The sequence below is a fragment of the Papaver somniferum genome, chromosome 5, assembly GCF_003573695.1.
Source record: "Papaver somniferum cultivar HN1 chromosome 5, ASM357369v1, whole genome shotgun sequence".
Taxonomy (NCBI): Eukaryota; Viridiplantae; Streptophyta; class Magnoliopsida; order Ranunculales; family Papaveraceae; genus Papaver; species Papaver somniferum.
This window is the reverse complement of record NC_039362.1, coordinates 58,650,095-58,711,042: the sequence shown is the minus strand read 5'-3', so window position 1 is coordinate 58,711,042 and position 60,948 is coordinate 58,650,095. Positions and strand designations below refer to the sequence as shown.

At 39.4% G+C, this 60,948-nt stretch overlaps 1 protein-coding gene and 1 pseudogene across 1 annotated transcript; one reads left to right on the top strand and one right to left on the bottom strand.

Moving 5' to 3' along the window:
- The first annotated feature begins 1,799 nt into the window (after positions 1-1,799).
- On the top strand, positions 1,800-21,793 carry LOC113279093 (annotated as a pseudogene).
- A 4,395-nt stretch (positions 21,794-26,188) lies between these two features.
- On the bottom strand, positions 26,189-28,374 carry LOC113281654 (NADH-ubiquinone oxidoreductase chain 5). Its single transcript, XM_026530442.1, has 2 exons — positions 28,145-28,374; positions 26,189-27,419 (listed from the first exon to the last, which is right to left on the bottom strand). The coding sequence occupies exons 1-2, from the start codon at positions 28,372-28,374 to the stop codon at positions 26,189-26,191; spliced, it is 1,461 nt and encodes a 486-aa protein (XP_026386227.1).
- Positions 28,375-60,948: the final 32,574 nt, after the last annotated feature.

Genomic DNA, 60,948 nt, shown 5'->3' with positions numbered 1-60,948 from the left:
AAATTTTCTGGATGGGCGAGGCACATGATGGGTTTCCATCGCGTCAGAGCTATGTTGGATCAGGCACAAGTAACAAGGGTCATTCAAGCATCTGGAGATTTGTTTATTTTTCATGATGTGCGAGGCATAGTGGCTCTTCTTGCTCGCTGGTGCATTCCGACCCATACCTTCATATGTAGATGGGGATAGTTGACTATCACCTTGGAGGATGTAACTACTTTGTTGCATCTCCCAATCATAGGTAATCTTCCTGAGGGTTTTTCAACTGAAGAGACGGCAATTTCCAACATCTTGGCAGCAGAAATGGAGCGAATCAACAGGGCGTATGGAAAATATTGTTATGCTTACTGGTTAACACGTTGGTGGCCAAGAGATGAGGCTCTTGATTGTCCAGTTGACGGTAGGTTGTCCATTGCTGCTTTCTTATGCTTATGGCTGTCCAGAGATGTGTTTGAGGATATTGGAACTTTGTTGAAGCCGTTTGTGATTCCCTTTTCTATCAAGATGGCTCAAGGTGACCAACTCCCGATAGGTAGTCTATTCTTGGGTTCTTTGTACTCTAATTTAGATTCCCTGATTATAGACTCCAGTGTATCGAATGGCTTCATGAAGATCGAGTGTTATGCCAATAAAATGTTTCTCCAAGCTTTGCTGTGGGAACATTTTAAGAATTATGCTCCTATTCCATGTACTATCTTGCCAGGACCGAATGCGGATGCTCGTCATGTATTCTCTGAGAAAGATAATGCCAGGATTATGCGCTGGTCTACAAAGTAGCCTCGGTTCAAAACACGTCTCATTGACGTTTTAGACAATGAATCTGAGTTCGATTTTCGCCCATGGGTGTCAATTCCTTCTTGCATTTCCCAACCGACAACTTTTAATACTGGAGAGAGTACAGTTTTGTCATCTGGTGCAGGTATGAGTGATGGCGAGAGATCTTTCATGTTGATTTGGACTCTTGGTCACTTGATATCAGCAATATATGGAGAGCTTTCAGTGGAAGAATACAACATTGACAGGGATGCTCGACAAATGGGTATGGATCAGTGTGTTCCAACTTTTCGAAGGAAGAAACCATCAGTCGAGCAACTTAGGGCCCATTTAGACCGTACGCATGTGGGAGGAAGTAATTACTGGTTCCCTTGCTCTAAGAGAATTACATATGTAACTCCAGGTTATGTAGAATTTTGGGATCAGCAACTCGAGCGTCTACATGATTTTGTAACAACTGGTCAACCTCCAGTGAAAGATGCTCCTTCTGTCGAGATAATTTCTGCTCGACCAAGATTGAAGTATCTTTCTGGTGATAAACGAAAGATATATCCATGTTCACAAGTATGAACCCTTTTATATAATCTTCATAAAATTATGATAATTGTATTTTGATCATTGCATCAAATTTTTCCACAGGATGGTCGTAATGTAAGATCTCGAATCCGTGTAGATTTCTCAGAAACCGAAGCAGTTATTCATGGCGGAGAAGGCAGGAGTAAGAATTATAAACTGTTATCTAATACCATAAAGTCCCCATTTGCTTCTTTGGCGAGTTACCGATACCCCTTTTGTTGTGACTTCTTCTTCCGTGTAATTAGGATCGTGAAACCAATATTTGTTATTCCGTTACAGAAATTCGCTCCATCAAGTATTGACGGTCTTCGATTCTCTGCTGCTGGGCAGACGGTTTCTGACTCGAGTGTTGAAGAAGAGACCGAAGTAAGTATTCCTTCATATAACAAATTGTGATGCTTTCTAGATAAAATGCTAATTGTTGAGAATATATCCAGGAGGATGTCTCCATGGAAGTGGAGAGTGTTGGTGGTGCTCGCTCAGAGAATGGTAATAAAGGGAACTCCCAGAGCTCAAAACTGAATGAAAGTAATGGTGATGTCGATGTTGATGCTAGCAATTCTGGTTCTTTAAACGTTTCAGAGGCCACCCAAGTAAGTATTTTTCTTGCATTTTATCCGTAAAAGTATAAACTTGTTGATTTATGAATGAATGAGAATCCATATGAATGTATGAAAAGCTTTGCCGAAATATGTTACAAGAAAATTCAGAACTCGACATTTCAGCAAAAACGCCATAAAATCTTCGTCTGATGTCAGATTTTACGATCCACATACGTATCCTTATTCCAAGGAAATTTCCAAGCTTTATTAAAGAATATTTTTAAGTTTTGAGTACGTTTAGGGGTCAAAATCGACGAAACAGTAAACATCCAGGAGACTTTCAGAAAATTTTCAGCTGGCATGTAGTCCAATATTTTGGCCACAACTCTTCGCTCGTTCATCCGATTGTTATGAAATTTTGATAGGTTGTAGATAAAACCCATACGAAGAGAATGGTATATAACTTACCCCTTGATTCTTCACCAATTGCTCTCAGTTCATCGTTTTGTACAGGGAAGCGTAAAATCTTCTCAGGCGAGCTCATTGTAAAACGTGTTTTTGTGACTTTCACGTTATTTGCTGACATCTAGCATGTAGAATGATGAAATTTGATGATGTTAGACCACTTGTATGCTGTAGTTTATGATTTATTTTGGTTTCATGCTTGGATTATTCTAATCTCATGTAATCTTCGTATTAGGTGTCAAATACCGAAGTTGAGAATGAAGGAGTTAATAATGATGGCTTGAGCAACGCAGAGGTTATTGATGAAGGAAAAACCATCTCTGCACTTCAAATTCATGATAGAGTTGTTGTTGATGCTGTTGAAGAGTCCGAGACTTCAATTATTGTTGCTTCAATGGCGAAAGAAGTTGAACCACGCATAGAAGAAGCTGAAGAATCTGTTGCTATGACTGTGGAAGTTGCTCCAGTGATCGAGAATCTTATAGTGGTGCATGAATACTCAAGTGCAGGGATTGATTTTGATCCTCCATTTGATGCATCACTTCCATATCACGAACTAGTTGGTGGATTTAGTGTTCCCATTGGATATGACGGCTTGTACGAGAAAATATGGAAGAAATTTGGTCACATCATCGTTGCTAGAGACCCAAAGCGTGCTTATTATTTAATAATGCAAGTAAGTGTTATCTTGCGTGTTGTAAGTGATATATGTGCTAGGGCCAGAAATACTGTGACTCCAGATGTACTCTTTGATTGGGAGTTCAACTTGGAGAATTCTGAGAGACTTGGCTTTAACGTGAAGTGGCTTCGTAAAAAGATAAATGCTATTAAGGACTCATGTGAGAATAACATACTCTTTCCCAATGACGCTGTGATGGAGAAGGAAGACAAGATTTCCAGGCTGACTGAAGAGCTGAACATGGAGAAGGCGGCCTTACAAGTCTTGAAGGATACAAATGAGCAAAAATCTTTCTTTGCTGATTTTATTTGATTTCTTTTCATAATCTCTTGAACTTCTGAACTTCTGAGAGATGTGAGGTTTTATTTTTGGTTTTGATTGGTTTTGGATAAGTAGATAATTGAGGATTTTCTTTGGGTTTGATAGAGATTTTCTTTAAGTAAACTGAATTTTGATAAATTGTTGAATTCAAATTACTGAATGCAAGTATTGCAAACATTTTGGAGGAATTGAAATACAATGAAATAAAATTCTAAATGCCAAATACTTGGGGTGTTCTTGCCTTGAACATCCAATACCTCGAATATCCAAAACCTTAAACATCAAAGGCCTTGAGCCAATTCTCGTATATTACGGTCACAGTATCCTTGCTATCCATGTTGATTAATTTGTAGTACCCACCAGCAACAGACTTATAGATCATAAAAGGTCCTTCCCAGTTGGAGTTCTTTCCAGAATGAAAGTTATGCTTAGTTGCTTTGAGAACTAAATCTCCTTCCTGGAATTTGTTAGACTTGATCATCCGTGCTCTGAATATCTTCTGTTGGTTTGGGATTCTTCGTGCAGTGGAATTCCATGTTGTTGAAGTCTTCCCACTTTGTGGCACATGTGGACATTCGTGCAAAGAAGAATAATTGGGATATTGTTTGTCGAATTCAGCCATTATTTCAGCAATGACTGTATTAGTGAGGTGTTCAATTCGGAGAGGTTCTGCATCCAACCACTTAGTGAAATATTGTCGAGGTGAGGTCATCCATTCATAGCATTTTGCAATAGCTAAGTTGTTGGTGGAGTGAATCCCTCAGACCAAATAAACTTATTTGAAAACTGATGATATGGACACATGGGGAGTAATTGTAGGATCAGAATCTCGCAGCTATAATGCCTTAGCGAAATTATTAACAACACAACACAACCGTGTCACAGAATAACTTCAGAAACGAAATAATAAACGTTGTCAGCTAAATCGTGAGAAAAATGAGATGGTCCTGCGAAAATTAGGGAGCTTGCGAGATTAACATTTGTAAGGTTGCGAGAATGTCGCAAGCCATATCCGTAAATAAAGGACATATTAGCTGTCATCCATTATGTAATTCCCTATAAATAGCCATTCAATTGTAAGGAAAGAGGGAGAGATCTTTTTGGAGAGTGGTAGCTAATAAATAAGAGATAGAGAAATCAAGTGTAGTTGTTGCTCTTATTCCGTTTCTATTTTCTTGTAAGATTGTTCGAAATATTAATCAATAAAATTAAGATTATTAATCTAAAGTGAGTTGAATGTTAATGAAATCTTGTGAGGGGTGTAGTGTAGGATTTCTGCAACTACATAATGGCGCTAGAAACAGGGACTGAAGGTTGAAAGTTGAAGATTGTTGTTGAGATTGTTCAAATCAAGAAAGTGATTAAACAGATCAGTGAACCAGTTAAAAGAAAAATGATCAGAGTCAATGAAGATGAAAAAAGATTGGAATGTAATATGATAACAAAAACAATGGTTAATGAATTCCATGAAAACATCAAAGGAAGGATACATAAACGAGATTTTGAAGGAAGGAAAGTTATGGCGGTAGAAAAGACATCACCCTTGAAAGATTGGGAAAAGCAAAAAATCACATTCATGGCAGCAGAGATACCAAAAGAAAATTTGAGCCACACATCTCCATTGGTTATTACAGTACCTATTACACGAAAAGAGAAGGGAGCGACAACAAAATCTACGGAAGAATGGATATTGAACAGAACTTTAGTCGATACAGGAAGTTCAGTGGATATAATATTCTATCATGCGTTCAAAGGAATGGGATTCGAAGATGAAGAAATGTCTTGTTCAACATATCTTGTTCATGGCTTTGGAAAATCCACAACAAAACCTAAATGAGAAAATGTGGTGCGAATTCCACTAGGAGAGATCGAAACACAAGTGACACTATGCGTAGTGGATATGGAATCACCATATAACATGTTTTTGGGGAGGCCATAGATACACGCAATTAAAGTTATAGCATCAACGTTGCATCAATGCATCAGGTTCCCCATGCCAAATGGAGTAGGTGAGATTAGATGAGATATTGACAATGCGAAATTATGTTATCAAATTGAAGTAAAGCATTATGAAGGACGAGCAAAAAAGCGACAATTTCCCAGAAAAATAATAAAGGAGGCAAAGAAAGAAGAAGAATTTAGAGTGTACATGATAAGAGCAAAAGAAGGTAAAGGAATACCCAGCGAAATTTCGGAGGAAGGAGATGGACCTGCGAAGATGATAAAAGAGCCAACACCAATGGGAGAACCCAAGACCAGTTACACTGCGGCAGAACCAACAAAAGAAGTGAATGTTAGGACTATAGAAGAACCCCTAATATTGAGGATTGGAACCAAAATGGATGCAGAAGAAGAAGAAAGAATTGTCAATCTTTTGCGGGAATATAAAGATATTTTCGCGGGGAGCATGGATGAGATACCTGGAATAGATCCGTCAATTGCATGTCATAAGTTGGAGATTAACAAGAATGTGAGACCATTTAAACAGATAATAAGAAAAATCGCAACAACCTACCATCCTCAAATAGAAGAAGAATTACAGAAAATGCTGGAGGCGGGAATTATAAGAGAAGCTAAATACCCAGAGTGGATAGAAAACATGGTTGTTGTTCCAAAGAAAAATAAAGGGATAAGAATTTGCATAGATTTCACTGATTTAAACAAGTCTTGCCCTAAAGATAGTTTTCCATTGCCGGATATTCCTCAAATGGTTGAATCAGCAACGGGAAATGATAGAGTGTCTTCTTTAGATGGGTATAAAGGTTATAACCAAATCCCTCTCGCTGAAGAAGATCAAGAGCATACTGCTTTTTTCGCTCCAAGAGGTTTATACTGTTATACAAAAATGTCGTTTGGTTTACGAAATGCAGGAGCAACGTATCAAAGAATGGTAGAGAAGGTGTTCGCGAAATGGATACACAAAACATTAGAGGTGTACGTGGATGACATGTTAGTGAAGAGTAAAGAAGCTAAAGATCATGTACAAGATTTGAGGGAGATTTTTGAACAGATGCAGCATTATAACATTAAACTGAACCCTGAAAAATGCATTTTTGGGGTTGCATCGGGAAATTTTTTAGGATACATTGTATCAAAAGAAGGAATACAAGTTGATCCAGAAAAGGTACAAGTAGTTCGTGACATGCCAACACCAGCAACGGTAAAGGATGTACAAAAATTGAACGAACTTTTAGCTTCACTAGGAAGATTCATTTCGCGATCATCATACAAATGTAAACATTTTTTCAATATACTCAAGAAGGGTGCGAAGTTCAAATGGACTGATGAGTGTGAAAAAGCTTTTCAAGGGATCAAAGAACACCTTATGAATACATCTATTTTACAAAAGGCAGAACCAGGAGAAGAACTATTGATTTATTTTGCGACAACATCACATGCTTTAAGCGCTGTGTTATTGCGAACGGACGCAGGAGTGGAAAAGCCCATTTATTACATCAGCAAAACATTTAATGCTGCAGAGAGAAATTATTCAAAGATTGAGAAGCTAATTTTAGCATTAGTATACGCCGCATTTAAACTTCGCATATATTTTCAATCACACAAAATAAGGGTGCTAACAAAAGTACCAATTGAATCAGTAATGAAGAATTCAAAAAGATCAGGTAGGGTGGACAGATGGAATGCCCAAGTAGGACATTTCGAAATCAAGTATGAAATATTATCTTCACCAAAATCACAAGTTGTCGCAGATTTCTTAGCAGAATTTCCTTTAGAAGAAGATGAAGCAGTAGAAGAAGAACATGGAGATCCAAAAGACTTATTAACATAACCAAATAGATGGGAGATATTGGTAGATGGATCATCAAATGGGGAAGGAAATGGGGTTGGAATTGTTTTAATTTCGCCAGAAGGAGCGAAAATGGCTTTTTCATTCAGATTGGAATTCGCATCCACTAATAACGAAACAAAATATGAAGCTGTGATACATGCCTTAAAGTTCGCAATAGAAATGAAACTATAAAATGCAAGGATCACTAGTGATTCGCATCTAGTTATTCGCCAAATAAAGGGAGAGTACACTACAAATGAACCATCCTTGAAGAAATACAAGAAGCTCGTTGAAGAATTGTCAGCGAAAATCCCAAAGATAAAATGGAGGCACATTTCAAGGAAGGATAACAGACTCGCAGACGCTTTTGCTTTCATCTCAAGCATGATGACAGATCCAACTGCGAGATACATAAGAATACAGACACTTCTGTCACCATCAATCAATAAAGAAGAAGAAGAAGTGAAAGTAATGATAATAAAAGGTGGAGAAGAAGAACAAACGAACAATATCGCAGATTGGAGAACAGAACTTCATGCATATTTGGCGAAAGCAGAAACACCAAGAAACAGATTGGAAGCATACAAGTTAAAAAGCCGCGCAACAAATTATGAATTAAGAGATGGGCTGCTATACCGAAAATCCTTTAATGGACCATCACTCAGATGTTTGACACGAGAAGATGGATAAAAGGTGCTAAAAATGTTACATAGTGGGGTTGCTGGCAATCATAGCGGGTGAAGATCTTTGGCACATAGAGCAAAAATGCAAGGCTATTACTGGCCATACATGCACGAAGATGCAAAACAAATATCAAGACGTTACGAAGATTGTCAGCGGCACGGAAAGAAAATACATGCACCTGGAGCACCATTGTCATCTTCAACTAGTGTATGGCCTTTTGGAAAGTGGGGCTTAGATATATTGCCATTTTTACCAGGATCTGGACAAAGAAGATACTTAATAGTCGCAACAAATTATTTCACAAAATGGACAGAAGTAAAGGCAATACAGCATATTCGCGACAAATATATCTTTACATTCATATTCGAAAATATCATTTGCAGATTCGGAATTCCCGCGCAGTTGGTATCTGATAATAGGAAACAGTTTGAAGGACAGAACATAGAAATGTTACTTAATGCATTTAAAATAAAATGTGGAAAGTCTACTCCTTTGTATCCACAAGCTTATGGGCAGGCAGAGGCAACAAACAAAACAATTGCAGATATATTAAAGAAGAAATTAGAAGGACATCATAGAGCATGGTGCGAACAAGTACATAATGCAATATGGGCTTATAACACAACTAGGAGAGAAGCTACTGGAATGTCACCTTTTTGTTTAACATACGAAGTTGAAGCGGTGTTACCAACAGAAGTTGTTATTTCGACGACAAAAAGAGAAGCTTGGGAGAAAAATCTTAGTGCGGGTTTGATCTTAAGCAAACTTGATGAGTTAGAAGAAAAAAGAGAAAGAGCTTTACAACATATGAAGAATTATCAGCGAAGATTAGACCGAGAATATAATAAACGTGTCAAAGTACGCGAATTTCAACTAGGAGATTTAGTTCTGCGAGAGACACCAATATATCAGCGAGAAAATGGTGGAAAGTTAGCGAAAAAATGGGATGGACCTTACATCATTAAGGAGATAGTTGGGACAGGAGCTTATAAATTAATGGATCCAGAAGGTAGAGATGTTGGTCATAGACTTGACAGACCATGGAACAGATTGTACTTAAAGATATATTATCCATAAGAAGCTTTGAGAATTTATGGATTCTAAAAGAATAGTTACGAGATTATTCATATCAAAACAAGATCATGATGTGCGAAACTTTCGCAGAGATAATCATAGAACAATGACATAAAAGAAAGGGGCGAACCTTTATGGCGTACACCCTAGTTCGCGAATAAAATTTCGCAAGAGGCAAATGTAAGACCTAAAGTACGTCATATAAGGGGGTACCTGTTGCATGGCTCAGGGAAAGGTTACACCGCCCCCGGAACCTGAGTCATGGAGATTTGGGGTCAATAAAGCCCATCCGGGAGAGGCACCTTGGATTCTCAACTTAAGCATATGACTTAGGTTGGGCGACTAAGGTAATAAGGACTCTCCCAAGGAGTGCAGAATATGATCAAGGCTCCGAGGTACACGGTTGAGTCAAGAGTGCCAGGGGCGTCTGGAGCGTACCTTGCCATTCTTGACAAGTCTTGGCTTATACTTCACTCGGCCCGAAGAAAACCCCACTTAGGGTGCAGTCTCGTAACCATACGCCCTATAGGTAAAAGGGATAAGATGCTGCGAAAACAACTGGTTGTTGTTAAGACCGGATGGGAGGAGCCAACCTTGTATGGTAGAGGTACGCCTCCTTGAAGGGGCAACCAGGGGGAAGATAAGGGCGGCACCCTCCATTAGGGAGCTGATAAGTGTCTTAAGACGCAAATGTCATGAGGCTTTTTACTCGCAAGGGTATTAAGGCTTGTCATATTTGTGCGACAATCCTGAAGAGGCAATAATACAAAATAAAAAGATAAGACGAGATCAATGGGTTTTCGCATGAAAGTGCGAAGACGTCCGGCGATTTCGTCGCAAGAAGGCAATGTCATGGGGCTTTATATTCGCAAGAAAATTTAGGCCTGTCATATTTTCTCAACTATCCTGGAGAGGAAATAATACAAAGAAAAAGTTAAGGCAAGATTAATGGGTTTTTGCATGAAAATGCAAGGACGTCCTGCGATTTTGTCGCAATGACAAGAGATGGCATAATAAGACCTTTAATTAGGAAGGCAAAATAAGACCACATGACAAAACTAAATATTTATAAGTATTCATAACAGATCATTTCTCGCAAGAAAGATAATGAGAGGCAAGTATGGGAATCAGTAAACAAGAGACATTATCTTTCTCGCCAGCAAAATACTAAAAGAGAAAATTAATTCCAAAGTTGGTTGAAGAATATAATTCGCAAGAAATAATGAAGATGAAACAGTTCAAGAAGATAGAACTAGATAAGAAGCTCATGCTCCAGTATTAATTCCAGTAGAAGGAGACAATGGACGCTCTTCGCCAATGCTCTCATTATCGCCAGCCTTTTCTTCATTTCGATTCTGATCTTCACCAACAATAATTCCTTTGAGAGGACTTCTTTTTCTCCGCCATCTTGATTATCGCCAGCAATTACTTCTTTAGAAGGGATTTCTTTTTCGTTTCCATCTTGATTAACACCAGCAGTTGCTTCCTTAGAAGGGATTTCTTCTTCATCTTCCAAAAGACTATTCTCTCCACCACTTTCATAATCATAATCATTGTCAGCAGGACGAGCAATTTCATCATCATCTATTTCCAAAGGTTTGATTAATGTAGGAGGAAGAGATTTGGAAAATAAAATATCATTCACAAGAACTTCAGCCCGGAGATGAAATTGACGAAGAAGTGCTCTCTGATGATTCCTATCTTGAATATCCTTAAAGTAAGCAAGATAATCAAGTCTTCTTTCTGCTCGGTCGCGAGAACCATTAAGGACAGAGACGAGTAGTGCATTTTCTTTGCGAATTTTGGCATATTTAGCCTCCAAAACAGAAATGGAAGAATGAAGATTTTTCTCAGATTCTGCGAAAAGTAGAATACAAAATTTCAGTAAGATGAAGAACTTAAAAAGTTATGACAAAGGAAAAGGTGTTGAATCATGGTCAGACAACTGTTCAAACTTTTATGACTACCTTCCTTTTGCGAAATAAGGTGTTGAATCATGGTCAGACAACTGTTCTCCCGACGGTCCATCGCATCATCAAATTTATCTCCAACTAAACCTTTAAGTCGAAACTGAATATTTTTCTCTTTAGAAATAAGAAAGGCATTTTTCTTCGCAAGTCAAGAATAAGATTCTTCTAATTTGGAATATTGATCTTTAAGTTGGTTCTCCTTTACACTTAAAGTTATTCTACCTTGAATGAGTGTATCTCTTTCAGCGATAGATGACTATGTTACTTCTTTAAGTTCATTTCTCAAAGAGCGAAGAGATTGTTCTTGGTCATCACATACTTTCTGAAGGATACTAAGTTGTTGCGAAGATGTCGCCATCTTGTTTAAACAAGATCGCTTCTCTTGAGATAGAGTTTTATTCTCATCTGATAAAGATTCCATCCCTAGATTAGCTTTAGTTAAAGAATAAGAGAGGCGAGATATTTCATTACTTAATAAATTTTGCCTCTGAACTAATTGGGTATTTTCATTGGTGAGATCATTTATATGATCAACAGAGTATGAATAGAGGTTATCTAATTGGTTATATTGATCCGTCAAAATCTCTTTATCAACACGGGCTTCTTCAACAGCAGATTCAAATTGATATCTCTCTATTATTCTTTTCTGGTTTAAGGCTTAACATGCGAAAAAGGGATTTCAAGGATAATTAAATATGGAAAGGATAAAATCATTAGAAAGGCAAATTGAAGACACGGATAAGGAAATCATACCTCTCAGTTCATCATTCTTCTTGCGAAGATTGCCGCGATCCAGCGAAACATTCTGGAGCTTTTGATTTTCGAGACGAAGAGCATTACACTCTAAACTCATCATTTGGATATTCTTATTCAAGGTTTCAACCTATTTTTCCAAAGATGTTTGCGAAGCAGCTCTGTCAGATCCAAAATACTTACTCAGAATTTCACAAACACCAGACTTGACAGGATCAATGGGAGACTTCTTAACATCATCCAGGACCTCAGACAAAACTTTGAAAGCAATATCTATTCCTTCCACAGTTTCTTTCGAAAAAGGAAGAGGCTCAGGTAGAGAACTGGAAATGATAGAAGGTTGGGAAACATTATCAATAGGAGAAGAAGAAGTTTCATTCACAGAAGAATTAATAAGGGGGGTTTCAATCATTGAAAGGTCAGTTGAAGAGATGAAATCTGAGGCAACCTTTTCGCGAATTGGAGATAATGGTTTAACTTGCGAAGATGTCGCGTGAGATTTTGAAGGGATAAGTAAGTGAAATGGAACAGAGGTTTCAACGGTTTTAAGGTGGCGAGATTTCTTGAGAGATTTGTTGGCATCCTTATCACCCTGCGAATCACAATCCAGATAAGAAACATAGGCAACAATATTGTTATTAGAAAAGAATAATGTTTCTTACTACCTTATGATTCGCAGACTTTCTTTTGTTTACAACAATCTTATGCTGCGATTTGGGAATATTAGGGTTCTGAACCGTAAATTTGGTGTTAGAGGCGTTTTTACTGAAATAACAACAGTATGGGAATCACATAAACAACATCAAATAAGGCAGTAAGCAAGATCAATTTCAGCAAAACCCATAAGAAAGAAAAAAGAAAACTAACCTCGATGAATCCATGGAAAACACCAGCAGGAAGATTAATTCGTAAAAATTAAAAAGGAAGAAAATTACGAACAATGAAGATCTACAGAGGAGACAATATGGATATGAAGAAGACATTAAAAAGATTAAAATAAGAAGAAAGAAGAAAAAGTTGCAATGGCAGAACTTACGGAAGAACAATAGAGTTGCAGAGATGAGAGAGTAAAAAGAGAAGAGAAAGTAAAAAGAAAATGGAAAGAAGAGTAGGAAGAATATATAGAGAAGATTTTTTTTACTCAAAGAGATAAACATTATTAATGTGAAAAGACTTGAGCGGTTGAAAAGCGGCGGTTACAGAAGACATGTCAAGAAATAGATGGAAGAAAGGATACGTGTGATAAATGCAGAATATGAAGAGATGGACAGCTGCGACATTTCTCACATCGTTCTCTACTTAACAGAGAAGATATGAGAAGAGGAAAGATGTAGGATCAGAATCTCTCAACTATAATGCCTTAGCGAAATTATTAACAACACAACACAACCGTGTTACAGAATAACTTCAGAAACGAAATAATAAACGACGTCAGCTAAATCGTGAGAAAAATGTGATGGTCCTGCGAAAATTAGGGAGTTTGCGAGATTAACATTTGTAAGGTTGCGAGAATGTCACAAGCCATATCCGAAAATAAAGGACAGATTAGTTGTCATCCATTATGTAATTCCCTATAAATAGCCATTCAATTGTAAGGAAAGAGGGAGAGATACTTTTGGAGAATGGTAGCTAATAAACAGGAGAGATAGAAATCAAGTTTAGTTGTTGTTCTTATTCCCTTTCTCTTTTCTTGTAAGATTGTTCGAAAGATTAATCAATAAAATTAAGATTATTAATCTAAAATGAGTTGAATGTTAATGAAATCTTGTGAGGAGTGTAGTGTAGGATTTCCTGCAACTACAGTAATAATACTTGCCTGAGTACGAAACCTTTTGATGAAAGCATTTGCATTTTCTTCAGGCTTTTGTGTTATCCCTGTCATGGCTTTGACTTCCTCCAGATACTCGAACGGTGAAACATCTTCTTTTTCTTCTTCTGAATTAGAAGTTTCTTCAACGGAGAAGTGTGCAATCGAAGGTGTTGGTTTTAACTTTCCAGCATGAATCCACGTACGCCCTAAGATCATATCATATCCTGGATCTTCTCGGATTATGTAAAACTTTGTTTCCGTCCAGGTTGAGTTTATGTTCACCTTAAGAGTAATGTGGCCATAAGCTTCTCTGTGCATTCTTTCATGATCCATAATTGATGCTGGAGCATGAATGGCTTCCTGTCGTGTGATACCGGCGGCTCTGAGAGTTTTTAGAGGAATAACGTTGACAGCAGTGCCGACATCAATCAATGCTCGTTTGAATGTGTTTCCTTTGATATGGATTATGGTGAGAAGTCCCCAGTCATACATTTCTTTGTCTGTTGCTACTGAGGCTCATGTGGCGTCTCCTGGATCAACAAACGCTTTCCTGAAACAATGTGGTTCAATGCATCAAACATGTCTCCCCTTTGAGCTTTTGATAAATACAGCAACTCGCAAACATGCTCAATTAAGGATTGAACTGCTTCTTTGACAGGTGGTTCAGAAAGAGTGAAGGCTATGACTGGGAGAGGATCTCTGTGTACTCCTTCAGTCCCCAAGTTAAGTTCTACCGATTCAATCTTTTCCTTAAATATGTGTTTCAAAGTTTTGTAATCACTTGTGGGATGGTTGACGAACCTATGAAAGCGAAAATAACGAGGATTTTCCATGGCCTCTTCAGTTGGCTCTTTCTTGACATACGGCAGTTTTATCGCTCCGTCTTGAACCCCAGCATCTAGAAGCTCAATAAATTATTCAATGGAGCAGGGGAAATCAGGTGCCTCCGGATCATCTTCTGTGTGTTGAGCAGGAACTTGTGCATTATCCTTCCGTTGCACCTTTGAAGGAGTTGGGGAAGTATGCTTGCGCTGTGGCTCGGCTATTCGTTTTCCTCCTTCTACAACAGTGTTTGCGGAAGGTTGGAGATTGTATTGTTTGTTGATCAAAAGTTTGCTACCTCGAGTCTCCCGTGGTTCCTCAGCTTTGGTAGTTCCTCTCCAGCAAAGAAGGTGCAGTAGTTTCCGACCTCTTAGCCGCTTCATGAAGTTCGGATAAAGTCTGGAACCTGAGATTTTCTAGTAAATCCCTATAGACTGGGATCATTCCGTTGATGCGCAAGTCCACAAGTTGTTGTTCTGTGACATTTGGATCATTGCAGTCCAATGCTTGAACTCTGAACCTTTTCACATAATCGTTAGGATGTTCGTTGCTCCTTTGAAACATCCTCCCGAGATAAGAGAGGGTGATTTGCTCTGAAACGAAGAAATACTTTCTGTAGAAAGCATTAACCATTTCTCCCCAACTTTTGATACTTCCCAGTGCGATGTTGTTGTACCAGGTATATGCTCTACCTTTTAGAGACTTTGAAAATTCCTTCAGTCGAACAGTATGGTTGTGCTCGTGTTTACCTATTGCTTTCAAGAATCGAGAGACATGTTCTCGAGCGTTGCCCGTTCCATCATAAAGAGTGAATGTTGGAGAGGTGTAACCTTTAGGAAGAGGAATCCTTTGCGTAGCAGCAGGGTATGGAGGTTGGTGACGGTGGATCGAAGAGGTCTTGTCTTTTCCACAATCTTCCAAGAGGCGTTCCAGGTCTTCACGAGTGATAAAACTGGATGGTGCTTTCGCTGGTGATTTGTCTGCAGCCTTAGGGATTTCTTCATCATCTACTATAAGGATAGGAGTGACCTCGGGATCAGCGTATAAAGATGTTTCTTTAGATTTTCCTTTATCTTGAGTTTTCTCTGACATTTTGTCTGTAAGAGTTTTGAGATAATTACGTAGTTCCTTCTGAGTGGCATCCATGTCAGTCTGATTCTTGGCAAGAGGTTCTTGCACCTTCATGAGATCATCTATGGTAGGTGGATTTTTTTCTGATTTCTTCAGGAAACCGACCAAAGAGTGGATTGTTGATGGCGCCAGTGCCGTCACTTGCAGGGGTGATCACCGGAGCACTTGGAGAAGTAGTGGTGGCAAGTTGCGCTGGAGGAGTGGTACTGGCAGGTTGTGTCGGAGGAGTGGTGTTGGCAGTACCACTAGAGATTGCGATATTAGGGTCGGGTGTTGAACCCTAATTAGTGACTAACCCAGACCTAAGACCAGCCATCTGTGTGAGAATTGAGATTGCAACCGAGAGAATGATCTCCCACTGTGGTCGCCAATCTGTAGACGGGTCAAAACGAGTGCTGGTTTTTACGGAATTGAGGAAATGACCGTGCATAGGAAACTCCTTGAACCGAGAGAACTGTCAAACCTCACACAGATGCACTGCAAGAAGGGAGTGCTTTGAATTCGAGAGATCAATATGTAGTACTCCAGCCTAAACCAAGACAATGGCTGTTCTAGAGTAAATTCGGCCACAAGAGAGGATGGGTCGATCTGTAGGAGGGAAGCTGAGAAATGTGTGAGATCAATGGTGATCAAGATTGTAGATGCGTTGTGTATTCTGCGTAAGAAAGTTCTGAATGATTGAATTTGCTCAGTTGAGAGTGATTGTACAGACGATGAGTTCGTGTAGACGAAAGATTGTCTGTATGAACTTGTCGAGAAATTATTGTCCCTTTCAATCATGATTCAGAGACTTATTTATATTGGTAGAATTGTGAACACCTTGATCCCATGAAGTGTGACAGTTGCTGGAGTCAAAGAGTGGGGAAGTGGGAAATCGTGTCAAAACCAGTTGCTCATCGTGCGGAGACTTGGTTGATTTTCTACCCACTACTTTGTTAACTCCTTCAACCGATTGCACGACTTGCTCACATTCTCATCGTGTGTATGAACACACGTGTCGTAGACCGCCAGACCAAAACCCTAGTTAATATCCCCTATGTGACACGATTGATGTCTCGTGGTTTTAGTTAGTCAGTTGTTGACTTCATGGGATGATGAGTCCACGTTTTTGCTGAGTTGAACGTGATTTGCAAATGTTCTGAAACTCATGAATTGAACATGTCTGTTGAGACAGAGGTATAATTCTCGAATAAATGTTGGTAGCTAAAGTGAACAAATATTGTTCATTTGATGAGTTGTTGAATATTAATAATTGAACCAATATTCCTTGATGCCAGCAAATGTTGCTCATCTGAGAAAATATTGCTCGTTTGATGAATTAGATGAACCAATATTCTTCAGTGCGAACAAATATTGTCCATCTGAGCAAATGTTGCTCATTTGATGAATTGTTGAATATTGATAGTTGAACCAATATTCCTTAGTCTGAGCAAATATTGCTCGTCTGAGCAAATGTTGCTCATTTGATGAAGTATTGATAGCATGACCAAATAAATATTAAAATAATACTGGCGACCAAACTAAGTATAATTAATTAGAGTGCTGATCATGGGATCAACATAAAATTTAGTGTTTGAATCTGGAATTATGAACCTTGGACTCAAAACCCTAATTTTGATCAATTGCTTAATTGATGATTTATTGAAAATCATTTATGAAATGAAGGAGGGACCGGCTACATGGGATGATGAATCGACCATGTAGCGCCCAGATGCTCAAGTGAGAAAAATATCAAAGTCTCTTGAAGACCAGTTGGTGAAAGGATGATTAAATGTTGGTTTAATCATTTGTGAAAATAATGCTCGTCTGAGCCTTAGGTGATAAAACCTAATTAATTATGAAGAGATGAAGTATCGACCAAGGGGTCATGAAACCGGCCCTGGGTGGTCATGGGATTGATTGATGATCATTTTATGAAGTTCCAAGTTGTTTGGAAGAGTTTTGAACCTAATACGTGGAATTGCGCAAATTAGGTCAAATCGTGAAAATATGTGGGACCGTCTCCTTGCAAGCCAAGGATCCAACCTTGGTCGGTCAAGGTAATATGCTCATGTCATCATAGCGTTCGTGTCTCAGTCCTGAGAATTTTGATATTTTCTAATGTGCGTTTGAGCAATATTTTGAGAAAATATGAAGAAATCAGGGATTTTTGCTGAAACTGAGAAAACTTCATGAGATGAAAAAAAATAATAATAAAAATGAAGGAATCATGTAAATTACGGGACCGGCTATGGCCAAGGCATGGCCGGACGGCCAAAGAGCCCGGTCCCAAGACACTTTTTCTAATTTTATAATATTTTTCATGATTTTAGGGAAATATCATATAATCAAGGAGTTTGTTGAAACCAAGGAGTTTTCATGAGATGAGGAAAACATAAAAATAATAATAATAAAATAATGGGCATTGGGACTGTCTAAGGCATGACCGGCCGTCTAGGGCCCGATCCCACGAGTTTCCTAATTTTATATTATTTTTCATGAATTGAAAGAAATATCATGAAATTAAGGAGTTTTGTTGAAATCAAGGAGTTTCCTTGAATTGAAGGAGTTTTCATGAAATGAAGGAAACATAAAAAATAATAATCATAAAATAAGGGGCGTGTGGGACCGGCTAAGGCATGACCGGCCGGCTAGGGCCCGATCCCACGAGTTTCCCTAATTTTATATTATTTTTAATGAATTGAAAGAAATATCATGAAATTAAGGAGTTTTCATGAAACGAAGGATATTTGCTCAAATGAAGAGATTTTCATGAGATCAAGGAAAATAAAAAAAATATGATAAAATATAAAGTTGGGTGTGGGACTGACACGACCGGCCGGACGGTGGGCCCAGTCTCCCAGCTCCATGATTAATATTTTATTGTTTATTGTTTTCTTCCTATTTTGCATAGGTTCATCGTTCCTTCGTGTTTTGGAATGCTCGTTCGTGCATTCAGGTGCTCGTTAGTGCATTATTGCTGAGTACACTTGCACCATTTTGGTCGGGGCTTATTCGACAGTGCTCAGACGCCCGTGTGTTGAATACTTATTACTAACCCATGGAATTCTGCTGGGAAGAACCATGAATTGAAGTAATGAAATATTATGGAAAACATATAATATTTTCCAAGGATTCAGTTGATGAATCTTATGATTTAGGAGTAATTAATTGAGGGCTCTATACTAGTACGATCGTTTAGGAGCATTAATTATTCAGGAATTGAGTGTTATGAGCTTGTTGAAGCGTCATATTCCTTTTATATAGTCAGGGAAAACATTGTTACATCCTGAAGATGTTATTGCTCTATACTAGCAGGCAAGCTGTCTAGGAGCCGTCCAATCTTTCGACTCTATACAGAAGTAATTACTGAAATTGCCTAATCTTTCGACTCTATACATCTGATTGCTGGATCAGGAGCACATACAATTATGGGTTTACTATTTTATCCCTTGTCGAAAATCCACCATCTACACTATCTCAAGCATGTTTGTCAATGTTAGTGATCAAAACTATAAGTCTTGATTTCTAGTCTACTATAGCTAAGGTCTCGGAATATGATAGAAAGTGTAGTTGAGCTCAAGAACTCCATGAAAATCATCACACAAGACGAAGGACTACTCAAGGAACCAGTGGATCTTTATCTACTAAAAGGTATGTGGAGACTTGAACTTATCTATCACTCAAAAATCTATTTATCTCCTATATTGAGACAAAAGTTATTTTGCTATATAGACTTAGATTATACATATTTGCTATTTCGAGCCGAGTTTATCTCGCCTATCTATTTCTCGAAATATGTGTTGGTAAGCTTTCGCTTTAACCAAGTTCATCTTTACCTAGTGACGAAATTCATGACAAGTTTAAATCACTTTGAAAATTGCTTACTTTGATGAAAAATAGTTTGTGAATAACAACTACATAATATCAACGTCCTCTAAGATTGTTTCAATGATTGAATGAGAGTATAGATTATTTAACCATTGGAGGATATAAGCATTGTTGTGGAAACATATATATGTATAATTCCTTATTCCTTGAACCGAAGTTTGCGAACTTTGTTGATCAAGAGAACCGGCATGGTGGCGTGAGCCAAGTACGCGAACTGGCGGAAGTTCTCGTCCCGAGAATTTCTGCTGGAGTTTGTGAACTCCTTCTTAAGTCCGCGAACCCAGTCCGTGAAGTTGAGTAGGTTATATCTAAAAACGATGTTTGTGAACTTATTCTTATATAAACTAAGGAATGCAAATTGCAAACCGTGTCTATATAGTTCATGAACCGATTCGAGTGAATCAAATCGTTTTTGCTTCAATTGTGTCTTGTGTAGTTACATAAGATTTTCTTACAATTGAACAACTCTATAACTAGTTCATTTGAGTCACTTGAACTAGTTATAGTGAAGAAGAATATGGTTGATATGAAAGTAATCATATGGCTAACCATTTGGTTGACTATTGTTGAACCAACAAATGTACAAGTTTGGGTACGGTTACACAAGCCTAGAAACGTGCATTTCATTTGTGTATAACAAGATAGTTTTCGATCTAACCGTTGAACGATATTAGATTGAATCTAATCATGTTTTCATCTAACGGTGAATATTGAATGCTTTGTTACCAAGCTAACATTGATTGCAAACCCTGATTTGAAAGACTATATAAGGGAGAACTCTAGCAACTGGGAAACCTAATCCCCACACCTTCTGTGTGATAATAGTTGTGCTAAGCTAGAGTCGATTCTCCTTTAACCTTTGGTTTCTTCTTCTAAACCAGGTTAACGACTTAAAGACTTCGTTGGGATTGTGAAGCCAGACCGATACTACTTTCTCGTAGTTGTGTGATCTAATCTTGTTATTTCTATCGTACGAGTACAATTGTAATAATTGGCTTGAGATTGATATCTTCGATAGGCAAGATATAAAAGTAATCACAAACACTTCGTCTCATCGTTTGTGATTCCACAATATCTTTTTTCGTAGCGTCAATTAGGATTATTGTGAGGTGATTGATAATACTAGGCTATTCTTCGGGAATATAAGTCTGATTTATCAATTGGTTCCTGTTCACCTTGATTTATCCAAAGACGGAACAAAACTCGTAGGTTTATTCGTGGGATATGGATTTATCTATTACCGTAGACTTTTATATGTGATACAAATTTATTTATTAAAGTCTTCGACTTTGGGTCGTAGCAACTCTTAGTTGTGGGTGAGATCAACTAAGGGAATCAAGTACGTAGCATCCTGCTGGAATCAGAGGCGTAGGAGGATAATTGTACCTTGGATCAGTGTGAGATTGATTGGGGTTCAACTACAGTCCAGACCGAAGTTAGTTTGGAGTAGGCTAGTGTTTGTAGTGGCTTAATACAGTGTGTGTTCAATCTGTACTAGGTCCCGGAGTTTTTTTGCATTTGCGGTTTCCTCGTTAACAGAATTCTGATGTCTATGTTATTTCTTTTCCGCATTATATTTTGTTATATAATTGAAATATCACAGGTGTACGTAGCATCCTGCTGGAATCAGAGGCGTAGGAGGATAATTGTACCTTGGATCAGTATTATTTCGTATATCGATGAACAACGAATGACGTAGTTGTTGTTGGCATTGCTTTGTTTTTCTCTCCTTTCCTATTAGCAAGTTCTGATCCTTTTGTTCTCAATTTCTTCGTTCGTACCAAAACGCTTGCAGAATTAAACCCTATATTACAAGATCCTATATTAGCTATACATCCTCCTTGCATATATGCCGGAGACATCGCCAGTGCTACAGGCTTTGGACTATGTAGATCCAAAATGTTGAATGGGATTGTGGCATGTCACTCTCCTCCAATGCGGAATGATGTCGCCGAAAAGAATGAAACCTTCCTTCGCTCTGCTGCATGCGTCGGATCCCGACTCCTGAAATTCAAAGATGTAGGCACCACTACTTCGTCTCTTTGTTGGACCGCCGGGCCGAGCACAGTGTTTTCTGACCAGGAACAGGAACCTATTCGAATTTGGATCTTGACATGTCGGTGCTTTTTAACCGTAGGCATCTTGCCAGGAAGTTGGTGGGCTCATCATGAATTAGGTTGGGGTGGCTGGTGGTTTCGGGATCCCGTATAAAATGCTTCTTTTATGCCTCGGGTATTAGCCACAACTTGTATTCATTCAGTCATTCCACCACTTCTGAATTCTTGGACCTTGCTTCTGAATATTGTCACCGTTCTATCATGTGTCTTAGGAACCTCTTCAATACGGTCCGGGTTGCTAGATTCTGTTCATAGTTTTGCGACAGATGATACACGAGGACTCTTTCTCTGGCGCTTCTTCCTTCCAATGACCGGCATATCTATTATTCTTTTCTCCCGTGTGAAGCAGCAGGCATCGTTCCATAGAACCTATCAAAAAGAGATGGTTGTGGCGCGAGCACGAGGCAGTAGATAATCATCCTGAGATCTTAAGGTCTAGTGGCATCAATATGTTATCCTTCACTTTCTTGATCCATTTTCTGTTATTTGGCTCGAGACTACATGCATTCCCTATCACTGCAAGTTGGGTAAAAAATTTCAGTGAACTATTCGCGTTTACTTTGAGCGTCTTCTCTAGAGAAGCTTTGTTCTCAGATAGAGCAGATGGTCCAACTGCAGAACTTTTTCTTTTTCATTACTTCCATGGTTGTCCTTTGTGGCACGAAAACACCTGTCTTATTGAAATGGTTTGTCAGTAGAGATGTTTCCACAGGTGCCCTTTCTTTCAATGGTACTATAATTATTATTTCTATCTCTGTATTCCCTCTTTTGGCCTATCTACATTCCAGGAAATTCATACACTCCATCAACGGAGCCAAAAGTGGAGTCTTGGTCAGAGCAAGCCGTCATATTCTATTACCATACATAATTGGGAGAAGCTCATCCAAAAATAGAGCAAGAAATGCTTCATTTCCTTTCGTTCCTCCTCTTCATTTCCTTATTCTCGAATCCAAGGGTGACTTGTCATATTTAGAATCTTTCTGCGGTGTGCTCTGTTTACTATTCTTCGTACTCTCTTCTCTTTACCACACGATAGGTCAGCGAAGCATGAGCGGGCGCGGAGGATGAAGATTCATCTTTCACATGAAGGAGTGTGCATCTTTATGTTGGGTGTTCTTCTGTCTAACACAAAGAAGATACAATTCACCCAATGATTGCCTTTGGGTTCCTAACTCAATATGGGCAAGGAGCGTTGTTATTTGCGAGGTTTCTATCATTTACATGGACCCACTTTTCGTGGAATTTGTGGGAATTTGACGATCCATAAACCGTCCCTAACAAAGGATCGACTCATCTTTGAGCATGATTCATCACTTAGTGCCGCCCTGACAAGCTTTCCATAGCCTCATATGAGAATGGCAAACTGGAGCAATTTCTGCATCGGTGGATGAAAAATAGAGAACATAAGAATTTCTGGTTGACCATGTTACCATAAAAAAGATACTTGTTTTCTATCCGAGAAACGACGAGCACGACTGAAGTGGGTATACGTACAAATCTATTTACGGATCTATATGCTTCGATTGGAACAGGAAGTTCCAGAACAGGCAGCTGGTATACGACCCTAATGAAACTGCCTTTTATCTTTTGTATTCAGATAGGATTTCTGTTGGCTACGTCTGGAGGCTCACGTAGTTTGAGAATTCTCCCTAAAAAGGAGAAGTTGCATTAGAATCGAGAAAGGTTAGTTCATAATTGCGTAAAATGAGTCAATGTTACGCGACGTTCAGTTGAGAAGTGGATGATTTAGAAGGAATAAGTAAGAAATTGAGACGACTCTTTCTTGAACTATTCCATAAACAGATCTTCCCCTCTACGCCAATCACGAGTTTTTATCTATTCCTATCGTATATCGTCATCACGCCCTTAATGATAGGTTTTGAAAAAGGTTTTTCATGTCATTCCCATTTAGGTTCGATTCAGATCCCTCTGTTCTTTCCTTCTCCTACCGAAGCTTTTCCTCGAAATGAACAAAGAGGATGGTACACTGGAATTGTATTATTTAAGTCCTTATTGTTTTCCAAAAATCCTACTTCTACAATTGGTAGGTCGCCGGGTTATCCAAATAAGTCGTGTTTTCTGTGTTTTTCTTATGTTGCAACTTTTGTACCAATTCGATCGATCCGGAAAGGATCGGCTAAACATTCTATTAGGGAGCCCGGTCTTGACTCTTATGTGTGGTATTCATTCTCATTCGGCTCTTGTAATTACATCTAGCAGTGGTTGGAACAGCTCGCAAAATGCAACGACTTCACCTACTTCATTACCCCTAACCGTTTCCCGTACCTCTATTGAAACAGAATGGTTTCATGTTCCTTCATCGATTGGTTATTCCTTTCTCTTCGTCTCTCTTTTTCCCATTTTGGCCTCGATTTGTTTAAAAGATTGAAGATCCTTTATTGATATCGTCCACGGACCAACAACTGTAATCTATTCCTCCTCTATCATGTGTATGGAGCAATTTACTTAAGAAACCTAGTAATCTTCACTAGTCACTTATTTCTTATTGACCTTCCCCAAAATCCCTGTCAGGCTGAGCACCCTCGCCCGCTTCAGTCATTAAAATCTTCACAGTTAGGTCACATGATCCCAGGTTTCAGAAAGGGGTAATAGGATTTCACAGATGGTTTCCCGTTTCAATCAAGAACGTCCCGGTTTCTAACGAGAAAAATACTAATCAATCAGTCACATCAGCTAATAAAGGGGGTCAAGGTACTTTCCAGACTCTAGAATAGGTTCCCACAATTCATGCATCAGTCAAACAAACTAGCCTAGATGAGTCCTCCAGTAAGTCTCGAACCTAATGCATCGGAATAAAGTCGGCGGATGACTCTTAAGCATCAAGATTTTATTTACGCTTCTGAAGGAGGAAACCCAAGTTTATTACCCTTCGGGAGTGATTCCCTATTAGTGTCTATTTTATGTGTAGAGAGAGGGGATGAGTACATAGTTTCTTAATAATGCAAGGGCTAGAGGTCAGATGAAGAGTAATCTTTGGATTCTTTGGTCTTATGATTATGCTAGACTTGCGGTGATAAGTAAAAGTAAGCAAGCAATTTCTATGGTCCAATAAAACGGATGCGCGTGCTAACGCGCAACGACTTTATATGTAGGAGTCGTTGCTTGTTGGGATAGTCGTCTTCTCCAGTAATGTATGCAATGAAGGAATTAAAAAAGCGGTCAGGCATGCTGCTTCTGCAGCAGCTGCGGAAGACAAAGCAAATACCACTGCTCTTGGCCCTAGCTCTTGAAAGACAACATATCCAAGCTTTACTTCGTGCAAAATGACATCCTTTCGAAATCTTCTTTTTGTGCAATTGAATGTGTCTCAGATCTCGCCTTGAAGGAGAATTTCCTTCTATCTTGTTCCAAATAACATTTCTGCAGATGACCGACACTTTGAAATCATATGTTTCCATCTTGATATAGAATCGCGCCTTATATGAACATCTTTTGATCATTAAAATTGGGCTTATTTAAATGGTTAACCGGAGTTACTACAAGAGCGAGACTTTAGTTTATATTCCACTTCGTTAGTAGATCACTTGAGACTTATAGCCGAGCTAAGGTCCACCGTAGGGTGTGGATCCATTTAGTATAGAGGATACTTTCTTTCCTAGGGCGTACATGGGACGATATATTATCCCATTCTTTTTTTATACTCCACTTTTCATGAACGAAGCATTTGAGCCAACTCTACACATGCTAAATTACTATTGCTTTGTCTTTAGTTACGATCAGATGGGAGTTCCCGGGAGGTCCTATTCCACTAGTTAATATATAGCGCGGTGAAACTTACGGATAGTTGCTCGGTATTTCCAAATCGTAGGACACCGTATGAATTCTGTTTGTTCCACATAAGGCATCTCGTCCATGAGCAACTAGTTAGACTCATGAGGCTGATGCTCCGATCTATATAAACAGAAGAAGGGTTTACGAAAAAAGCAACTAGCCGGTTACGAAGGAACTCTCGGCTACTTCTTCGTTTCAACTAGTCAGCTTCGGCCAAAAAGACTACTAGGAGGATTTCGAAATAGGACAGTCTTTGGTGGGTTCCCCGGTTCCCAAGGTTAAGGTATTCCCTATTATGAGCCTACTCAGATTAGAACTAGTTGATTATATTTCGCCGACCAACCTTCGCCTGCTGAGATCCTAAGTCTCTAAGTGGGCCCTCTTGGCCACCCATGACCTTTGATTTTTAGAGAATCCTGGTCCTTTATCGTAGGACTTCTAGCTCGATAGTCCTAAGGGTGGGTTTCATTCCAGTTTCGAGTGTCTTCTTGGATAGTTATAGCGGCTCAAAGGCGCGAGATGTACCTTGTGTGTGTGTGTGGGGGGGGGGGCGTCCCCTGGACATAGTCCTTTCAGGAAGTGGTCGTTTAGTCCATGGTCCATTGGATGGTCGGCGCAAGGCCAGAAATTGGAACACATTGATTCCGCTCGTTCCCGTCCTTCGCTTCAGGGCATGTCCCTCAATGTGGTCAGTACCTAAGACTGTCGGGAAGCGAAGCTTATACTTGTTCACTTAACGGTTCACCAGGGCCTCTTTCTTCCACCCTTTTCTGCTCACTCGTACCCCATAGGGAGGAACTGACTTTCTTTCTTGTCCCACAAGGAAGGTCTGAAAGAACTCATATGTCCTACATGTGAGGGAGTCGACTGAACATCTCAGCCATTGGCGGGAATTTCGCCCGCATCCGATCCCCAATTCTTGTTCACCGTGGATGATCTGGGTGAATTGTAACCTTGTACGATCGTGTAGGGTGAGCAAAAGGCTCTTCGTTACATTACTGACTTATGGGCTAACGGGTCACACTTTGGCCAAGTATCCTACAAAGAGACTCCCGAAAGCCAGAAGTATTAAAGGAATGACCATAGGAATGGGCGCATCATGACATCTATTGATGTCTCGCCCGAATGAATTAGTAGGTACTATAAATGTTAGAAAAAGTGAAAGAACGGAGTAATAAGAAGTGAAAAGGACATAGACACTTCCCAACCAGAAAGCAAAGTTCCCACTGATGGTATACTTAGTGTAAGTGAGCTCTAAGATCACATCTTTGGAATAAATTCCAGTTAGAAAAGGAAATCCAATGAGAGATAAGCTTCCCATGAGCATCATGGCATAGGTCAAAGGAAAGGAGGAGGCAATCCCTCCCATCTTCCGCATATCTTTCTCATCCGACATGGCGTGAATGACCGAACCTGCACTCAAGAAGAGTAATGCTTTGAAAAAGGCGTGATTCAATAAGTGAAAGACGCTAACCGAATAGTTAGAGATGCCGCAAGAAAATATCATATAGCCTAATTGACTGTAATTTGAATAAGATATGTCCCTCTTTGAATCGTTCTGTGATATTCCAGTAGTTGCCGCAAGGAATGACGTCGTAGCTCCTGCAGAAGTAATCACAATCAAAGCTGTAGGTGGATATTCAAATAAAGGGGAGCACCTTGCTATCATGAAAACGCCAGCAGTGACCGTAGTAGCTGCATGAATCAAAACGGATACTGGAGTGGGACCCTCCATAGCATCGGGTGACCAAGTATGCAATCTTATCTGTGCAGATTTCCCAGCAGCACCAATAAGAAGTAAAATACAAATTAGAGTGATGGCATTAAATCTCATATTGCAAAAAATCCAAGAGTTTCTAGGGGCACTAGCACCAGCAAAAATGGTTGAAAAGTCTACTGTTTGAAAGAGAGTAAAACGACCCGAAACCTCATGAGCTAATCCAAAATCACCTACTCGATTGACAGGCATAGCTTTTGTAGCTGCTTTATCTGCCTGAAGTCGTGTAAACCAGAAATGAATTAACAAATATGAAGCAAGACCTACTCCCTCCCATCCCAGGAATAATTGAAGAAAGTTATCTCCAGTCACCAACATTGGCATAAAAAAAGTAGGAATGGATAAATAACACATAAATCGAGGGCTATGCGGATCCTCGGACATATATGAAATGGAATAAAGATGGACCAAGCTACTTATGAATGTAACCACAATTAACATTACGACGGTCAGGCTATCGAACACGGAGTCAGAAGTGAATTACGAGTCATACCAATCCGCGAATCGAGCGAGTTCCGTGGCTCTCATTCTAATTCAGTGCTCTCTGAACCGTGCGGGAAGGTTAACCTTCACACGGCTCACCAACTTGATCTTTCTGCAGTCTGAACGGAAAAAGAGGTCTCGCTCTTTCCTTTGTCACTCAAGTGTACGACATCTGCCGTTCTTAGGCCCCTTCTTCCCTGAAAGAGTCCACCGCCTGCCGTCAGGCCTGTCCCTTGAGTAGGTGATTCCGAGGCTAGATCAAAGGGGGTACTACGAGCCTTCTTCCCCACGGATCTAACCAGCTCGCGTGGTTCACCGGTTCCACCGACTAGAACATATTCTCAGTCGATACAGAGGTGCGCTTGAAAGTGGGGGGGTGTTATCCTTATTGGGCCCTTCCCCATAATGCCCCATCGTCGGGGCATATGTCATGCTACCCATATGCAAGGCTCCGTCTTAGCCTTCCCTGACCAGGATCGCTCCCACACCTGTAACGTTCATGATTGGCCTCCTCAATTGTGTATCGATCGAAAGGCAGGTCGGTACAGCCCCCAAGGGAGTGGTTACGCCCAGTATGTCGCCCCCTTATTCCCGACATGCTATGGTGCCCTGTGGTGGGTAGGAGCAGGTCGATTCCGTATCATCGCGGAGCAAGAGCAGCGTCCGGATATGATCTATATACTCGACAATTCATCCGGTGACTTCACGGTCGCCATAGAAGCCCAAGAAGCATCAAACATTTCTGATGAGATCCATGGAGCAATTCTTATATAGCAAGCACTAGATCCCAGTGCGACTTCATAAAAGGATATCATAGAGAGGATAGAAGAGAATGAAACGCACGTGGTGGTCATTATAGCGGTTCCTTCTGATCCTAGAAAACGCCCGAAAAAACCTTCTACGGAACTACCGAGCAGGGGCAAGAATATGATAAGTAGATACATCATATAGAGTGTAATCTATGACCAAAAATCAGACAATGATAGAGAGTTGAGATTGGGCGAAAGAGTTCTTACAATTCCCAAGAACTTGACTATAGTATGGACTATCCGAGACCTCCAATCTGCTCGTTTACCAGGTTCAGTATGCAGTCATAGATTTGCTCGACCGAAGGATTCACTGGAAATCCTTATTCTACGACATTACAAGAGAGGCCATTTATGGACTCGACCAGCGGGAGAGCGCACATTCGGTAGTCTATTGTGCCATTTCCTTTGCCCATCTTGGTGTCTCAGATCATTGAGGAAGAGAGTGGTCAAAAGTAGATGCTAAAGAACTAAACATAGAAAGATAGACGAGGCGATTGAAAAGATTTAATCAATTCAATCATTTCCAATAAGAGTGTTAAATCAAGATATCATTTAGTGCACCGGGGATCATATGAAAGAAAGAATATCATGACTCTGTAGTCTAAATCAACCTATTCATAGCGGAAACCGAGGACTGGTACATCTAGAAATCTGTGAGCCTGTTATTTTTCTTACAGTTGCGCACTCGAGAGAACTAATATCCCTTCCCAGTAGGTATTTGTAAAGGAAAAGAGTCATTCTCGTAAGCTTCAAAGCACCACTCTCACGACTTTGTTCATCTTGATCTCTTCAATTCCAAAATTCTATAGTTCATATTGAATCACAAGGATTTCTTCGTACCTGCTTTCACTTATCTTTGAGCGCTCATTTGCAAAAAACCGGGCCGAACTTCAACTGAAGAGAGCTTCTATGTCATTTTGATCCGTAATAAGGTAATTTATTACTACTATCATCTGAATACAAATTGGGAAGTATACTATACTGGAGTAGACGTGTCCCTGTAAAGGAGATCTTAAAAAGAGTTCTAAATAAAAGTTAAGGAGCCAGAAACCGATTAGCATATTACCCCACCGGGACCCCAAAACAACGGATATTCAATATCTCAGCTTGACCAGGAGTTAGATAGAGGTAATTGGATCCGAAGTGCCTTCCTAATTACATTAGCTTGATTACCCGCACTTTAATAAACTACGTATCTTGTGCTCGCAGTCAGGATTACATTCATTCCGCGGCTTGACCAAGTAAAGAACAAACTTCTTTGGGAGGATGAGAGCCATCGTACAGAAGGACGATCAGATATCCATGTTAGCTGAAAGAGTTTAGTCCACGCTTGGTTCAAATCCATTTTTGGTCTTATGCTGAAGCAAGAACTTGTTGTCCTCATTCTTTGTATTTCAAATTCAATGAATTCGTTTATCGAAACAAAACTCGAGTGGATCTTTTTTATTATCCATATTATATGACATATAGGCACTCCAACTTCTCATTACAAGAAAGTACTTCGTGGCTCTGCCATCTGAATCAGCGGCTGTTGCACTGAAGACAGTGGATGATATGGGATATGGGCGTAAACGCTCCTGCAGTGGTTATCCTTTTATCGAGAGTCTTCCCTCTCGCATACGCTCGAGTCTCTAAAGAGCCTCTCCCATTGGTCGAGTCATTTTATCCCTATGGGCCTCACAATTCATTAATATAGGCCTTTCTTAAGGCATATAAAGTACATATGAGTAGGATGCGAACGGAAGAGGAGCAATAGGCGCTGGCACAAATATAGAGGAAAGAAGCTAATCATATCAGCTACAATGGATAATGCCGCCATTTCTTTCTTGCCAAAGATAAATAAAATGGCTAGGAATTTGATCTCTAAAGACTAGGAGAGCTCACTAGACCATCTTCCCTTGTTACTTCTTCCTTTAGGGGACGGGAGTTGAGGCGAAAGAAATAGGTATGTTCAAGGACCGAAAGAATCGAAGTCCAAACTAGATAGAGGGTCGTTGCTCCTTAACTGGCCGAGAGGTGGATTCATACTCTCGTTCTTTCTGTCTAGGTAGTCGACGCTTCGTACTCGCTTTATTTTTGGTAGAACCGACTAGACTGCGGGGTAATACATGGGAGAGATATAGAAGGATCGAGTGCGGGGAGAGAGATGGGAAGTACATCCTTTTCTATTCATCCATAGTGGAAAAATCAAAGCCCCATCATCTTCTGCTGCTCTTGCTTTTGCTCGATATTTTCTCTGTTACCGGACTTAAATATATTTAAGGTTGGGAACAACACTTATACGCTTCAGTCGAGGAAGGTGATATGCGTGCAGAAAGATCTATTTGCGTATATATAACAAGATACTTTGTCTTGACTTCTTTTATTGCCAAAGTAAAAAAGTTGTCGTGTTGGGGACATAAAGTAAAATGATAAAGGAGGTGTCTCACTAAGTTATGTTCCTGCCTAATCTGGATGACTCTAAGAGGAGGTTTCCCGCTGAAGGTCGCAAAAGAAGAAGTCCCGAATATATAATTAAAGGCCTTGTTCTGTAAGAAAAACCTCCGTCTCTGGATAGGTGGTCACAAGTTTTGAGGGCTCAGTATAGGCGTCCGCTAATGAGAGAAACCACGCAAAAGGAGCGAAGGGGAGTTCTTGAACCGAAAGAACAAAGCCAGTAAGCTCACAAGAGAGTCTACTATAAGTATCTGAAAAAAAGAGTCTGGTACAAGTCTTCGATCTCATAAGTAAGGTTCACAAGCACAAGTCACTAAAGGTCGATATATGTCCGTGTTGTTTTGAGTCTTGAAAAAGCGGGGGTCTAACAAAACCACCCAATATTTCGCTTAGAAATCTGTATGAACAAAATCGAATATACTTTCAAGAGAATCAACAAGACTCAATCAATTAAAAGTATATCAACGAGTTTATATCTCTCTCTTGATTTGATTTACTCAAGAATATCCTGCGAGTTCTAATCAAATACAAGGAATAACTTGGACGATACCAAAGACCAATGTCCAAGGATCAATCAATGACAATCGACAACCAAAGGTTGGATTATACTAATTGATGATCTAAACGCACAACCTATATTATTTCAATTATAAGGATAAAAATATATAATGTGGAAACTGAAATACCACAGACACCAGAAACTTTGTTAATGAGGAAACCGCAAGTGCGAAAAAAACCCCGGGACCTAGTCCAGATTGAATACATACTGTATTAAGCCGCTACAGACACTATCCAACTCCAAGCTAACTCCGGACTAGACTATAGTTGAACCCCAATCAGTCTCCCACTGATCCAAGGTACAGTTGTACTCCCTATGCCTATGATCCCAGCAGGATACTGCGCACTTGATTCCCTTAGCTGATCTCACCCACAACTAAGAGTTTCTACGACCCAAAGTCGAAGACTTAATGATAAAAAAATCTGTCTCACACAAACAAGTCTATCGAAGGATCAATCTGTCTCCCACAGATAAACACTAAAAGGTTTTGTTCCGTCTTTTGATAATAATCAAGGTGAACAGGAACCAATTGATAATCCGGTCTTATATTCCCGAAGAACATCCTATAGTTATCAATCACCTCACAACAATCTTAATCGTATGGTAGCGAAACAAGATGTTGTGGAATCACAAACGATGAGACGAAGGTGTTTGTGATTACTTTTTATATCTTGCCTATCAGAGATATCAATCTCAAGCCAATCAATATGATTGTACTCGTACGATAGAAGATGCAAGATCAGATGACACAACTACGATAAAAGTAGTATCGGTCTGGCTTCACAATCCCAATGAAGTCTTTAAGTCGTTTAACCTGGTTTTAGAAGAAGAAAACCAAAGGTTAAAGGAGAACCGAGTCTAGCACGCAAACTAGTATCACACGTAAGGTGTGGGAATTAGTTTTGCAGAGTTGCTAGATGTCCCCTTATATAGTCTTTCAAATCAGGGTTTTTCCTTGGTAATAGAGAAATCAATATCCACCGTTAGATAAAAACCTGATTAGATTCAAGCTAATATTTCTCAACCGTTAGATCGAAAACTTAGCTTGTTATACACAAATAAAATGTACGCTTCTAGGTTTGTTAACCGTACCCAAACGTGTACATTGTTGGTTCAACAATAGTCAACCAAAAGGTTAGCCATATGAGCATTTCATATCAACCATGTTCTTCTTCACCATAACTAGTTCAAATGACTCAATTGAACTAGTTAGAGAGTTGTTCAATTGAAAGGAAATCTTATGTAACTACACAAGACACAATTGAAGCAAAGATGATTTAATTCACTCGAATCGGTTCATGAACTTTTATAGCCACGGTTTGCAAATAACATTCTTTAGTCTTTTTAAGTTGAAGTTCAGAAATCATTTTTAGATATATAACCTTCTCAAGTTCGCAGACTAGGTTCGCGGACTTAAGATACCGGACAGAGTTTACAAACTCCAGCAGAAATTCTCGGGATGAGAACTTCTCCGGTTCGCAGACTGGGTTCGCGGACTTAGCTTCACGCAAGTAGTTTGTCAACTCCACCAGAAATTCTCGGGTTTTATAACTTCGGAAGTTCGCGGACTTGGCACTTGCCATTCTTCCGGTTTTCTTGATCAACAAAGTTCTAAAACTTTGGTTCAAGGAATAGGACTTATACATAACTGTGTTTCCACAACAATGCTTATGTCCACCATTGGTCATGTAATCTAAACTCTCATTCCAATCATTGAAACATTCTTAGAGGACATTATATAGTTGTTACACCATTTCTCGTCAAAGCAATTTTCAAAGTGATTGAAACATATCATGACTTTCGTCACTAGGTAAAGATAAACTTGGTCGAAGCAAAAAGCTTACCAACACATATTTCGAGATATAAATAGGTGAGTTATACTCGGCTCGAAATACCAAATATGTATAATCATAGTCTATATATATAGCATACGAATTTTTGTCTCAAAGAGTAGGAGATAGAATAGATAGACTTTTGAGTGACAGATAAGTTCAAGTCTCCACATACCTTTTTGTCGAGAAGTTCCACCGGTTCCTTGAGTAGATCTTCGTCTTGTATGATGAATCGCCATGGAGTCCTTGAGCTCAACTACACTTACTATCCTAGTCCGAGACTTAGCTATAGTAGATTAGAAATCAAGACTTATAGTTCTGATCACTAACATTGACAAACATGCTTGAGATAGAAACGCATGCGAGTTCGACCTAGCAATGCTCTAACAATCTCCCCCTTTGTTAATTTTAGTGACAAAACTATCAATACATATGGAATACAAAAAAGATAACAAAACTTTAGTAGCTCTTATTCCACATGTCTAATCTTCAACATTCCTCGAAATCTTCGTCACTTCCAAGTACTCCAATGATCCCAAAGGTTGTAAGTTTAGCATTACCATTGTTGAAGATCCGTAGCTATAATAATGAGAAAACATAATTCTCGATCATTGTTATACAGTGTCATAGTATTATTACACAGTGTCAAAGTGCAATTGGAAGTGAGTTGATGTTAACAATAATACTACGGTGATATGTATCACTCCCCCTTAGTCAATACTCCATCTCGATCATGTAAACCACTCCTCCTTACACAATGATCCGAAAACCATATGTATTTGTAGTGTGAACTACAGTATTTCTCCCCTTTTTGTCAATAAAATTGGCAAAGGTACAAGAAGGGGATCATAATGAAATTTCCACAAGAGACATTTCATAAACTAAAAGAAAAATTCATACCAACTTAATTTAGATGCAATCATAAAGCCGAAGCTAAATGCATTCATCAAGGAGTTTTAAGATACAAGATAACCCCTATAAAATTCCACAGCCGCACACCCCGCAAGATATTACCATTAAGCACAAGTTCAAAAGAACTCTCCCCCATTTGATGTCATTCCCGAAAGAACAACAAGAGCGACGTTAATTTCGAAAGAAAAGAAGGATTTTTTAAATTGGACACCAAAAACCATAGGAATGATTTTCTATATCCAAATCTCAACCAAATTAATCACGAGTAAACCCATGATTAATTCAATTTGAATATGCAACTAAATCAAACCATAAAAGTGATCAATTTAATTTAAAGTTCTCAACATAAATAAACTTACGGAGCTACGACTAAGGTAATCATACGGAGATGACTAACTTAATCGTTCACATACTCAACATAAGGATAACCTTACGGAATATACGACTACATTAACCAATAGAACATGATAGTGTAGCCTTTCATATACTCAACACAAGAATTTTTGGAATATATGAAAACTCAACTAGATCAATTACAAGAGAACCCATAATTAATCTAATTGGAATACAAACAATCAAACTAATCACCGAAGTAATCAATTTAATTATTTTTGGGCTCAATATAAGAGAACTTATGGAACCCCGACTAAGTTCATCATGGAATATGACAACCTTAACCGTACATGTACTCGACATAAGAAAGAAAACTTATGGAGTACAAACTAAATAACCAAACTGGTTGATTAATTTAGTTCCTAATGCTCAACATATAGTATCTTATGGAACAACCAACAAAACCATTAAGAAAAATTGACTTAGTTGTATCGTGCTCAACATAAGATACACAATGGATCCTTCACGGTAAAACATAGCAAGATGGATCAATGAAGATCAATACCGTGGATAACATACAAGGATCTATTCTATTTTCCATCATAACGACATAATAGACTTTATCCTTGTCAAACAAAAGATTTTATCCTATTTTCCATCAAATACATGATTGCATAGGCATAACTTTTGTAATTGTCAAAAGTCCATTCTTCCTTTCATCAATACGAATACTAATTCATGAACGACTTTACTTTTGACCGCAATACGGGACCTTCAAGTTCACGGATGCAAACAATACATATCCCATAAACAAATTGCAATATCACAAAATAATAAAGTTCAATACTGCAATAACATCATCCTCCGAATATTTTTAGAATTTAAAACAATAAACCTAAAAAATAACATAAAACGATAAAAATAAAAATAACTATGTGTAGTCAAAATCATCGTTATTCAAAGAACTAGTTATTCTTCCAACTAAACCAAAAAGAAGACATACTAGGTGTGGATGGGGAAAAACGAGTCGCGGGTTTTTGGGAAAGTGAACACAGATGCACCGCTGCAAAGGGGGTGCTTAGATTCGGGAAATCAATTTGTATGACTCCGGCCTAAACCAAGACAACGGCCGTTCCAGAGTCAATTCGGTCGCAAAGAGGGAGATGGGTGTGTTGAAGGTTTCTGCAATATTGGTGAACTGATGAGTTCTAATAAGTTATGATGGATTGATGAATTCCTGAGAGTGATAGCTCGAGAAATTCTGCGTAGACGAGAGTCTGTCCTGTTCAATCATGGTTTCAGAGACTTATTTATATTTTCAGAGTCGTGAACACCTTGATCCGTGTAAGTGTGACGGTTTCTTGAGTGAAAGAGTGGGAAAGTGGGAGACCGTGGTAAAGTCAGTTCCATGTCGCGTGGAGACTTGACTGATCGTGCACCCACTACTTTGCTTACTCCTTCAACCGTTTACACGACTTACGAACATTTCTCGTTCTGGATGAATCCACATGCCGTAGACTGCCAGACAAAAACCCTACGTGATATCCCACCATTTGTGACGTGATTGATGTCTCACGAATCGTGGAGTCTGCAGCGCAGACGTGTTTTGATTAGTCAATTGTTGACAATGAGTCTGAGTTTTGGTGAATCGAGAATGAATGGTGAATGCTCAGCGATTCGTAAATTGAACATGTAGTTCTCTGAGGGATGTCAGTACGATGGATTACCGACTAGTTGAGCGATTGAGCAAGTATTGCTCAATTCTGTGAATTGCTGAATATTGAGAATTTGATGAGCAAATATTGCTCAACTCACCAAATTAAGGATTTGATGAGCAACTGAGCAAGTATTGCTCACTTCACCAAATTAAGGATTTGATGAGCAACTGAGCAAGTATTGCTCAATTCACCAAATTAATGATTTTTGGTAATCTGATGTGCAACTGAGCAAGTATTGCTCCATTCGACAAATTATGATGAATTGCTGAATATTGGTCAATATTCGGGCAATTGAGCAAGTATTGCTCGATTCGGCGAATTATTTACTGGTGACGTGACCCAATAAAATATCAATTAAAATATTGGTAGATTACCGAATATTGCATAATTAATTTAGATGTTGATTGCTGGATCAACATAATTTTATTAGTGTTTGAAAGGTGCCCAGAATGATGGTTTCACATAGTGTTTGTTCAAAACCCTAATTTTTGGTCAATCCTCCATCCATCCATTGGGGAATTGCTGAAAATTGACCATGGGTGATGAGGGACCAACCACATGGGGTGATGAGCGCCCATGTGATGCCCAGTGCTCAAGTGAGCACGCACCAGGATTCTCAGTTTGAGAGTTGGTGAAAAATCATGAATAAATGGTGGATTCACCATTTACTGAAAATGTTGTTGGGTTCAACATTAGGTGTAAAACCTAGGTATGAGAGATGGACCGACCAAGGGGGAATGGGACCGGCCCTTGGTGGTCACGTGACCAATTGTTGGTCGTTTGGAGGATTCTTCAGTTGGTTGGAGAGAGTTCGGGCCCAGTATGAGCAATTGAGCAAATTAGGAAAGAATTGCGAAAACGTGTGGGACCGGCTTCGTGCAAGCCCTAGGAACGATCTGGTCGGTCATGGAGGCATGCACGTGTTTCCATGATGTCTGTGTCTCCATACTGAGAGTTCTAGTATTTTTTTTATGCGCGTTTGAGCAATATCGTGAATTTTTGGAAGAGTTTCATCTTAACCGAGAATTCTCGATTTTTTGGTGGAATGAGCATGTATGCTCAATTCATCAATATTCTGAAAATATTAAAATAAAAATATTTTAATATTTAAAATTTTCGTGAAAAGTTAGCCGGCCGTGTGACCATGTTGGCTTTTGGTTTTTCATGATTCGAGCAATATTTGAAAAAAATATGGAGAAATCACGATTTTTGCCCAAATCTGGGAGTTTCACGAGTTGAGAAAAATAATAATTATGAAAGATTAGGGATTGCAAGGTGTGGGACCGACCACAGCTAGGGCATGGACGGCCGGCCATGTTGCCCGGTCCCGCACACCTTTCCCTATTTTATAATATTACTTTTCGTGGATCCTTGAAGTTATGGAGAGTCCTTGAAGATATGGAGAATCCATGAGTTTTTGTTGAAACAAGGAGTTTCACTAGATTAGGAAATAATAATTATTAAAAGCTAAGAATTGTGAGGTGTGGGACCGTCCACGGCTTTGGCATGGCCGGCCGGCTAGGTTTCCCGGTCCCACACTCTCTCCTTATTTTATAATTTTATTTGGTGAACCCACGAAGTTGGAGAATTCACGAGTTTTGCACAAATAAGGAATTAAGATGGAGAAGTCTTCATGAGTTTATGAAAACTACAAAAATAAGGGAATAATAATGGAGGAAGCATGGGACCGGCCACGGCTAGGGCACGACCGGCCGGCCGGTGGGTCCGGCCCATGGGCGCTTCCCCATTATTCTATTATTATTATTTTCTTTCTCTTGTTTTGTGAAGGATTACCCATTGTTTCACATTTTTGGATGCTCGTTCGTGCATCTGGGTGCTCAGTCGTGCATCATTGTCGAGTACACTTGCACCATTTTTTTGGGGCTTACTCAGTGATGGTCCAGATGCCCAATTGTTGAAAATTTATTACTAATTCATGGAATTCAGTGGAGAATAATTCATGAAACTGAGTAATAAAATGAGTAGTTTTTATTATCAATTCATAGGATCAGCCGTGGATTTGACCATGAATTCGGAATAATAAAATAGGTATTACCATTTCATGGGATCGTAGATTCGACCATAAAATCGGAGTAATAAAACAAGTGGTGATATTACCATTTCATGAGACCAGCCGTGGGTTCGACCATGAAATCGGAGTAATATCTATTACCATTTCATGAGATCATCCGTGGATTCGATCATGAAATCGGAGTAATACATTTATCTATTACCATTTCGATCATGAAATATGAGTAATAAGATAAGATAAATTATTTTTTAGGAATTCTGTGGCGAATATGATATAGAAATTAATCTCTTGCGTATAGTCAGTGAATCAGCGAGTGTTGCCAATGTCCCGAAGACGTTTTGCCCTCTCAACATTTCATGTATGGAGGACCGCATGAGTCTATACACGGACACTCTACATAGTCAGGGAACAGTGAGTGTCACCGGCCTCCTGAAGGCATTATTGCTCTCAATCTTACGGAGAACCGCCCAATCATTCTTCTATGTAGTGGTGAATTCCTATATGTAGTCAGGGAACAGTAAGTGTCACCGACATCCTGAAGGCGTGAAGCTCTCAATCTTACGGAGAACCGCCCAATTACATTATTCAACATAGAGGCCATGATGAAATGTCAGGGATCGAACGCTCAGCTAGTGGAGGCTTTTCGAAAACATATTCATCATGGCTTCATAAAATATGAATCGTTGAATGCCTGAAAGCCGTGTCAAAAACATGCCTCATGATTTTACAGTTTTGCCCTTTGTTGAAAATCCACCATCTACATTAAGTCCCCTGCTTAGTGGGGAACAATCATGTTCCACAGTATGCATAAAATGGTGATTTTCAATCGACGAGGTCTGTGATTGAACTCAGTCTACAAAGGTAGTTTCAGAATCCTCGATTTACCTCAATGGTGTCACGTACGAGCCAATACACAGATGAGGACTCTGATAGTAAGGTAGAGTGTCATCTCGTAAGCGTGGAGAGATGATGCACTGCTGATTTGGGCGTTTGGAAGCCTAGTCATGGTCGGTTTAGCGTTTACGGGCTCGACCCAAAAAGGAAATCCTTGTTTTAAGAACATAGGTTCGTTCGTTAGTTTAAACACGAACCAAATAGACCTGAGTCTAATGATACAAAATTTTGACTATGAGCTTTCATGAAAACCAAAATTTTATTTTTAAAAATATGTGAGATTTCACAAAGTGAATAAACCTTCGTTTCAAAGGGGAATGCTCATGAGAGGGAGCAAAAATATATACATATATTTTCAAAGTTACGTGAGCTTCACGTTATATATTTTTGTAAAATCAATGTTTTGATTTTGAACAACTGGTGAAGTAATATCTGCATGTGAGTTTTCACAATTATAGAATGGAATTATGTCCAGTTTTTTGAAAAACCAGTGGATGTTCACTCAGTAAAAATTTACGTGGGTTGTTCACGGTTTTATAAAAATCAATTTATGATTTTGAGCAATTGCTGAAAGCAAACAATTGTATACGTGATGAAATAATGTATGTACGAGTTTGGCGATTTTATAGTGTATGCACATATGTAGAAAATCAGCGAATGTTCACATGAAAGGTTATGTGAATTATTCATAGTTTTATGAAAAGTCAGGTATTGACTTTCAATAATGAATTTCGAGGTTTGAAGAAGCGAGCAAGTTTTCGAGGTTTTTACGTTATTATCACTAAGTTCGTGAAATCGTAAATAGGTAAGAGTTGAGGATTACCATTTTTGTAGACACTGTTGTGAGAATCTTTATTCCATGATTCATCGTTCTGTAGAATTATGCGCTCTGTATGAACGACGTGCTGAAGTAGCCACTTTACAAGAATGACTGACTCCCATGATGACACTTCCAAAGATGGTGTTTCAGAGATAACATCTCTACGGACGAAACTTTAAGAAATGGTACTTCTGGGACCTCTGACTGATGGTGAGAGATCCTTCATACTGAGTTGTACTCTTGGTTATTTCATTAGCTTTACCATAGGGTATCGTGTAGTAAGATCCCGGATCAATGTAGACTCCACGGAAATGGAAGAAAGTCTACGGGAGCGTAGAATCCAGAAGTAAGGACTGCAGTCCCCAGTCGTTTCTTTGGTGAGTTGTTAGCGCTCCTTGTGTCATGATTTTGTCTGTGAAATTAGGATCACGAGACCAAGGTTATTTATTTCTTTTCAGACTTTTGCTCACCATCGATTGACGGTCTTCAACTTGTTCCCGGGCAAACAATTCATGAATCCAGCACTGATGGAGAAGTCGATGTAAGTATCTTTTTCGTGCAGGTGATTGTGACATCTCCTTAAATAATAATAATTGTTGTTGATGAATCCAGGAACAAATCATTGTAGATGAGAATCATGTTGATTAAGCGTGTTATTCTTTGGGATATGGGAATATGAAGAATTCCTGAAATCCCGAACCGGATGGAGATAGCGGCGTTGCCAATGGAGATTCCGGCATTTCTGAGCCTTCAAATGATTTAGAGACTCCCATAGTAAGCATATCTCCTGTAATCTATTCATAGAAGTATGAAATTTCTGATTTGTGAATGAATGAATGAGAACCCATATGAATATATGAATAATTTTGTCGAAATACGTCATCAGAAAATTTCAGACTTCAGCTTTTAATAGAAACACCGTAAAATATTCGTTTGGAGTCGTATTTTCAATGTATTCATATGTATCCTCAAGCCCAGGAAATTTCCAAGCTTTAGCAAATAAGATTTTTGAATTTTGAGCATGTTTATGGCCTGAAAAAGGCAAAACAGTAAACTTCCAGGAGATTTTCAGATTACATGTTGTCCAATGTTTTGGCTACATCTCCTTGCTCGTTCATCCAATCGTTATGAAATTTTGGCGCGTTGTAGAGAACTTCCATACGAAGAGAATGGTATATAACCAGGATATATATTCCCCACCAATTGCTCCCAGTTCATCATTGAACACAGGGCAGTGTAAATTTTCTTCAGCTGAGCTTGCTTGGAAACGTGTTTCACAACTTTTGCAGCATTTGTGTATATTTTAAATGCATAATAAGGAACTTAGATGATGTTAGTTCACTTACTTTCTTGATTTTATGGTTGTACTGGGTTTCCACACTTGAATTCTTCTAATCCCATGTAATCTTCGAATTAGGTGCCAAATGTCGAAGTTGGGAATAATGGACCTGATGGTGACGGTTTGGGAAATCTTGGTGCTGTTGATGATGAAGCCTCCATCCCTGTTCCTCAATGTCATGAAGTGCTAGTTTTCGATACCGTAGAGGTGGCAGAAACTCCAATTGTGCCTGAGACAGTGGAACCCGAACCAAGAATGGCAGAAACTGCTTCGTCTGAAGTCGCCCCTATGATTGTTGATGCTGCTCCAGTGATTGAGAAGCATATAATAGTGCATGAATATCCCAATGCAGGGATTTCTTTTGATCCTCCATTCGGTGAGACTCTCCCAAATCACACGTTAGTTGGTGGATTCAGCGTCCCCTCTGGGTACGTTGCTATGTATGAGAAGTTGTGGGAGATGTATGGCCACTTTGTTGTTACGAAGGATCCAGAGCATAGCTATTTCTTGACGAGGCAAGTAGAGATCATATTGAATGTTATAGATGATATTCATACCAGGTCCAGAAGTACTGTGACTCGAGATGTACTTTTTGATCGGGAGTACAACTTGAAGAATTCTGAGAGACTTGGCTTTAACTTGAAGTGGCTTCGTCAGAAGATCAATACCATCAAGGATGCAGTGGTGGATAACATACCTTATAATAGTGAAGCCGTGATGAAGAAGATGATCGAAGTTGCTGAACTGACCAAAAAGCTGGAGTTGGAGAAAGCGGCTCTACAGGTCTTGGAGAATGCTGAGAAGCAAAAATCATTCTTTGACGACTATCTTTAGTTTCCTTTCCATAATCTCATGAACACTGAACTTCTGAGAGATGTGAGATTTTATTTGGGTTTTGATTTTTGATAGGTTTTGAATTCGATTGAGGATTTGCTTTTGGATTTTGGATAGAGATTTTTCTTAAATAAAGAACTTTGATAGATTGCTGAATTTTCAAATACTGAGCGCAAGTATGCACACGTTTTGGAGGAATTGAAAATACAATGAACGAAAATCCTAAATGCCAAATTCAGATGTTTTGGACGTTCATGTCCTGAACTCCAGTACCTCAAATGTCCCTTTCTTAGGCTTCAAAAGCTTTGAGCCATTTCTCACGAATCACTGGTACAATGGCTTTATCATCCATGTAGATCAACTTGTAGTACCCACCGACCACGGATTTGGTGATCATGAAAAGGCCCTTCCTAGTTAGGCTTCCTCCTTGAACGCTCTTTGAGTTTAACTGCTTTGAGAACTAAATCTCCTTCATGAAATTTGTTGGGTTAGATTGCTCGTGCCTTGAGTATCTTCTGCTGGTTAGGGATCCCTCGTGGACTCCATGTTGGTGGAGCTTTCCAATTCTGCGGCATATGTGGACACTCGTGCAAAGGAGAATACTTAGGATATTGATTGTGAAACTCAGTCATTATCCTAGCAACGACTGTGTTAGTAAGATGATGGATTTGGAGCGGTTCCGCATCTAACCATTTGGTGAAGTATTTCTGAGGCGAGACTAACCACTCATAGCGTTTGGTGATACCTAGGTTTTGAGCGAGTCCCCGGACTAGGGTAGCATATTTGAAAGTTGGTAACACATATGCATCATGAGGAATAAGACTTGCCTGAGTGCGAAACCTCCTGAAAAATTTGTGGGCGTTCTCCCTAGGTTTTTACGTGAGTTTCATTAAGGCTTCGACTTTTCCCAAATGCTCGAAAGGTTGAACATCTTCCGAGTCAGAACTTTCTTCGACTGAGAATTGTGCAACCGAAGATGAAGATACTGCAGCAACTTTTCCATCATGAATCCATGCTCGCCCCAGAACCATGTCATATCTCAGATCCTCTTTAATTATGAAGAATTTATTTTCGGTCCAGGTTGATTCATTTCTTATGTTGAGAATAATATAGCCATAAGCATCCCTGAAGATTCCTTCGTGATCCCTGATTGAGATAGGAGCATGAGTTGCTTCTTGACGAGTGATACCAGCAGCTCTGAGGTTTTCAAAGGGATGATGTTAACAGCAGTGCCAACGTCGACCAATGCTCACTTAAATTCATTTCCTTTGAGATAAACCATGGTGAGAAGTCCACAGTCGTACATCTCTTTGTCTATTACTGGCGGTTCAGGGAGTGTCTCTTGAATTGTCAGTCGTTTGCCTGACACAATATGGTTCAGTGCAGCAAACATATCATCTCTTTAAGCCTTTGACAAGTACAACAACTCGCAGACGTGCTCAATTAAGAATTGAACCGCTTCCTTGACCGGCTGCTCAGAGGGTGAGAATGTTCTGATTGGGAGAGAATTTATGTGCACTCCCTCAGTCCCCAGTTCCCCTGAGTCGTCCTTCTCCTTGAAAATGCGCTTCAAATTTCTGCAATCACTTGTTGGATGGCTGACATACCTATGGAAATGGCAGTAGCGTGCATTTTCCATCTGTTCCGCAGTTGGTTCCTTTTTGACAGGAGGTAGTTTGATTGCACCATCTTGGATCCAGACTTCTAGTAGTTCGATCACTTCTTCAATGGGAAAAGGGAAGTCATGCGCTTCCTGATCGTCTTGTTGACGTTGAACTGGTGGTGGCGTGTTTCTAGTCTGGTTTTCCTTTTTTGGTACTTTTTTAGGATGAGACGTTGGAAGAGCATTCTTATGTTGTTGCGCCCGAGCTTTCTTTTTGCCTCCTTCAACAACATTCATGGAAGGTTGAACATTGTATTGTTTATTGACTAGGCGTCTGATGTTGCTTCGAGTGTCTCACGGCTCCTCGGTTTTGACAGTTTTTGTTCTTTCTAGTAAGGCTGGAGCAGTAGTTGCTGATCGCTTAGCCGCTTCATGGAGTTCTGAGAAATTTTGGAACCGGAGATTTTCCAGCAAGGCTCTATAGACAGGAATCATCCCGTTGATGCACAAGTCCACCAATTTTTGTTCAGTAACATTAGGATCATGACAATCCAAGGCTTGAATTCTGAACCTCTTCACATATTCGTTCGCATGTTCGGTGTTTTTCTGAGCCATTCTCCCTAAGTCAGAAAGAGTAATATGTTCTGAAACGAAAAAGTATTTCATGTAGAAGGCATTAACCATTTCTCCCCAATTAGCGATGCTTCTTGGTGCGATGTTGTTGTACCAAGTATATGCTCGGCCGGTCAGAGACTTTGAGAAATCCTTCAGTCGGATGACATCATTGTGTTCATGTTCTCCTAATGCCTCCAGGAATCGAGAAACATGCTCTCGGGCGTTCCCCGTTCCATTGTAAAGTGTGAACGTTGGAGAAGTATAGCCCTTCCGGAGAGAAATCCCCTGTACAACAGAGAAATAGGGAGGTTGATGACGATGGACAGATGGTGCCTTCCCCTTCTTCGATCCTCCATAAAACGTTACAGGTCTTCACGGGGGATGAAGCCGTCAAGTTCAGGTTCTGCAGCTTTGCGGGTTTCATCGTCGTCAGGAACTGGAATAACTTCGGGATCTGTAGTTTGAGATGTTTCCTTGTCTTTTCCCTTCTCTTGAGTTTTATCTGACATCTTGTTAGTGAGAGTTTTGAGGTAATTACATAGCTCCTTCTGAGTAGCAGCCATATCAGTTTGATTTTTGGCGAGAACTTCCTGAACCTTCATGAGATCAGGATAGTAGGAGGATTTTCTCTGATTTCCTCAGGATGTCGACCAAAGAGAGGATGATTTTCGACATTGCTGTGAGGAGGAGTAGTGTCGCCACTACTGTTGGAAGCCGGAATGGTTTCAGGAATACCATCATTGTTATTGTTGCTAGTGCTAGCGCGGTTTGCGTTAGGATTTGTAACTGAACCTGACCTAAGATCAACCATCTTGCGAAAATGTGAGATTGCAACCGAGAGATTAATCTCCCACTGTGGTCGCCAATCTGTGGATGAGTGATCGTTGTCGTAGGCGTCAAAAATAATTACACTTTCTTACTACTCAAAATATAAATATAGCAAGGGAAAGAAAGGATCGTTACCACAGAGAGGTCTAGGTTGTCGTTTGTTTCGATTTCTTATGTAAACAAATGGGAGATTTTTCTGATTTTATGTAAAGGAAATTAAACTAAAAGCAAACAACGCAAAGCAAACACGCAACTATGTGAAGATATTGGTTAAGGATTTCATCTTCAATCACAAACATGTTTTTAACACAATAACTAGAATTGAATTTTAATCTCAACTTTTATCAAAGGCCCTAGGATACCTTGATCGCAAGAATATCCCGCAAATCTCCTCTTATCATCAACAAACACATTAAAAGATGCGAATATGAATTCTATCTAAGAGAACAACATAACGTGTAAAAGCACTAATCAAGTTTAATTCCCTAGATGCACTAAGTTTTATGAAATCAGGCCAATCAAAACAATCGAACGTGTAAAAGCACTAATCCGATTTAACAAAGGTTATGGTTCACATATGATTACAAGGATGCATCACTACAAGCTATAACCATATTTATGCTACTTGTAATCAGGAATTTATCATTTTTGCGTATAACAAATCCTAATCTAGCAATAGAGATGAAAACAAACTCAACCGATTCGCGACTCGATCAAACAAGCATTCAAATCATGTAACAAGATAAATAGTGAATCATAATCGATAACATGGAGACAAAACTAATTTATCATATCAAAAAGCATATTATCTGAAATCCAATTATTCCATAACCAATAATAATAATCTAACTCATGTTCATGGAGTCCATCCAAAGAAGAAATAAATCTATCATGTTTTCTAAACCCTAGAACAAAAGTAGTAGCAGAGATAAGATCTCCCCCTTTGTGGTGTTCTCCAAACCTTCTTATATAACTTTCCAACTCTGCTCCCGACTCTAAAATAAGTCTTTCGCAGCCCATACACCAATCCCAGTCAAATACAGTTAAAGTCCAACTGAGCTAATTACCTAGATCGGTGAGTCAACTCGTTGTACTCCGATTCCGACAGAGTCTACCCTGTTTCTGACCGATCCATGCCAATTTCAGGCCTTTTACACTTTCCGCTCTTTCCCTGCACAATCATTCAATTATCCATTCCATCCCACACATACATCTACTTCAGGTAGTTCAATTATTCACAACAAGAATCATCCAACCCAATGCCTTGTTTCCTGCCAAAACATACCCAAATTCGTGACCCGCAGATCATATATACGTCCGCCAACTGTTGCATCTGACTCGTACCCCCTTCATGATTCAGTGAAACTTTGCGGTTCCCACTTTCCATTCTGAAATCCGGCAACCCGGGCTAGTACCATCATCTCGCCATTTCCACTCCATTTTCGCACTGTCACTGCAGTTCTGATTCAGCCATTCTGTTACTTCTCAGTACTTGCAATGCACTCAATATCAGTTCCCATTGTCACAGCCACCGAACCTTGCCTAACACCAGCAGCACAACCTTCAATCTCAGACAAAACTCGTCTCCTTCATTTCAGCCGCGAATCCAACTAATGGTCAACAGAAATCACCTTGCTCTTCTCGGCTGTAGATTGATCCAACCCTGCAGCTGCAACAATACCAATTCCACCAGGAACACGGCCTTAGATACTTCCCTGCAATGTCATTCATACTCCCCACAAACTCCATAGTGCTGACTTGCTCCATTCCCAGCTGCTGCAGCCATGGCAACCACCTAACTCAGTTGCAATCTCCTTCTCTCCCTTATAACAGCACAACCACCACCTGCAGTCTCGCATACACAACCAGCACCATTTCTTCCATTGCTTCGCCAGTAGTCTCCAAACCTGCAAACCACCAACAGCACCAATTCTCGGCTACAACCATCACTGCGACAACAGCACTACCATTAATTTATCTTCTCCTTGAACTGCATTCCCACAGCTCCATCAAACCCTTGTCAATCTTAGCATCATTTCTTCCATTAGCAGTACATATTCGATCCATCTGAATCTTCTAGTTCCTCCCTCGAAGCTTCAACCAACAGCCACAGAAGCATCGATTTTCTCATTGTTATTTGACCATCTCAGATTCAAATCAAAACCCATCTTTATTTTCTTCTCTAATTGCTGCTGTTGATTTCTTGCTCATTATAGCAGCAACTGCTCCTGCTCCATATTCATATCCTTTCGAATCCAATACTGCCACCAACAGCTGAACATCAGCTCTATGTTCTTCTTAGCTTCAACATTTCTGGTAGCCAACATCACCACCTGAAACTCCCATCATTCCACCTGACTTCCATGTTCTCCTTAACAGCATCATCTCAGTTCCCGCTTGCAAACCATCATGAGCTCTCAGTAACAACACCAGAACCCTTGCAGTCTCCATCTTGAATCTTATTCTCTGCCATAAACCCCATTCCTACCAATTTCTTTCTTGAGCTCAACCATTAACTCAAACTCTATTTCACCATTCTTCAATACTAAACCGCAGCAGCAGATTCATTCTCTTCTTTCTCAACTTCCAACTCTTTATTACCAGCAACCAATCTGATTCACTCTCAAACCCTAACTGCATCTTCAGAAACCCTTGAATCTCCTCTGAGCTTCAATTCCAGCTCCATTCTTGAACTAATAACCAATTGAACTCAAACCCATCTTTCCAAAACCCATGAAAATCATCATATCAATTCTGAATTCCTTTAATTCCTCCTCAAATTCTCAATCAAACCCTAATCATCGTCAATTTCTGGATTTAGATCAGTTCAAACCCCTAATTCTGTAATTCCAGCTAACCCTTGCTTTGTTTCTTACATGGATTTCTTCTCTCAATTTCACCATTAACAGCACCTTCATTCCTCTGTGAATCTCTCCATTTTCTCTGAATTTCTTTCTCTCTAATTCTCTCTTCAGAATAAAAACAGCCGCCATGGGTTCTCCTCTGATGTCAGGAATGAAAGTAAATGATTGAGAACTAAATTCTCTCAATTTTAGGGTCATATAGGAACCAAAACTGATATCGGGACTCCACTTAATGGTTAAGGGCTGATCAGCTCAAACATGGCTTGTCGGTTTCAGAAAACCGACAGCCTAATTCCTTGCTCAACTCAGTTGTCAGTTTTGAGGAACTGACAGTTCATTCTTCACCTCCTTCAGCAACCTAGCCTGCTCCAAGTATCACTCGCCTGTGAATTGACCTTCTTTTGCTCTTTACGCTCCAAATGGACGCTTTTTCCTTCTTTTGCACATAATGACTCCAAAATACCTATTAAACTCAAAATCAAACATAAGATACATAATTTACAAGAAAACTCGTAAAGAAAGTATAAACAATATATAAATATCAAAGTGTTTATTACACCTATCAAATTCCCCCACACTTAGACTTTGCTAGTCCTCAAGCAAATCAAACAAAACAATTCTAAAATATACATACAATTCCGTGTCGTCGAGGCTACGGTCCTTAGCACGTATAACAAGCCTTTAAACCCCTAGGTGTCCCTAGTGGACGAGTTATAGTCTCGTGAGGGTTTATTAGAGATATACCCACAAAACCTACTTTTCCAACTTACTAGTTCTCCGAAATGATAGCATTCAACGCGCTAAGAAGACATAGAGATTCTGCAAACTAGTCATAAGAAGTTAAACACATAAATGAACACAATCTCATCCTTAAAAGTTGAGAGAGAAATAACCATCCCTTATCGAAAGAAATTCGGGTTCGAAGTGATCAAAAGTCTCGACTCTGCCTCACAAGAAAGGGTTTTATGAAGTTGCTCTCAATAATAAATAGCTTTTTATGGGTCACACATGTGTCCAGGTAGGAATGAAGAGAGAATCCTGCGACACGTTGAATGGTAGGAAGGCAAACCCTCTGAATTGTTTTGAAAACCCACATCTTTTATTCATTTTGAAAATCCTTTTTTTCTGACGATGTCTAAGAAAGGAAATCAACCACTTAACGAAGGTGGGAATATGCTTACGTACGTCGTTATCCGTTCGACGTGCAGCTAGCACCACTCTCACAACATCCATAAAAACGTCTTCGGTCTTCAACTATCGATGATAATTCTTGAACTTCGTAGAATCTTGACAATGAGATTCTTTCCTCTAATTCCTTGTTGCTTGAAACTTCATTGTGGATATTCCTTCTTTCCGTTGGCTTTATTGAAAGAATACAAAACTAAAAACGAACTAAAACAAACCACATATAATACAATGAACTTTTTTTTTTTACTTTTTAAATGCAAAATAAATAAAGTAAATACAAAATGAAAACAAACAAAATATTAAAACTAATGATGAACCTAATGAACTTTTCTTTTATTTTTTTTATTTTTTTTAAGAGACAAGAGAATATAAAATACAAATTAACAAATACGATAAAATAAAAATGCAAGTACAAAGGCCATGGTGCAAGTACTTTACCGCTCAATTCTTCATAACTTGTATGTCTCGATATCATAAACTTCACGAACTCATCTTGATAATCTTCACTCCTGTACAATAGTCTTCAGCTTGTAAAAATTATGCTCCTTGTCTTGTTGCTTTACTTGAATATGAAATCTGCTCATTTCTGTACCGTTGCTTGTAAACCTTAAACGTCTTCAACTTTCCTTCGAATTTGTGATGCTCCTCTTGTTGATGATGATGGTGTTTCTATGGACATGTTGGTATAGAGAGAGAGATAAAGTGGATGGTGCTAAATGCGAACAAGATTACAAGTGATATGTAAGTTAGCAATTCGATGTCACCATCATGATTGATAAAATAGCACTCAAGAGATCAAAATAGTGCTTCTATTGCTGGGAGGTTGGGTAGCTCACCATTCTATCCGGAGTTTACGTACGGTGACGCACACCCTAAAAGCACATATTTAGACAGGTACAAAGAAGTGAAGGTCGGTGCCTCTCATGATGTAACATGGGTAGTCTCCACTATAGGGGATCACAAATCTAATACCGAATTCAGTCTGCACCTCATTTGCCACTGGCATGGTTAAATCCAACTTTAATTCTCATACAAGTAAGAAACCCGATCACGTTCTCTGTCATCTCTAAGTTCAGTCACTCTTATGAGAATTTCGATGTAATCTTAGCGACATGTATACTATGTGAGTCTAAACTAACTACAAGTTGGAGTTATTCATGCACTAATTTACAAAAAAGTTGAAAAATCATGAAAAATTTACAATGCAAGCTTAACCACTCCCCCACGCTTAAACTTTACATTTTGTCCTCAATGTAAATTGAATCGTCCAAAGAAAGTCAAGGTGGGAAATCATATAATGATATGCAACGAGAAATCATAAAAAGTAAATACAAGACAAGAAAAAGCTAAAAACAAAACAAGAATATAAAAATAAGACAAGAAATACTCATCGTATGGGTTGCCTCCCATTTAGCGCTTGGTTTAAAGTCGTCAGCCCGACTATAACCTTGCAAGATTCATTCCCATATACCAACAATCTGAAAAGTTGGGGATCCTTCCACGTAACATGTTTTGAAAACACTAGCTTCACACAAATATCAGTTTCATAAAACATAAACGAAGCTATTAACCGATAGAAGTTTCCCCCACACTTATTCTTTTCTACACTTGGAAGTGTATAAAGAACATAAGAATCAGGAACTTCTATGGTTTCTTCTTTGCAAACATCCATACTATGAGAATCAAATGTTTCTAATGGCGTAAATCGAGAAACAAAGTCGTTCAACAATATTCTCGAAGCACATACATTCATACCAATAAGAGGTAAAGGAGAAGAAACAATATGCAAAGGGTTATACAAACCTTTCACAATCTCTTGTAGCTCGGAATCCTTTTCATCCTTGAAAAAATCAAGTGAATTATTTACCTCTTGTATATCATGGTCCTCTATCAAACCTTGTAACCATTCTTCGTCAGTTTCTGCCTTAACTAAAGTTTCGACATAAACATCATCGTTACAATCCTTTGCAAGCTCAATTGGGTCTTCCACAATATTGGTCATATCGGTTTCATTCTCGACACTCTCCTCTTCGTTGTAAGGCACATACTCTTTTGCGGCTCCAAATTTCGCTATAAGGAACTTTTTTAGAAACTCAAAAATGCATCATCCTCAAGCTCCACCCTTTGAATAGGCTCTTGATCATTATAAAGATCAATGCTTGAGTAATCTACACAAGTGTCAACATATTCCTCTTCATCTTCATTTTGATCCCAAAAAGATTCCGCTTTACACCTTTGGGGAATGTCACCATGAGTTGGTTCAAGCGATGTATCTTCATAATCATCATCACTTTCATAGTTAACATAAGATTGGTTCTCGCTGAATTTAGTGTTGCTAATCTCAATCTCATCCTTTTGAATAGGTGAATGATCATTATTAAGATCAAGAGTTGAGGTAGCTACACAATTATCAACGAAAGATCCCAAAGGTTGGACCTTTTCAACATTAGCATCAATCAAATATTCATCACAAACCATAGGCACATTAGAATAGTTATTGTTTTTAAAGCAAAGTTCTTCCTCATACCTTTCTTCTTTGATTTGATCAATACCTCTTTGTAAGTTAGCAATACCTTCACGAATTTCTTGGAATTGCTCTTCTATAGCCGCTTTATCTTTTTGGAACTCTTTTTGTACAAAGTTGGAAACTTTGTCTAGAAAGTCAGAGACTTTTTGTTCACGAGCATAAGAATCCTCCCATCCTTGTGGTTGTTCACACACATACCCGTCATAAGGTTGTTGAGGAAAACCATAAGGATCCATGGAATATTGGTCATAGCCAATGAATTGGTTTTGATTATACCCCTGGAATTGTTGGAAGTTGTCATGTTGTTGAGATTGTTGGAAACCGTATCCGTTGTTCCAATATGCTCCATCCATGAGAACTAAGTACCTGAAACACGATTCTCAAAACAAGGTTAAAAACCAGAAAATTAAACAAAACTAAAAACAAGAAAATAAGAAACAAAAAACAAGTGACAACCGCTGCGTCCCCGGCAGCGGCGCCAAAATTTGATTGTTGTCGTAGGCGTCAAAAATAATTACACTTTCTTACTACTCAAAATATAAATATAGCAAGGGTAAGAAAGGATCGTTCCCACAGAGAGGTCTAGGTTGTCGTTTGTTTCGATTTCTTATATAAACAAATGAGATATTTTTCTGATTTTATGTAAAGGAAATTAAACTAAAAGCAAACAACGCAAAGCAAACACGCAACTATGTGAAGATATTGGTTAAGGATTTCATCTTCAATCACAAACATGTTTTCAACACAATAACTAGAATTAAATTTTAATCTCAACTTTTATCAAAGGCCCTAGGATACCTTGATCGCAAGAATATCCCGCAAATATCCTCTTATCATCAACAAACACATTAAAAGATGTGAATATGAATTCTATCTAAGAGAACAACCTAACGTGTAAAAGCACTAATCAAGTTTAATTCCTTATATGCATTAAGTTCTATGAAATCAGGCCAATCAAAGCAATCGAACGTGTAAAAGCACTAATCCGATTTAACAAAGGTTATGGCTCACATATGATTACAAGGATGCATCACTACAAGCTATAACCATATTTATGCTACTTGTAATCAGGAATTTATCACTTTTGTGTATAACAAATCCTAATCTAACAATAGAGATGAAAACAAACTCAACCGATTCGCGACTCGATCAAACAAGCATTCAAATCATGTAACAAGATAAATAGTGAATCATAATCGATAATATGGAGACAAAACTAATTTATCATATCAAAAAGCATATTATGAAATCCAATTATTCCATAACCAATAATAATAATCTAGCTCATGTTCATGGAGTTCATCCAAAGAAGAAATAAATCTATCATGTTTTCTAAACCCTAAAACAAAAGTAGTAGCAGAGATAAGATCTCCTCCTCTGTGGTGTTCTCCAAACCTTCTTATATAACTTTGCAACTCTGCTCCCGACTCTAAAATAAGTCTCTCGCAGCCCATAAACCAAGCCCAGTCAAATACAGTTAAAGTCCATCTGAGCTAATTACCTGGATCGGTGAGTCAACTCGTTGTACACTGATTCCGACAGAGTCTACCCTGTTTCTGACGGATCCATGCCAATTTCAGGCCTTTTACACTTTCTGCTCTTTCCCTGCACAATCATTCAACTATCCATTCCATCCCACACATACATCTACTTCAGGTAGTTCAATTATTCACAACAAGAATCATCCAACCCAATGCCTTGTTTCCTGCCAAAACATACCCAAATTCGTGACCCGTAGATCATATATACGACCGCCAACTGTTGCATCTGACTCATACCCCCTTCATGATTCAGTGAAACTTTGCGATTCCCACTTTCCATTCTGAAATCCGGCAACCTGGGCTAGTACCATCATCTCGCCATTTCCACTCCATTTTCACACTGTCACTGCAGTTCTGATTCAGCCATTCTGTTACTTCTCAGTACTTGCAATGCACTCAATATCAGTTCCCATTGTCACAGCCACCGAACCTTGCCTAACACCAGCAGCACAACCTTCAATCTCAGACAAAACTCGTCTCCTTCATTTCAGCCGCGAATCCAACTAATGGTCAACAGATATCACCTTGCTCTTCTCGGCTGTAGATTGATCCAACCCTGCAGCTGCAACAATACCAATTCCACCAGGAACACGGCCTTAGATACTTCCCTGCAATGTCATTCATACTCCCCACAAACTCCATAGTGCTGACTTGCTCCATTCCCAGCTGCTGCAGCCATGGCAACCACCTAACTCAGTTGCAATCTCCTTCTCTCCCTTATAACAGCACAACCACCACCTGCAGTCTCGCATACACAACCAAAACCATTTCTTCCATTGCTTCGCCAGTAGTCACCAAACCTGCAAACCACCAACAGCACCAATTCTCGGCTACAACCATCACTGCGACAACAACACTACCATTAATTTATCTTCTCCTTGAACTGCATTCCCACAGCTCCATCAAACCCTTGTCAATCTCAGCATCATTTCTTCCATTAGCAGTACATATTCGATCCATCTGAATCTTCTGGTTCCTCCCTCGAAGCTTCAACCAATAACCACAGAAGCATCGATTTTCTCATTGTTCTTCGATCATCTCAGATTCAAATCAAAACCCATCTTTACTTTCTTCTCTAATTGTTGTTGTTGATTTCTTGCTCATTATAGCAGCAACTGCTCCTGCTCCATATTCATATCCTTTCGAATCCAATACTACCACCAACAGCTGAACATCAGCTCTATGTTCTTCTTAGCTTCAACATTTCTGGTAGCCAACATCACCACCTGAAACTCCCATCATTCCACCTGACTTCCATGTTCTCCTTAACAGCATCATCTCAGTTCCCGCTTGCAAACCATCATGGGCTCTCAGTAACAGCACCAGAACCCTTGCAGTCTCCATCTTGAATCTTATTCTCTGCCATGAACCCCATTCCTACCAATTTCTTTCTTGAGCTCAACCATTAACTCAAACTCTATTTTCACCATTCTTCAATACTAAATCGCAGCAGCAGATTCATTCTCTTCTTTCTCAACTTCCAACTCTTTATTACCAACAACCAATTCCTCCATCGATTCTGATTCACTCTCAAACCCTAACTGCATCTTCAAAATCCCTTGAATCTCCTCTGAGCTTCAATTCCAGCTCCATTCTTGAACTAATAACCAATTGAACTCAAACCCATCTTTCAAAAACCCATGAAAATCATCATATCAATTCTGAATTCCTTTAATTCCTCCTCAAATTCTCAATCAAACCCTAATCATCGTCAATTTCTGGATTTAGATCAGTTCAAACCCCTAATTCTGTAATTCCAGCTAACCCTTGCTTTGTTTCTTACATGGATTTCTTCTCTCAATTTCACCATTAACAACACCTTCATTCCTCTGTGAATCTCTCCATTTTTTCTGAATTTCTTTCTCTCTAATTCTCTCTTCAAAATAAAAACAGCCGCCATGGGTTCTCTTCTGATGTCAGGAATGAAAGTAAATGATTGAGAACTAAATTCTCTCAATTTTAGGGTCATATAGGAACCAAAACTGATATGGGGACTCCACTTAATGGTTAAGGGCTGATCAGCTCAAACATGGCTTGTCGGTTTCAGAAAACCGACAGCCTAATTCCTTGCTCAACTCAGTTGTCAGTTTTGAGGAACTGACAGTTCATTCTTCACCTTCTTCAGCAACCTAGCCTGCTCCAAGTATCACTCGCCTGTGAATTGACCTTCTTTTGCTCTTTACGCTCCAAATGAACGTTTTTTCCTTCTTTTGCTATTAAACTCAAAATCAAACATAAGATACATAATTTACAAGAAAACTCGTAAAGAAAGCATAAACAATATATAAATATCAAGGTTTTTATTACACCTATCAATGGGGAAAAACGAGTCGCCGATTTTTGGGAAAGTGAAGAGACGAGCGTGCTGTCGAGACTCCTCAACCGGGCGAAGTGTTAATCCTCACAAAGATGCACCGCTGCAAAAGAGGTGCTTAGATTCGGGAAATCAATCTGTATGACTCCGGCCTAAACCAAGACAATGGCCGTTCCAGAGTCAATTCGGTCGCAAAGAGGGAGATGGGTTGATCTATAGGAGGGAAGCTGAGAATTGTGTGGGATCAGTGATGATCGAAGATTGTGGGTGTGTTGAAGGTTTCTGCAATATTGGTGAACTGATGAGTTCTAATAAGTTCTGATGGATTGATGAATTCCTGAGAGTGATAGCTCGAGAAATTCTACGTAGACGAGAGTCTGTCCTGTTCAATCATAGTTTCAGAGACTTATTTATATTTTCAAAGTCGTGAACACCTTGATCCATGTAAGTGTGACGGTTTCTTGAGTGAGAGTGGGAAAGTGGGAGATCGTGGTAAAGTCAGTTCCATGTCGTATGGAGACTTGACTGATCGTGCACCCACTACTTTGCTAACTCCTTCAACCGTTTCCACGACTTACGCAAATTTATCGCTGTGGATGAATCCACGTACCGTAGACCGCTAGACCAAAACCCTACGTGATATCCCCCCATTTGTGACGTGATTGATGTCTCACAAATCGTGGAGTCTGCAGGGCAGACGTGTTTTGATTAGTCAATTGTTGACAATGAGTCTGAGTTTTGGTGAATCGAGCATGAATGGTGAATGCTCAGCTATTCGTAAGTTGAACATGTAGTTCTCTGAGGGATGTCAGTACGATGGATTACCGACTAGTTGAGCGATTGAGCAAGTATTGCTCAATTCTGCGAATTGCTGAATATTGAGAATTTGATGAGCAACTGAGAAAATATTGCTCAATTCACCAAATTAAGGATTTGATGAGCAATTGAGCAAGTATTGCTCAATTCACCAAATTAAGGATTTGATGAGCAACTGAGCAAGTATTGCTCAATTCACCAAATTAAGGATTTGATGAGCAACTGAGCAAGTATTGCTCAATTCACCAAATTAATGATTTTTGGTAATCTGACGTGCAACTGAGCAAGTATTGCTCCATTCGACAAATTATGATGAATTGTTAAATATTGGTCAATATTCGGGCAATTGAGCAAGTATTGATCGATTCGGCGAATTATTTACTGGTGACCTGACCCAATAAAATATCAATTAAAATATTGGTAGATTATCGAATATTGCGTAATTAATTTAGATGTTGATTGTTGGATCAACATAATTTTTATTAGTGTTTGAAGGGTGCCCAGAATGATGGTTTCACAGAGCGTTTGTTCAAAACCCTAATTTTTGGTCAATCCTCCATTCATCCATTGGGGAATTGCTGAAAATTGACCATGAGTAATGAGGGACCGACCACATGGGATGATAAGCGCCCATGTGATGCCCAGTGCTCAAATGAGCACGCACAAGGATTCTCAGTTTGAGAGTTGGTGAAAAATCATGAATAAATGGTGGATTCACCATTTACTGAAAATATTGCTGGGTTCAGCATTAGGTGTAAAACCTAGGTATCAGAGATGAGACCGACCAAGGGGGCATGGGACCGGCCCTTAGTGGTCGCGCGACCAATTGTTGGTCGTTTGGAGGATTCTCCAGTTGGTTGGAGAGAGTTCAGGCCCAGTATGAGCAATTGAGCAAATTAGGTCAGAATTGCGAAAACGTGTGGGACCGGCTTCGTGAAATCCCTAGGAACGACCTGGTCGGTCATGGAGGCATGCACGTGTTTCCATGATGTCCGTGTCTCCATACTTAGAGTTACAGTATTTTCTGATGCGCGTTTGAGCAATATCGTGAATTTTTGGAAGAGTTTCATCTTGACCGAGAATTCTCGATTTTTTGGTGGAATGAGCATGTATGCTCAATTCATCAATATTCTGAAAATATTAAAATAAAAATATTTTAATATTTAAAATTTTCGTGAGAAGCTAGCCGGCCGTGTGACCATGTTGGCTTTTAGTTTTTCGTGATTCGAGCAATATTTGAGAAAATATGGAGAAATCACGAATTTTGCCCAAATCTGGGAGTTTCACGAGTTGAGAAAAATAATAATTATGAAAGATTAGGGTTTGCAAGGTGTGGGACCGACCACGGCTAGGGCATGGCCGGCCGACCATGTTGCCCGGTCCCGCACACCTTTCCCTATTTTATAATATTATTTTTTGTGGATCCTTGAAGTTATGGAGAGTCCTTGAAGATATGGAGAATCAGCCGGCCGGCCATGCCCTAGCCGTGGCCGGTCCCACAACTCACGTCCCCATTATTTTATTCTTTCTCTCAATCCATGAAAATTCCCTGATTTCATGAATTTTCCCTAAAACCATGAAAATTCTCTAATTTCATGAATTTTTAAACCCATGAAAAATATTATAAAATTAAGAAAACTCTTGGGACCCGGCCCTAGCCGGCCTGTCATGCCCTAGCCGGTCACACACGCCTCTTATTTTATTATTGTTATTTTTTTCCTCATTCCATGAAAACTCCCTGATTTCAACAAAATACCTTGGTTTCAACAAATCTCTATGATTTTATGAAAATTCTCTAAAATCATGAAAATTACATAAAATTGGGAAGAGTGCCCTGGGACCGTGCCCGTTGGCCGGCCAGCCATGCCTTGGCTATTGCCGGTCCCACACTCCATCATTTCATATTTTATTATTATTTTATTTCTCTCATCTCATGGAAGTTCCCTAATTTCATAAAACTCTCCAGTTTCATGGGATTTCCCTCAATTCAGAGAAAATACGCAAAATTACATAAAACTGGGAAAGTGTGGGACAGTGCTTGTCAGCCGGCCGGCCATGCCCTAGCCGTGGCCGGTCCCACACCTTGCAATTTCCTGTTTTATTTATTATTTTTCATCATCTTATGTATTTTCCTAGTTTCAGCAAAACCCTGGATTCTGCATATTTTCTCAAAATGTTGCTCAAAAGCGCATCGGAAAATATTGAAACTCTCAGGACTGAGACACGGACACTATGGTGACACGGGCACATCCCCTTGACCGACCAAGGGTGACCCTAAGGCTTGCAAACAGCCGGTCCCACACGTTTTAATGATTTTAACCTAATTTGCTCAATTGCTCATATTAGGTTCAAACTCTTTCCAAACAATTGGGGGTTTGCTCAAACGACCATCAATTGGTCCCACGCCCACCAAGAGCCGGTCTCATGACCTCTTGGTCGGTCCCTCATCTTTTCATGGCTAGGTTTTATTATCTGTCGCTCACACGAGCATTATTTAAATAAATGATTAAACCAACCTTTAATCATTCTTTCACCAACTGGTCCTCAAGAGACTTTGGTATTTTGTTCATTCGAGCATATGGGCGTTACATGGTGGAGTAATCATCCCGTGTAGCTTTCACTCTGCGTTTGATTTCCAATAAATTATCATTTCATTAAAATTAGGGTTTTTGAATCTAGGGCTCTGCAAAAACATGATTCTGAGCAGATTCAAAAAACTGATAATTTTATGTTGATTCCATGATCAACATTTTTTATTATACTCGACCCAGCAGTTAGTATCTTAAATTAATATTTTATTTGGTCCTGCTACCAACAATTCATCAAATGAGCAATATTCGCTCAAACCGGCAATATTTGCTCGAATTAGCTATATTTTCTCGAACCAGCAATATTTGCTCAGATTCAAGAATATTGGTTCAACTATCAATATTCAACAATTCAACAACACAGTTTGCTCGTCTTAGGTAATCAACATAATAATACCTCGTCTCAGCAGACATATTTAATTCATGAGTTTCAGAACATTTGCAAATCATGTTAAACTCAGCAATACATGGACGCATCGTCCCATAAAGTCAGCAACTGACTCCACAATCACGAGATATCAATTGTGTCACATAAGGGATATTAACTAGGGTTTTGGTTGGCGGTCTACGACACGTGTGTTCACCCACGACGAGAATGTGAGCAAGATGTGCAATCAGTTGGAAGAGTCAACAAAGTAGTGGGTGGAAAATTAACCAAGTCTCCGCACGATGAGCAATTGGTTTTAACACGATTTTCCACTTCCCCACTCTCTGATTCCAACAACTGTCACACTTCATGGGATCATGGTGTTTTCAATTTAGCAATATAAAAATACCTCTGAATCATGATTGAAAGGATAGGATTCGAATACTCGAACATTCGTCTAAACAAGGAATTTCTCGGCAAGTTCATACAGACAATCTTTCGTCTACACGAACTCATCGTCTGAGCAATCACTCTCAATTAAGAAAAATTCAATCATTCAGAGCGTTCTTACGCTGAATTCACAACACACCTATAATCTCATATCAGCATTGATCTCACATATTTCTCATCTTCCCTCCTACAGATCAACACATCCTCTCTTGTGACCGAATTGACTATGGAACGGCCATTGTTCTTGGTTTAGGCCGGATACTTACAAATTGATATCTCGAACTTAAACCACTCCCTTCTTGCAGTACATCTGCGTGAGGTTCAACATTTTGCTCGGTTCAAGGAGTCTCCACACGGTCGACTCTTCAATTCCGTAAAAACCAGCAAATCGTTTTTCCCCATCTACAGATTGGCGACCACAATGGGAGATTAATCTCTCGGTTGAAATCTCACAATTTCACAAGATGGCTGGTCTTAGGTCTGGGTTAGTTACCCGTTCCAATACAAACGACACTAGCACTAGCAACAACAACAATGAGGATATCCCGGAAACAATTCCGGCCTCTAACGCTGGTGGTGATTATGTTACTCCTCCTCACGCTAACACAGAAGGTCATCCTCTGTTCGGCCGACAACCTGAGGAAGTCAGAGGAAACCCAACACCTACTATGGCTGATCTCATCAAAATGCAAAAAACTCTTGCAAAAAATCAAACTGATATGGCTGCAACACAGAAGGAGCTATTCAATTATCTCAAGACTCTCACTGACAAGATGTCAGAGAAGACTCAAGTAAAAGAAAAAGAAAAAGAAACATCCTCAGATGCTGATCCTGAAGTAGTTCCAATTCATATATTGGATAACAGCGAAGTCCTCAAAGCTGCAGACAATCCATCAGTGAAGGAATCATCAAACTTCATTACGCGAGAAGATTTGGAACGCCTCTTGGAGAACCATGGAAAAGAAAAGACATCACATATCCATCATCACCAGCCTCCATACCCTGCTGCTATGCAAAGGATTCCTCTTCCAAAAGGTTATACCTCTCCAACCTTCACTTTGTATGACGGAACAGCCAATGCTCGTGAGCATGTTTCTCGGTTCCTGGAAGCCTTGGGTGAACATGAGCATAACCATGTTGTTCGCCTCAAAGAATTTTCAAAATCCTTGAAAGGCAGGGCATACACCTGGTACAACAACATCGCACCAGGAACTATCAACAATTGGGGAGAAATGATTAACGCCTTCTACAGAAATTACTTCTTTATGTCAGAGCAAGTTACTCTCACCGATCTTGGAA

What these genes read in the sequence shown, in the direction of transcription:
- LOC113281654 (XM_026530442.1), bottom strand. Translation starts at nt 28,374, where the DNA reads ATGTATCTACTTATCATATTCTTGCCCCTGCTCGGTAGTTCCGTAGAA. An exon ending in GATGCTTCTTGGGCTTCTAT is followed by an intron (nt 27,420 to 28,144) that starts GGCGACCGTGAA and finishes GTAATTCACTTC; the next exon opens with TGACTCCGTGTTCGATAGCC.